This window comes from Peromyscus leucopus, chromosome 11, assembly GCF_004664715.2.
Source record: "Peromyscus leucopus breed LL Stock chromosome 11, UCI_PerLeu_2.1, whole genome shotgun sequence".
NCBI classification, from domain to species: Eukaryota; Metazoa; Chordata; class Mammalia; order Rodentia; family Cricetidae; genus Peromyscus; species Peromyscus leucopus.
The window spans coordinates 49,430,835-49,502,923 of record NC_051072.1 but is presented as its reverse complement, the minus strand read 5'-3'; the positions used below and the strand labels follow the sequence as shown (position 1 = coordinate 49,502,923).

Genomic DNA, 72,089 nt, shown 5'->3' with positions numbered 1-72,089 from the left:
GACACCAAAGTGGAGGGACTCTTTCGGTGGTGGCTTTTCTTCACCTGGTTGTTTCTGAAATTTGGCCAGGTTGATTGCAAAAGATACCATTAACACACACACACACACACACACACACACACACACAAACAAGTCAAAAACCAAAAAAACAAAACATTTTAGAGCTGGGGGGAAGCCTCAGTCAGTAAAGTGCTTGTCACACCAACATAGAAATCTAAGTTGAATCCCCAGAACCCGTGAGAAAAAGGTGGGTGTGGTGCCGCATAATTGTAATCCAAGCTCTGGGGAGATGGAGAGCTGAAGATCCTCAGGATTTTCTGGCCAGCCTAGACTACGCAGGAATCTCTAGCGATTAGAGACCCTGTCTCAAAAGACAATGTGGATGACTCCTTAGGGGTGACACACATTGGTTGACCTCTGGCCTTCAAAAGTGTATGTACCCCTCTACACACATGCACCCACATAAACATGCATCGCCTATGTGTACAAAGCATTGTTTTCCTATAAATGCATTTTCTGTGTCCTTGAATTGACCTTTGGTCTGTTATTAGATCCGAAGATGCACTTTAAGACATGCCTTCTGTCTTTTAAAGCTCCTCCTTTATTTCTTCTTGTTGATCAACACATAACATTGCCGTACTACACATAGGAAACAGGAGAAGGCAGATTTATTGTCTTTGGTACTTCTCAGTTTCAGATCTCACATTATGGAAAGGAGAATTGAGTGTGAAAAAAAATCCATGGTCTATCATCAGAAGCTGCCCCCAGGTGGTTCTCTGTTTTCATAGTGTGTGTGTGTGTGTGTGTGTGTGTGTGTGTGTGTGTGTGTTGCATGGATGTTGGAAATCCCTGAATATAGTTACATCAAAGCCTGGCCACAAGATACAGAGTATGCACCTGCCAGTCTCAAACTGAAAATAGCCTGGGCCACCAGCTGTAAGTGCTTTCCATGACGACACCCAGCCTCATCTTAAGGATGGCATTAGGTACCAGAGATCAGGGCCGAAGGCCCGCGGTAATCCAGCAGAGCCCCAGGCAAATGCAGGCCTTCCAGATAAACCAAAGGCCATGCCCCGAAGGTGCTAGTGACTGTCACTAAGGATCACTGCAACACTTGACAATTTTATGGTATTTTTAGCCATTTCCTCAAGGTTCTCCAGAATAGCTATTTCCAAGTGCCTTCGGATTGCTATTGTTGTAATAGGAAAAGGACAGCAGAGGCATCTGAAATCAATGAGCCCCTCAAATTTTTCTCCCCATCCGGCCTTCCTCCCCGATTGATTCTGATTGGTATTTAAGTATCACCTGGGGCTAGGTGCTAAATGGGAACAGACTTCAGGAAAGAACTACTGAGCATTTAAGTCGGTTCGTTGGATTTTTGTCTTTCAGTGTTTTGTTTGTTATTATTATATTTGAGACAGGGTCTTGCTATATAGCCCAGCTTGGCCTTCAATTCTCAATCCCCATGTCTTTCCTTCCCATATGCCCGGGATTACAGGCATGCACCACGGTGCCCAGAAGGTTGCTTGATAATTTGAGCAGAGCTAAATTTGGGGTGAAAGTGAAATGCAGCACATCCGGCATCTGCTTCTCCCCTGTCATTCAGGACCAGGCCATATTGCAGTCTGCAATCCCTGGATTTGTGCGCTGGTCTAAAGGCCGCCCCAGGAACCACAGAGCGCAGCCTCGTGAATGTCTGCTCTCCTGGCTTCCAGGCTTGGCCTCTCTGCACGGCTCTGTCCTGTGTTGCTTGCATCCTGTGGTCTTTTCTCCCTATACTGGGAGGAAGGTTGCCTCAGCCAGGGCAGAGCCTGAACCAGGCCAGCATCCATGGTTGCGATGCACAGAGACTCAGATAGGGAGGGCAGAGCGTACCATTACTGCATCTGACTGAGGGCATGAGTGCGCCCCCCATTCCATCCCCCACCCCCCATCCCACCCCCGCCCACCCGCCCCGAGGTGGCCTTCTGCTTTGCGGGCTGAGTTTTGGCAGACCCGTTTCTGGAATCTGGAAACGAAGGATGTCTTTGCTAGCTGACTTGAGTTCACGGAGCTCCGCCCCACAAGGACGTGGTTGAATCGTTCCTCGTCTGTGGGCGGTGTGCCAGTCTGGGAAGCTAACGCCAGCTTCGTCTGTGCTCCACCCGGGGTCATCCTTGCATCTTGGAGATGCGCTTGGAGATGGCTTTTCTCATACTATACTCCTTCCCTTCAGGTGTCTCCACGGAGAGACCTCTGCTTACTCTGTCCTTCCCTGACATCGCTTCTCAGAGGATCCAGAGGGATGCAAGCTACTCATGTGCACCTGACAGCACTCTTAGGACAAGATGGGGGAGCTGGGACTTGGATGTCGGATGCGTGCTGGCTTACTGACTGTAAGTCCTTTTCCAACCCTGGCATCTGTAGTCCACTTTTCTAAGTTCTGGAGAGGTCCTCTCTCTCTCTCTCTCTCTCTCTCTCTCTCTCTCTCTCTCTCTCTCTCTCTCTCTCTCTCTCCAGGGCAGTCCTGGCTTCACCCCAGGACTGAGTGAGCTGTAGGAGAGTGACCCCTTGCATTGTGTGGTCTGTCCTCCCTACCTGGAGTGTGTTCTGGTCTCTTCCGTGTCCACCCCACTTTTCCTGTGCATAGGACACCTCTCTGCATTCGCGGGAACGCTGGGCTTCCAAGCAACAATGGCGGTGGGAATGGAAGCGTTTGTACCAGTATTCTTAGTCACTCAGTTATCCGGAGTCAGGCAAAAGACAAAGAGAGGCTGTATCTTCCAAATGCACGTCAGTGGGGGCCGTGAGAGGACCCAGCTGGGCCAAACTTCCACAGTGCTGGAAGAGCCAAAGAAAGAAGGGATGATCATCTCAGCGTTCCAGCTCCTTCATTCCACCTGTGATTGACAAGCTCACCATGCCCTGAAGCAAAGATCCTTGAGCCCGCCTCCTCGCTCCGCCCTCTGAGGACACTGACTCCTGCAGCCCTAAGAATGCGGCCAGCGTCAACGTGGGGAATGTGACAATGGTGTCTGTCTGTCCAGCCCTACCAGAGCTGACCAGCATGAATCCCAAGGTTCCCCAGGAGCTGGTTTATTACAGTCTGGTGGAGAATTCTAGTCTTCTAAGGAAGACCCACCCAGAGCTCAATTCCATCTACCGCCTTGCGGGAGAGGTGCAGAAGAGAACCACGCCCACCCTTCCAGACTGTCCTCTGGGACTGGGCTGACTTGTACTCATGTCTGGGAACTGGAGCAGGATTCAGGACTAAGGAAGGGATGATATTTTCCGGAGTTTGTCGCTGGAACTCGACACAATTAGGCTTGCTGGGCCGCTTGTCTCTTTCATTCTTGAAGGACAAAGAAGGAACTTTCGTGTCTTGGACTGTGGCCTTCTCCTGTGGCTAAGATTTCATCGAGGCTCGATCTGTCCAGGCGCCAACTGTGCCAACGGCTGCAGGAACACTCAGCAAAAGGCTTGGTTTTATGGGGTTTTATAGAACACAGCCATCCTTTCATTGAAAGGACAAGGTGGAAAGAAGAAATGGAGAAGTCGCCAAGGCTGGGTTCTAGGCAAGTCACAGCAGCCGTTCAGCCATCAGGCTTTGAGAGCAAAATTAAACTGTTCTTGGTCCCAGTGCACAAGGTCTCCTTGAGCGCTCAGGGACACATGACTAACAGAAACCGGGCACACCAAATTAGCTCCCAAATGCACAGCCTGAAACGCAGGCATACAATTTGTTACCAATGGTTTCTTTGCCTAGCCTAGCGAATAGCAAGCTTTTTACTGGGGAGATGGTCTCTTCAATTCAGCCTGCTCCTGCAGTCTCCCCAGCCAGCAGAGGCTTAACTCATCTATCTCTTTCCTCCTCTCTGAGGAAAAGAGTCATTCCCAAAGCTTGGCAGGGCCCTGAGAGGTCACTACCATTGTAGGCTGTGGAACACAAATGAACTCCCTTATTTCTATTCCAGGCACAGTTACATGTGTGTGAGTACCACAGGTGCATATTTTTTTTATTTAAAAAAAAAAAAAGCTAGCAAGGGAAGTGGAGTTAGAGGTTGGAACAATGTGTTCCCTAGAACTGAGTGAATCATCTTCCATAATGAGCAGAGCGAGCGAGCGAGGGCAGCAAACACTGAACAGTTCTGTTGATCAATTATTCAGAGGCCGCCGAGGATCTTCATTAGCCTGATTGGCTCTTTCTGGTTCTTCAGTGTCCATAGGGGGGATGTGGATTTGCTCTCTGTCCGCACAGTGGGGTACATTTCCATGCAAAACCAGCAGTTTTAGAGAAGGGGATTTTTTTTTTCACCAAAGCTTTCTTCTTGCCTGGGAACCCGGAGGGCCACAGGATGTGGAGTCCCTTTGTAAATTCCAGGAAGCGGAAGTGGGATGTGCACTGGGAGCCTCCGCGCTCCAGGAGCAGCGCTTGTCCAGGCAACAAGAGTCCTTTGTGTGGTACGCCTGGGAGCTGGATAGAAGCAGCACGCTGCTGTGGCGAGGATGCAGCCGAGCGGCAGTGTTCGCCTAGTGCGCACAGTGTCCTGGGTTCTAGCCACGGCCCCCAAAGAAAGAAGCTCCGACCCTCCCTCTGCTCCACCCAGACCCGCGGAACAAAGCCTGCATCTTCTCAGCGTTTGAGGGGCGCAGTCCGAATGCTGAGGACGGATGATCAGTAGTTCCACAGAGGGCAGGCAAAAGACACACGAGTTACCAGAGCGCTCATTACACACAGCAGTGCACAAGTCCATCGTGGGTGCGAGAGAAGAGAAGGGCCATGCCAGTCCCCGCCCCCACATCCCCACGCTGGGAGCTTTGCCACGAGAGAAAAACAAGTGGGTCCCCCCCCCACTCCATGCCTTCGGGCAGCCGCTCTTCATCCGGTTCTGAGGTGAGAGGCTCCTTGCGGCCGCCCACCTCACCCCTGACTCGCACACACAGGCCTTCTGTGTATGATGGCTCTAACTTGCCTGGTTCTCACTCTGTAGACCAGGCTGGCCTCGAACTCACAGAGATCCGCCTGGCTCTGCCTCCCGAGTGCTGGGATTAAAGGCGTGCGCCACCACCGCTGGGCTGCTGCCACTCTTTTGGGGACCCTCAAAAATCCACTTCCAATTCATTGCCTCCTGTTTCAAACACTTGATAGTCCTTCCTTGGCTGACAACTCCCTGTTGCTTAGAGGGTAAAGTCAGAGTCAGTGATTGGCCCGTCCAGGTATTCCCACACATGCCTTTGGTTTTTGCCACCTGCATCTCTCTCTCCGCCCACCCTCCTCCCGGTTCTTCAAGACAAGGTTTCTCTGTGTAATAGCCCTGGCTGTCCTGGAACTTGCTTTGCAGACCAGGCTGGCCTCGAACTCTCAGAGATCCACCTGCCTCTGCCTCCCGAGTGCTGGGATTAAGGCCTGCGTCACCACGCCCGGCTTCAGAAAGCTGTCTCCTCTGCTCTGTCAGCTTTTCCATTGTGTTCACTTGGTGAACTCCTCTTCATCTGCTAAAGCCCCACTCTGGGAGCCCATCCTGTGTGAAGCCTTTGACTCACCATTCCTAGAGAAAATCATGTTTTTCTCTGCTCTCCTTCCGCGCTTCTAAATGTATCAAATTCAGTCAGATCCCACTTTAAATGCTAGATTCCATTGCTGTAAATCACTTAATGAAGCTATCACTGAACTTGGTAATTGTGACTTTCTGATTTGCAAGGAGGAAATGTTTTCATTCGAATCCCCAGCCTGCACCCAGGAGGCTTTCGGGACTGTATTCTAATCTGTTAAAATCTTGAAAGCGTGGCCGGGACAGGCATGCTCACAGACTTGTGGTCCTTTGGGCCTGGCTGAAAGTGAGTGAGGTCGGTAGAGCTCAAATCAGGGAGGCCCCTGAGTGTTCCGCGAAGGAGCTGAACTGTGAGAAACCACCAGTGTTGTTCACACCAGGGGAGTGGTGTGAGAAGGTCCTGTGCGGAGAGTTGAGTGGAGACAGGGGGTTCCAGGAGAAGCAATGGGAAGCCGGAAGCAGTCAGACCGCGAGACGCTGCTCGCAGAGAAAGGTTGGGAATTGTAGTAGGTGAAGCAGAGCAGGGGGAGGAAGGAGCTGGGGTCGGGGTGGGGTGGGGTGGGGTGGGGTGGAGGTAGGTTTTGACTGCTTGAATTTGATGATTAATTCAGAGTTTCTGAAGACTCATCTTTTTACCAATATTGAACTTTTTTTTTTTTTAATGACTACTTGTGGTGATATATTGTATATCCCAATAAAGCTTACCTGGGGATCAGAAGACAGAGCCAGCTACTAAATTAGACATAGAGGCCAGACAGTGGTGGCACATACCTTTAATCCTATCACTCTCAAGGCAGAGATCTGTCTGGATCTCTGTGAGTCCAAGGCCACATTGGGCTACATGAGAGAAACAGAACCAGACAGTGGTGACACAGGTCTTTAACCCCAGGAAGTAATATGGCAGGACACAGAAAGGTATATAAGGCTTGAGGAAACAGGAACTCACTCTCTTGAGGCTAAGAATTTCCTAGAGGTAAGAACTAGTGGCTGGCTGTTCTGCTTCTCTGATCTTTCAGCTTTTACCCCAATATCTGGCTCTGGATTTTTATTATAAGACATTTTAAGATTTGTGTTACACTACTTTCCTATTGGATGACAGAAAAAGTACTTTAGCCTGTGGGTGGATCTATGGAACGATGTAGTTGGAGAAGGTGAGTTTTCTAACCTGTTCTACCATGACTTCTTGGGGTTCACTTAGCTGTCTTGAACCCTAGACTCCAGCCTGAAAGGGAAACATCTTCCCAATGAACACACAGTGAGCCAGCCACCACAGAAACTGGCTAGTCATTTACAGATCACCCAGAAATTCCATACCCAACAGAACCAAAACCATGTGCGGACAGAAACTTACATAGGATTGAAACATATTCATGCTAGTGAACGGTGGGCCCAGCCCAATGCTGTGTGCCGACTGAATAAAGAATGTGTTATAGTCACCCAATGGCATATTCTTCAACAGTAGAAGAGGAATAACGTAGTATGCTCTGGCTTGGTGAAACTCGAAAACCTCAAGAAAAAAAGCAGAAGAAATCAGACATAAGTAGCCATACGTGATGGGACACTGTTGCTCTGAGAGGATGACAGATCAACCCATAAAGACAGCGGATAAACCCGACAGTTGGGGTTGTAAGAAGAGACAATGAGTGACCGCTCATGGCCCAGGGTCTCTTGGGGAAACTAGGCAGTAATAATAGCTATACAATTCCACGAGAATACTAAAACCCACAGAATCATATCCCTTTGAAATGGTTAAGATGGTGAACTTTATATTAATTTAGTCTGAATTCAATATAAATGAGGTTAAATATTAAGGCTGCAAACAGTTCTTGGCATTTTAAGACTGTGATGCAATGAATGCTTCTCCATACACAGTAAATGTTCCATGTGGTGAAACAAACTAAAAGAAACATTAATCGTGATCCTTTCAATAGACGATATTTTCCCACACGTGGAGATACTTGGAGCAGATGACATCCGCAGGGTCCTAAAGCAGGGTAACCATAGAACGGAGTCACCATTGAACAAATGTGTCTAACCCTCCCTATGCTGGGCCGGGCTTAGCAATCAGCTCTCCAGGGAAACAAATGCAGTGTACATGCTTATGTGTTTATTCTCCATTTACTGATCTAAACAATGTATTCCACGGTCCCCAAGTAGGAATAAATATTTAATACTTTTTACTGTAAATTCCATATAGCCCATTGATTCTTACGTAACGCTGTCATTGACTTTCATGGGTCTCTCGTCTCTGCTGCCAAGCCAGGGCCGTCATCGGTCTGCGGCTTTAGCAAATCGAGCGATGCGTCCATCTTTAACTCTTCCCCAATAAACTTATTATCATTGCTGTGCTATGTAATCTATTATGTTATTCTAGTAAATAATTCCTTACCCGTGTGAAATAATGAAAACTGAAACCACTTTCAGCTTGGGCAGCCTGCACGTCCCCACCTCAGGTATTTGTTAACACTGTGAGCAATTTCTCAGAGAAATTAATTATGGCTCTGAATTATGAAGAATACTGTCTCAGTGTGTGTGTGTGTGTGTGTGTGTGCGCGCGCACACGCATGCACGCACATGTGCGTGCATGGGTGCACATGTGTGTATGCTATCCACAGTGAAATGGCTATAGAATGGCGGGTTCTAAGTTGAATATTTATTGTGGCCATCTTGTCTATCATATCCATAAGTCTAGACAGCCAACAAAATGATCAGTCAAGGCCCGAGTTTCAGTGTTTGCTGGGTTCGTGGCTACCCAGCACGGTGTGGCTGAATGGAGAGTGGCAAGTGAGGCCCCACGGCTCAGCATCTGGTGGCATCTGTACAGGACAAGGGTGACAGACACTAGTGAACCCACAGACACAGACAATGGTAAAAATAAGGACCCATCGATGAATGCCAGACAGTTATTATCCTTGTCCTTAGCAAATGCATTTAATCATAACTTCATATGATCTGATTTTTAATAATGATGATGTTGGTTTTGGTCTTTGTTTGTTTGTGGTGGTATTGTGTTCCCCAAAATATTGTGTACCCTAATAAACTTATCTTGGGTCAGAGAACAGAACAGTCACTAGATATAGAGTCCAGAAAATGGTGGTACACACACCTTTAATCCTAGCATTTCAGAGGCAGAGATCTACCTGGATTTCTATGTGTTCAAGGATACAGTCAAGCATGCTGACTCATGCCTTTAATCCCAGAAAGTGAGCCTTTAATCCCAGGGAGTGATGGCAGAAAGCAGAAAGGTATATAAGGCATGAAGACCAGAAACTAGAAGCATTTGGCTGGTTAAGCTTTCAGGCTTTGATCAGCAGTTCAGCTGAGATCCATTTGGATGAGGACTCAAAGGCTTCCAGTCTGAGGAAACAGGATCAGTTGAATTGGAAAGGTGAGGTGGCTGTGGCTTGTTCTGCTTCTCTGATCTTCCAGCATTCACCCTAATATCTGGCCTTGGGTTTGATCTTATTAATAAGACCATTAGAGATTTGTGCTACATTTGTTTTTGGTTTTTCAAGATAGGGTTTCACTGTGTACCCCTGGCTGTCCTAGAACTCATTCTGTAGACCAGACTGGCCTCCAACTCAGAGATCTGCCTTTCTCTGCCTCCTGAGTGCTGGGATTAAAGGCATGCGCCACCACTGCCTGGCTAATGATGATGTTTTTAATAACCTGCTGGTAATATTTCTGTACGTTTAACAAGGATTCTTATAAGCCAGTGTGAGCTGGCTCTAACACACCAGTAGATCTAACTGCAATTAGTGGCTTATCATACTTTTATTAGTTCAACATCCCACTAGAAAGTCTTAAATATGCCCACCTGGAGACTCCAATGCTCCTAATTGCAAATTCTTTAGTTGAGTGTTTCTTAACCACCGTGCTTACACTTTTTCTTTGAAGTAGCAACTCTTTGTAATGGTGAAAAGTGGAGCTGTAGGCTGGAAAGAGAAGTTTTTAGAAATATTGTTAGGCTTTTCAGAGTTCCTGCTATGTTTATGTACTTGGAATCTTCCAGAAGAATATAATATTCAGTTATATTCAAGAGGGCATTAGTTAAAAAAAATGCTATCTGCCTATTCGTGGACTTTGAATAACAGTTCACCGGGGCAGTCTTGGAACCTCCCCCTACTGCCTTGGAGGTCCCCACAGTAGATCAAAGACCCCTGCTGTGGGGTGGTCCTTCTGTATGCTGTGAATTTGCATTGATGTCATTGGTTGATAATAAAGCTGTTTTGGCCTATGGCAAGGCAGGATAAGGTTAGGCGGAAGAATCAAACAGGACTCAGAGGAAGAGGGGCGTGGTCAGGAGATACAAGCTAGCCACCCAAGAAGCAAGATGCTAAAGGAGCAGTAAGCCAAGAGCCATGTGGTGATGTATAGAAAAGATGGGTTAATTTAAATATATGAGCTACTTAGTAATAAGCCTGGGTCATTGGCCAAATATTTATAATTACTATAAGCCTCTGTGTGGTAATTTGGGAAGTGGCTGATGGGTATTCAAGAACAGGAGGGTGGGAGAAAAGCCTCCGTTTACAACCCCATTCCAACAAACCTGTTCCCCACTGTGGTCCTGTGCCCACCTTCGGGTAATCTGGTGTCAATGCACATGGATCATGTGGTCCATGACACTTGGTCACTGGCTTTGTCAGCCTTGGAGGCCAGGACACAGCTCACACAGGACGTAGGGGGCACTGCACCTCCTTAGGACAGACATGCCTCACCTCGAATGCCTCTCCACCCCATTTCTGCAGGCACAGCATGCACGGGGTGCAGGGGTGGGGTGCAGGGGTGGAGTGGGGAGCTGGTGCTAGTCTTCCAGCATCTTCCTGCACCAGGTCACTTCCAGATCACTGCCTGCCCTTCCCCAGCTCTGCTTGTATCATGGGTGACGGGGATGAAGGGACACCGCAGTGAACCGTCAGCTTGCCCCACAGCTTCCATGGCCAGCTGGTCGGATACGCGGCTCCCAGCCCTGCTACATTTGTGCGTTGGTGAGGGATTGAAGGGATGAAGGACGGAGGAAGACAGAAGCCAAGCACGTGTCCCTCCTTCCTCTTTTTGCAGTGAGTGAGTCTGGAAGATATGTCTTCTTCATTGTTGTGTTCCCCTAGCCATCCCCTTCCCCATAGTCCGAGCTCCTGCCCCAGGGTTCTGAACGCTGGATTGCAGGAACATGGCTTCTCACTTCTGTCCGTCCTGCTTCCCTCTGTGGCTGATCTCAGGACAGTCTGCTGTTTTGTTTGCTTCCTTCTGTCGCCAATGCTATGCCCTTCCCATGTCCTCCAGGCCTTCACTGGTACCCTCTACCTGAGGACGTTGGTTCTGGTCACTGGCGCATGAAGAGCCTGTGGTCAGAGCCAGCTGGAGAGCTAACATGTCTCGGAAGGCCCAGCTCTCTCCCGCCTAGGGTTGGGTTGGCCTGGAGCCTTGTTCTTCCACGGCTCTTGGGCGCCCACGGGACTTCAGCTCTGCCGTGGACGGGAGCGGGGCAGGGCACCCTCACGTGGGCTCCCTGCCTCTGCCTGTCTCACTGTTCCTGGTTTCATTTCTCTCAGAGCTCTGGGTCCTCCCATCCTTGTCTCTGGATCTCCCGGAAACCCCAGATCAAGACACCTGTGTAACCAACTCCCGGCATTAAATGTTCTCTAGAACTCCACCCCCAATCTGCCTAGTTCCACCTGTCTGCCTTCTCAGAAAGACAAGGCCTGCCGGGTCACTGCTCCTCAAAGCACCCGCGAAGGGTGGAGCTGGGGCAAACAGTGTAAATCTGGAACCTCTGAGAGGCGGAGAGTCCAAAATCGCTATGTATCGTCCTCTGACAGCATCTCTAGTTGGTCTCATCAACTGGAGTTTAGATCCTCTCTCCGTGGTTCCTTCTTGAGAAGGCAGGCCTTACTGTTCTTCTTTTCAGGATTCAGTATGTCTGATCATCTTGGCACATGGTGGGGTAGTGCAAGGAGACGTCTGTGGGTTTGCTGAACACTAGATTGCACACACAGGCAGGCTACACGTGCATTTCTGGCACCAAACAAAAGCATTAGGAAGAACTGTGTTTGATATTTTAAGACAGGAGCTAAAGTCATCGTGCAAAGCAGAAGGTGAGGTGGCTTTTGTCGCACTTTCCTGCGTTTGCTTTGTGTTGCAGCCTTGTATCTGTTTCTCACAACATCTGTGCATGTGTTGCGCCATTATCTGATAGACCTGTAATTGCTTGTGGATGATCCCGGGGACTGAGAGACACAGTGGCCCTTGGAGAAAGGGACTTGGGGATAATGTTGATGCCAGTGTTCTCCAAAGATACCAAGCCGGGTGGCGGTGGCGCACGCCTTTAATCCCAGCACTTGGGAGGCAGAGCCAGACGGATCTCTGTGAGTTCAAGGCCAGCCTGGTCTACAGAGTGAGATTCAGGACAGGCACCAAAACTACACAGAGAAACCCTGTCTCGAAGAAAACAAAAAAAGATCCCAACCTGCTTCTGAGGCTTTCAATATCCGGGGGAAGCGGAAGGGAAGAAAATGGCTACCTCGTGGCTACCTGGCTCCTAGGAAAGCAAACATCTAATTAGTCAAGCCAACAGAAACCTCAGTGTCTTTTTCTGAAAGGAACCCTCCAAGAGGGGTGGAGAGATGGCTCGGTGGTTAGGAAGGTTTGCTGCTCTTCCAGAGGACCAGAGTTCAATTCCTACCACCCAGATCAGGTGGGTTCACAATGACCTCTATCAGCTCCAGGGAATCTGATACCCTCTTCTGAACTCACCAGCTCATACCCACACAGACACAGACACACAGACACACACACACACAGACACACACACACACACACACACACACACACACACACACACACACACACAGACACACACGTAATTAGAAACAAAAAATACATCTTAAAAGGAACTATCCAGATGAAGGGGTACAGGCTTGGTGCAAAGGACCTGGTCCCTGGCTGGAGAGTTCAGCACCACACAGAGTCAGGCAGAAGGAGGAGAGCCCTGGAGTAATGAAGGCAATTGTAAGCAGAAGGAAGAGAAAAACAACACGATTAGCACGTTCCCCTCCTTCCACTATGAGGAGGACAGAAGCAGGCAATCTGCTGTTTGCCCAGGGGGGTGGCAGGGAAGGAGGCCAAGCGCGTGTGTTCTGAGACACGCAGGGAGTCCACAAACCAGGACAGAAGCCCCAAAACCTCCCTGAGCAGGCCTCCGACTCTGAAGACCCGGTTGCCAGAGAGACACCTCCAAGAATGCCTCAAGTTTTTCCAGATCCCAATCTGAGGAATGGGCTGCGGAGGCAGGCTCCTCTTTCTTCAGAGCTGACTTCTGCTGGTGGTCCCTGCTGAGAAACCTTCTGTTAGTGCAGATACGACACCGACCTCTGTACCCTCACTGATAGGAAGGTCATTGCCTTCATACCTCATTCTCCTTTGTTCTCTGCCCAATGGGAAATAGTAACCTGAGTTGAAGATCCCAGAAAACACACACACACACACACACACACACACACACACCTAAGTTAAAGAGTCTACAAGGTTGATTTACTTTGAACTTTGTGATTGTGGAAGAGTTGGAATGTTACAGATCCAGAGCCAAATTATCCCCCCTGATAACCATTCACTGCTTCTGCGTCTGACCTAACCTTCCTGTGACTGGGACATGAAATATTTTGGGATGTATTAATAGCTCACGGTATTCCGTGAACCTGAGGGCTGAAGATGTCACACAGAGAGAGCATTTGGAACCTAGGGCAGAGGTTCCCCACTCTGTTGTAAGCACCAACCTGACGGTTTTACCAATGCGCGTGGAACACGACTTCATTCATGACTCTTTTATTCTCTATAAAAACTTCACGAAACTATTTCCTCACTGGAGCACAGAATTTAGGGTGCTCTGAATCTGTGTCCTTGGGCCAAGCTCACTCATATTTGGCTCCAGAATAAATTCTTATTCCCTTTGAGGTGAGAGCTGGGGTTTTGGACCAGCAGTAACAACAGAGGGAGGACCTCCTTGGTCTGTAGGGATATGCTGTGGGTTCCTAAAATTGTACACAGTACCTGACTTTAGGAATATATGTTTTCCTGTGCATACATATATGTGATAAAGTTTCATTCATAAAGTAGGCAGAGTAAAATATTAACAATAATTAATAATGAAATAGAATAAATAATTAGAGCAATCTACGGCTTGCTATAAAGTTATCAGCACCATCAGCCTTGTGCTTTGGGACCATTGTTAGGTAAAATGGGGGTTATAAGCACTACACTTTATAGGCTAGCCACTTTTGGAAGCCGTTACCCAGGTTCTTACTCAAACCTTTTTTGCCCTTTAAAAAAATGAGATTCTCTTGCTCATGTTATTTTTCCTAGGCCCTGGTCATCAAGGCTCCCAAGTGACCAGTGGGTGGGCAGAGTATGGAGCAGTCACAGACTGGAGAAAGGACAGGTCACCCCCTGGGCAGGACAGAGTGGAGCAGTGTGAGATCTCATTATGCTACCCAGACTCTGCCTGGTGCTTATTTCTGGAATTTCCATGTGATGCTTTCAGACTGTGGGTGACCTCAACCAGCTGTAACTTAGCCGTGGACAGGGCAAAGCACCGTGCTTTGCGTGGGAGGTACAAACACTGATGTCTCCCACTGATAAGACTGCTGTGGACCTGAAGTTTGAAGGTTCTCCACACATTGAGAATCAGGAAGCCCCCCCACCCCCCACCCCGCGGACAGAGCCCACAAAACTGTTTAGGCTAGGGAGGGATTGAGGGGACTTGAAAAGAAGGCAACTTCTCCAAGAGGCAGCTGGGAACTCCCAAATGCTAACCTTTCAGCGAACAAGCCTCCAACTGCTCATCGCTGCCTAGTTAAAAGTGAATCAGAAGGGCAGCCTGTGGCCGTGAGGTTAGCATTGACCGGCTGCAGGGGCTTCGGCTGCAGGGTCACCTGATTCCAGTAACTAGAGCTAGCCACGCCTACCTGGCCCTGGTGAGACTATCCCCTATCCCAAGCACCCATCCCGATTTTCAGTCAGCACAAGACAGACTTTAACTGACCGCAGAGTTAAAGCCGACTGTAATAGAATGTAGTCCGTAATTTCTTCCTTTGCTGGCCTGGGGGCAGAGGACAGTTTTCACACCCAAGACTCATGTCAGCCTGGCAGAGTATACTTTTCGTGTCTCCCTCAGTAAGAGCCCCAGAGGACAGACCCCCGACCCAGGGTCTTCATTCTTCTGATTTTCTCACCTAGCTCTTTCTGGCAGGTCACACAGTGGGCACTTCCCAGTTGTTCATGGTTGTGAGTAAGTGGCCCGCGGCTCATTGGTTCTCCCCAGCGGAAGCAAACCAGCCCGACAAAAACCGATAGAAAGTTGAATAACCTTCTTTCCTGAAAAAGTCCCAGGGCTCTTTTGTTCCTTTACTTACCTGGCAAAAAGTATCATTTCCAAATATCTTCTTAGAGTCAGATGAGTAGCAGAGTGTCTCACAGCGGGTTAATGAGGGCCAGGCACAGGAAACGGACCGCACCCAGTCCCAGCCGCCGTTTCTATCATCGTTACACTGGTTATTTTTCCCGTGAAGCATATTTGACCCAGGCATTCTGTGGGAGCCTGGGTGGTGGGAGCAGCCCTGTCTTTCTCTATTAAAGGGAGGAAGGCACCACGTGAGTGTGGCAGATGCAAAAATAACGGGTGGTAGATTGTCACACATATCGGGCGTGGACTCGTTGGTAGTTGTTTTTTGTATGTTTGATAGTTTTATTCATAAAGAGACGCATTTCCTAAATTAAGGCAGTTGCGTGCCGTATCCCGTCTACGAATCTAGTGGCATCCGCAGCCACGCATCTTTCCTTCTCCTGGCACTCTGGCACATGCCGCGCAGCAGCCCTGCTGTGTGTTTGAGCGATCACCCCATTGGCTTTAGGCTGACTTTTAGGTCATGATGGGGCACTCTCAGACTGGGGGGTAGGGGGCGGTATTTGGAATAATCAAAACCAGACCTGTTTGTTTAGCTGTGCTTTGAAAACACAGCACCCACAGCAGGGCCTGAGCTTTGTCTCATCTGTGATGCCCAAGGGGCCAGGCAGGATGACTTGACCTTATGACCTGCCTTGTCAGAAGGGCCTTCACTAAGTGGTGTGAAATGTGTTCTCTTCGTCCAACGATCAAGGGCCGTTAGTGTTAATGCTGTACAAGTCATATGAAGAATGCTCATGTGCCTACAAACCCACAGTGCAACCCACCAGACGTGACCATCCTCTGCTGCTGCCCACACTGGAGACAGTGCCTTCGGTTATCACGCATTCATTACAAGTCACGTCACAGATGAGGCAGAAAGATCAAGTGGTCACGAACAAGGCTTAGGCCCAGGGTTTCAGCCGTTTGAGTTTGTATCCTTCTAGCCCTTCCAACACACTGGCTGGCCTATTCCAGGTGAGAACCTCATGATAAAGTCCTCTGGGAACGCGCTCTAGACATCCAGCTCTCGAGGCCACTTTCCTGTGTCGGATCCGGGTTCTTCGGCTTCAGGCCGCCAAGATGTGCAGCTCCCCTCCCTTTCCCATTGCATCTGATTTTCTCTTCCCTCTTTAGTGGTCTCCTGTATGTGTGCCTTTTGTTTTACATGACGTCACTCATTTGGGAGATAAGAGAGACACATCAATCCACCAGCCACTTCCTTTGTACTTGGTAGAAAGAAAAAAAACGACCTCCAAACTTTTCTTTTGTTCTAGCTATTTTTCTGCTTTGCTCTCCAGGGGAAAGCCTATTCATTTGATGGTTTGCAGATGAAATATAAATTTGAATTTAGGTAAATAACAGATACTTTAGACTACCTCCCAATTATTATATGCTAGTGTTGTAGTCAAAATTATTCATTGTTAATCTGAAACCCAAATTGTTATATATCAGCTGTCTTCTGTTATGAAAATCATGTGTGCCTTCATAGTTTTCCCAATTGACTTTTCCCTAAGAAGGGCTAACAGTGTGGACTGATCACTCTCTGGACATACACTTTCCAGGTATTTGGAGAACAGCCTCAGGAAAGGCTTTCTCTGGAATCAGATTATCTCCCTTAGCCACTTTCAAGGACTAGCAGTAATAACAATCCACATGCTAGTCTCCTGATTTAAGGTAAATTCCACAAGGAGACACCGCCTAGGTCAGATGGACCTTAAGTAATAGCTTTACACAATTTAGCTCCAACCCTCCTTTCTTACAGCCTTACCAACTTTATAGACCGCTAACTCCTTACCTAACCACTTCTAGGAATATTTAGATAACTTTCTGTGCTAACAGCTATGCTCAGCCAGAACTCCCAGTTCAAGCCTCCCTGTAATTATCATCATTGGCAGCATCCGGCCAGGTCCATCCCCAGATGGAGGAAAGTACTTTATCAGAGATACCTCTGTACTCTCTAAGAACAGACTTAAGCATCCAGACTACCTGTTTGAGAAGGCCTGGCGGATGTGCCAATTAAGCCTTACTTCCTCCTTTCCCAAACCTTACCTCCAGTTCCAGATCTCCCTTTAACTGTCACCAGAGGCATCTAGCTGTACACAGGTTGCCTAGTGACTGAGCACTTTCCCCCACCCCGCAGAAAAACAGCAGATAGCTTGGACAGATAGGAGCCACAGGAAAAAAGACGACAGTTTTATTTTCTCCCATTGACCTACCAACTTATAGATTCTTAACATTTTCTACTAATCACGTTTAAGGTTATAGTGGAGCAAAGAAGATCCCTCTTCTTAGATATTACCTGAATTTAGCCTTTAGTTAATTCATTTCCCTATTGGTCACTTCCCTTTGGGGTTGCAAATGATAATTAACGGTTATTGCCTCTCAGTGTGATTCTTATCACCCCTCCGTTTGACCCTGGAAGCCTGGCTTTATATACCAGGACTTCCAGGGCACAGAGAGTCAGAGAAGAGAAAAGAGTATGGAAGAACTAGACGGGTAAAAACTTGTGAGGAACAAACTGAGATGAGGAAGAACTAGATTGAAGGGCTAGAAGAGAGAACTAGAGGAACGAGATGGAAGATGAGGAAGAGCCAGATGGGGAAGTACTAGCTGGGTAAGAACAAGCTGAAAAGGACCTAGATGAGGCAGAATTAAGACGAGAGAATTAAGATAGAACTTAGAGGGAGCAATAGATAAGAATAGAGAGAAATCAGGCAAGAAAGGAGCTAGACATGAGAACAGAACTGAAGCTGTGTATAAAGGATGTTATGCCAGAGGAATTAAAGCAAGTGGACTACAGAGCTCGGTGTGCTGAGATTCTATTTCCAGAAAATAGTTCTCACTGTTAGTAGTTCTCTCTCCTGAACCCCTGGGATGTTTAATATTAAGTCTGGTCCTTCTAATATTATACAAGAAGGTTGGCCTGTGGGTATGTCATTGAGGGATTGTTTTGTTAAATTTATTGTTGTGGGGAGATCCAGCCCTGTGTTGGCGGTACCATTCCCTAGTCAGGAGTCTCTAAATCGTATAACTGGAGAAACTGAGCTAAAACAAGCATGCAAACAGGTGAGCGAGCAGACATTGGTTTACCTGTGCTCTATGAATGTGATGTGACTCGCTGTTTGCCCCCACCCCATGACGAGGGACTGTCACCTAGAAATGAGGTGTGAAAGGAACTACTTTCTCTCTTGAGTTGCTACTTGACAAGCTGTTATATCACAGCAACAGAAATAAAACTATAACCTAGAGCATTGGGCCAGCAGTTGTTTATAAATTATCTCAAGAAGCAATGAGGGAGCAGGGAAGCAAGATGGGCAAAGGAGAGGTGGTGGTGGTGGTGTGTGTGTGTGTGTGTGTGTGTGTGTGTGTGTGTGTATGTGTCTGTGTGTGTGTCTGTGTGTGTGTGTCTGTGTGTGTGTGTGTGTGTCTGTCTGTCTGTCTGTGTGTGTGTCTGTGTGTGTGTGTGTCTGTGTGTGTGTGTCTGTCTGTCTGTCTGTCTGTGTGTGTGTCAGTGTGTGTGTGTCTGTGTGTGTGTGTGTCTGTGTGTGTGTGTGTGTGTGTGTGTGTGTAATCCCTGACGTCTCTCTGTGAGTTCTAACGGAGGCTCAGTTGTGCTAGACCCTCACATTTCTGCAAAGAGCCTTCCTCACATTGTGCCCTGGAAGGAAAGGACACTGGAACATTTATCTTCTCGTTCCATCCTCCTTTGGGCTGAAAGAAGCTCAGAGCATGACATGTTAGTGTTGCATCTCTGTGACAGAAGTCTCTTGTATGAGCTCATGGAGATAAACGGTTCATCCTGGCTCCGAGGTTTGGAGGTCCCAGTCTGTTATCAGCTGATTGCTTGTGGGCCACGTTGCGGTCCTACGTCATGGCGAGAGTGTGTGGCAGAGCATGATGCCTCACATCCTAGAGAGGATATGAGCCGACAACAAAATAAAGCAAAAGCAAGGGAGGGACTTCAGAGAACCCGAGTTCAATTCCCACCACCCACATGGTGGCTCACTGCTGTCCGTAGCTCCAGTTCCAGGCATCTGTTGCCCTCTGCTGACCTCTACAAGCATTGGGCGTGCATATGGTACACAAACATACACACAGATAAAACACTCATACACATAAAAATAAAATAAGTTTAAAAATTCAAAAAGATTTATTCTTTAAAAATGAAGGAAGGATTGAGGGTCCCACAACCTGTGGTGATATTTTATCTGTGTCCCCCAAAAAAGTTTATCTGAGGATCAGAGGAAAAACCAGCCACTATATTAAACATAGAAGTCAGGCAATGGTAGCACACACCTTTAGTCCTATCACTCGGGAGGCAGAGATCTGTCTGGATCTCTGTGAGTTCAAGGCCACATTGGGGACAGAGCCAGGCATGGTGGCACACACCTTGAATTCTAACACTAGTGAACCATAAAGATCTGGAGGTCTGTACAGACAGACAGGAAGTGATGTAGCTGGGCAGAAAGAGAAAGTGATGTAGTTAGGCAAAGAGAGGAAGTGAAATGCAGAACAGAAAAGCATATAGGAGTGGGTATACAGGAAGTAGGTCTCTTTGGTGGAGGATCCCCAAGTGGTAAGAACATGGATGGCTTCATTCTGCTTTTCTGATTTCTCAGCTTTTCACCCCAATATCTGGCTCTGGGTTTTTTATTAATAAGACACTTTAGCACTTTGTCTTACATTTGGCACCCAACGTTTCTGGCAAGAATTCACTAAAAAGCCACTTGTGGCTATACAGATCCCCAGCCCAGGCCTGAGCTGCACAGGGCCAGATCTCCACCCAACATAGGCTGGAGTCTCTTTGGCTTTTTCTCTCCTGGTGGGTGGTGGACTCTCTCTGGATTCCCATCTCTGATTGCTATCACACTATGTAAGCTGCTTTGAAATTCATTCGGACGTCTACTGTTCTATGCAGCTGACAGATTTGGTAAGCCAATTAAGATATCCTAAAGGGAGAAATGTGGTGGTATTGTGTTCCCCAAAATATTGTATACCATAATAAACTTATCTGGGGTCAGAGAACAGAACAGCCACTAGATACAGAGGCTAGAAAATGGTGGCACTCATGCCTTTAATCCTAGCATTTCAGAGACAGAGATCTACCTGGATCTCTGTGTGTTCAAGGATACAGGCAAGCATGGTGACTCACGTCTTTAATCCCAGAAAGTAAGCCTTTAATCCCAGGGAGTGATGGCAGAAAGCAGAAAGGTATATAAGGTGTGAAGACCAGGAAATAGAAGCTTTTAGCTGGTTAAGCATTCAGGCTTTTGAGAAGCAGTTCGGCTGAGATTCATTTGCATAAGGACTCAGAGGCTTCTAGTCTGAGGAAACAGGATCAGCTGAGGAACTGGCGAGGTGAGGTAGCTAAGGCTTGTTCTGCTTCTCTGCTCTTTCAGCATTCACCCCAATACCTGGCTCCAGGTTTGTTTTTACTAATAAAACCATTTAAAATTCCTGCTACAGAGAAATTAGTTAAAAGAGAATTTTTTTCCACATTAAAAAAATGGGGGGCTGGAGAGATGGCTCAGTGGTTAAGAGCACTGGCTGCTCTTCTAAACATTCTGAGTTCAATTCCCAGCAACCACATGGTAGCTCACAACCATTTGTAATGAGATCTGATGCCCTCTTCTGGTCTGCAGGCATACATGCAGACAGAACACTGTATACATAATAAATAAATAAATAAATAAATAAATAAATCTTTTAAAAAAATGGGAAACATTTTTACAATGGAATGATTTTTGTCTCTGATAACACATTAAACAGTCTGAAAATGGAACAATTAGAAAGGATAATTAATGTTGATGGGATGTATATACCATCAATTATGAATATTATTTGCTTGATCATTTTTATTTTAGCATTAAAAAGGTTGGTTGACTTGACTGCCAAGATAAAAGCTTTAGAAAAAACTGTTAAAATGATCTATAGAGAAATTTAGACCCAGACTAAAGAATTTAAAGGTGAACCTATCTCAGGATTTAATTATACAGTTACAGAGCAACAGCCTCAGGTTACCAGACAGCAAACATTAATCTACCCAGTAACCTTACAGGAACTGCCAAATACTCAAGGATGTCTATGAGCTAACTGGACTCCAGTGGAAATGATAGATTTGAGGAGATTTAAAGAAGCTATAGTATCATATGGCATGCATTCTCCATTTGTAAAGCAGATGTTAAGCTCATGATCAACTTGTAATAGAACTATCCCTCAGGACTGGAAAAAAATAGTTACACCAGTGCTAGAGGCTGGTTCACAGTGACAGTGAAGAATGTGGTGGAAAGAGGAGGCAAAAACGATAGAACAATGATGTAGGAATGGAGGTGTGGAAATTCCCCAGGATCAGCTTCTCCGAGAAGGCAATTATGCTGATATACAAAGACAATGTTTATATGATAACCAAACCCTAATTCTATGCTACATGGCAGCCATGCATTTATGGGACAGAATTGAGGAAGCAGGGCAGAAAATTGAATCATTTACAAAAGTTAAACAGGCCCCAAAGAAACCTTCATGGGGGGCTGGAGAGATGGCTCAGAGGTTAAAGAGCCCTGGCTGCTCTTCCAGAGGTCCTGAGTTCAATTCCCAGCAACCACATGGTAGCTCACAACCATCCATAATGAGATCTGGTGCCCTCTTCTGACCTGCAAGTGTATATGCAGACAGAACACTGTATACATAATAAATAAATCTTAAAAAAAAAAAAAAAGAAACCTTCATGGATTTCTTACAAAGGCTGTCTTCAGCAATAAATAGAATGATACCAAATTTAGAAGCTAGACAGATAATAATTGAATCTTTGGCTATTTAGAACGTGAATGCAGCATGCAAAAGGGTAATCAGACCACTAAAGGTAAGATAATCACCCATGGAGGATTGGATCAGGGACACAATTAATATTGAATCTTATGACCATGATGATATGTGGATGGGAGAGATGATTCTAAGAAATTTGAAAAAAATAATGTCAGATGCTTTAATTGCAGTAAAAAAGGTCACCTAAAAAGGGACTATAAACAGGGAATTCCTAGAAACAATGTTTCTTCAAGGAACTATGGTAACAGAACGCCCCTCCCTTCTGGATTATGCAGAAGCTATGGTAAAGGTAAACATTGGACTAACAAATGTAGATCAACAAGGGACAGACAAGGTAATCCTTTGCCTTGCTATTGGAAAACTCCCTGAGGAGTCTCTCACAGGTCCCCATGGCAAATTCAGTTCAGTCCTGTCCTGCCATCATAGAAGAAATCCCTTTACAGAGAATTAAATAACCAAATGCATATTGTAAAAAACCATACTGCTTGGGGTGATAGAACAGCCATAGCAGAGAGAACAGGAAATTCAGGAGAAACCATAAAGTGAATTTGTGGGCAAATTTCTATAAATGAACAAAGACCAAATTTAAAAATACGAATAAATAACATTCTCTTGGAGGGTCTTGTAGACACATGTGTGGACGTCACTATAATTGCACCAGAATCTTGGCATCCAAATTGGCCTCTTCAGGAGGTAAATGTTCAGCTGTTAGGGATTGGAACATTATCTCAAGTGAAACAGAGTGCAGGATGGATTGAACGTATAGGGACAGAAGGACAGAGAGGAAAATTAAAACCATATGTGGCTAATATAGCTATGAATTTATGGAGCTGTGCTCTATTACAACAATGGAATACCCAGATTAACATTCCTTCAACCTCAGAAATAAATCATAAACTAACATGTTTCTGAGAGAAATATTAGGAGGTATTATAAAGAACAGTCACCAGCCATCCAGATTGTACAAGAACAGGGCACAACAGCTGCTGATCTTTCAAAGACACCAACAGCTCTACCTTTAAAATGGTTAACAGACAAGACTGTATGGGTTTAGCAATGGCCTTTAACAACAGAGAAACTACAGGCTTTAGAAGAGCTGGTAGAAGAACAGTTAAATGCTCAGCATATTGAAGAATCAACCAGCCCTTGGAATTCTCCTGTATTTGTTATTAAAAAGAAATATGGTAAATGGAGAATGGTAACAGACCCAAGAGCAATTAACAAGGTAATTCAGCCAATGGGCTCTTTACAATGTGGAATTTCTTTGCCTACTCTGTTACCTAAAGAATGACCTCTTATAGTTATTGATTTAAAAGACTGTTTCTTTTCAATACCCTTACAAGAAAAAGACAGAGAAAGATTTGTCATTATGGTGCCTACTTATAATAATTCTCAGCTGGTAAAGAGAAATCAGTGGAGGGATCTCCCACAGGGAATGTTAAATAGTCCAACCCTGTGCCAATGTTTTGTATGACAGCCATTGGAAGTAATACATAAACAATTTCCTAAATCTATAATTTATCATTACATGGATGATATTTTACTAGCTGATTCAAATGCAGATACTTTAAAAAGAATGTTTGAAGAAGTAAAGAAAATTTTGCCTTGTTGGGGATTACAAATTGCTCCTGAAAAGATACAAAGAGGAGATTCTATTAATTATTTAGGGTATAAAATAGGTCTTCGAAAAATTAGACCCCAAAAGGTGCAAATTAGAAGAGATAGATTATGGACTCTTAATGACTTTCAAAGATTATTCAGAGACATTTCCCATCTATGGACTGTTGTTGGGGTAAAAAATGATGAACTGAGTAATTTGTTCAAAACCTTAGAAGGTGACAAGGACTTAAATAGTCCAAGAGAATTATCACCCAAAGCTGAGAGAAAATTGGCCTTGGTGGAAAAGAAAGTACAGGATGCACATGTGGATCATGTGGATCCAGAGCTTGATTGCATTCTGGTTACTTTACTCTCTAAGCACTCTCCTACAGGAATTTTAATGCAGAGAGAGGATATCATATTGGAATGGATATTTCTACTAAGTAAACAGTGTAAAAGATAAAAAACTTACGGGGAAAAGATCTGTGAGTTGACTTTAAAAGGAAAATTGATACTCCGTCAATTAGCAGGAATAGACCCAGAAGAAATTGTAGTATCCTTAACTAAGGATGGCATTGACAAATTATGGGCAGAAAGTGAACCTTGGCAAAGAGCCTGCAGTAATTTTTTGGGGGGAGAGATTAACAGCAAATATCCCAAAAGTGATAGAATTCAACTTATAAAGAAAGCTGATTAGATTCTGCCTCACATTGTATGGGAAACACCCATATCTGGAGCCCTTACATATTTTTTTATTTATGTTTTGTTTTTGTTTTTCGAGACAGGGTTTCTCTGTGTAGTTTTGATGCCTGTCCTGGATCTCACTCTGTAGACCAGGCTGGCCTAGAACTCACAGAGATCCACCTGGCTCTGCTTCTCAAGTGCTGGGATTAAAGGTATGTGCCATCACTGCTGGCGAGCCCTTACACTTTATACAGATGCAAACAAACAAGGAAAAGCAGGTTATAAATCAGAATATTTAAGTAAAGTGGTTCTAAGTCCTTATAATTCATTCAAAAATTGGAATTATATACTATTCTGATGGTATTAATGGATTTTTTTAGGACCTCTCAACATAGTTACTGACTCTCAGTATACTGAAAGGGTGATCTTACATATTGAGACTGCAGAATTTATCCCTGATGAGTCAGAATTAACTTTGTTATTCCTTCAGTTACAAGTTATAATCAGGAATGGGAAGCATCCCTTATATATAACTCACATCCAATCCCATTCGGGTCTTCCAGGACTTCTAGCACAAGGTAATGATGAAATTGACAAATTATTGATAGGAAATGTGCTGGAGGCCTCAGAATTTCATAAAAACATCATGTCAATAGTAAGGGTTTAAAAAATGATTTTTTTCATAACCTGGCAACAAGCCAAGGAAATTATAAGGAAATGTCCTACTTGTTCTTTTTACAATCAGACTCCACTACCAGCAGGATGTAACTCAAAGGGTACTCAGAGGAATGAAATCTGGCAGATGAATGGATATGTTTCACTTTGCAGAATTTAGAAAATTGAAATATGTACACCATAACATTGATACCTATTCAGGATTTCAGTGAGCAACTGCTTTGAGTTCTGAAAAGGCTGATTCTGTAATCACACATTTGCTAGAAGTTATGACCATCATGGGTATACCTGTACAAATTAAAACTGACAATGCTCCAGCATATGCCTCTGGTAAAATGAAACAGTTTTTTTTTTCTTACTACAATATAAAGCATGTTACAGGTATATCACATAATCCTAGAGGCCAAGCAGTCATAGAAAGATCAAATTGAACTCTAAAGGATATACTAAATAAACAGAAAGGGTTAACAAAAAATCCCCAGAAATAGACTGCATAATGCTCTATTAACTTTGAATTTTCTCAATGCCAATGAGAAAGGAACAACAACTGCAGAGAGACATTGGATAATAGAAAAAACTACAGAATTAAATCTGCCTATATACTTTAAGGATGTGCTGACCTCAGAATGGAAACCAGGATATGTGTTACGTTGGGGACGAGGTTTTGCTTTTGTTTCTATAGGAGAAGATAAGCTGTGGGAAACATCAAAATTGATAAAGGCTCATTTGAATAAGAGAGACCTCTTTAAAAGAGCTGATAGTTCATGGACCAGCATGACCAGTTTAAACTAACTTACACCACTAACAAATGCTTTTCATTTAATCAGTTATAACTTGACAAAAGGGAACCTCCCCAAAGTTAGGATTGGGGAAGGATTTTTGTTTTTGTCTTTCAGGAGAATGAAGGCTAAGGAATCTGAAGAACACTGGGCAAATGAGACATCTGAAGAAAAAGGACAAATCATTCAGAAAAAAATGTCCCAAGAAAGAGTAAATTGGCCTAATGGTATATCACATATAAAATTTTACGTCTTCCTAAATGTTTGTTTTTGCTCTTCTCTATAGATACTTAACACAAATGTCTCTATGTAGTCCCAGTTCAATTAAAAATTAAAGCTGGCTTTGGAGTTGGGAAATGGCTCTCCTCCAAACCCAAGCATGCTTGTTAAAAGAAAATGCAAAAATCTCTGTATCATGTCAGAAGAGCCATCTGATATGGGGCTCTTCTGACATGAAGAAGAAGAAAACCAAAATTAAGGGACTATTCTATTGCCACTAATCTCAATTCTTTGGTTCTATTTAGATTCTTTAAAACTTTTCTTAAGGTATAAATTTTATATCAAAATTTATAAGATTAATATAAATATTTTAACTTTTATTATGATATTAATGGTCATATAGAGTACTAACTAATTCTAGAAAAAAGGCTTCATCTAGCTGCCTGTACATATTTTTGTGTTTGAGTCTCTATCAGTTTTCTGCAGGGAATCGTGACTATACCTAACAGTGAATTTGAAGTCTCCAGAAAGATGATGGGGCCCCACAACAATGATTCCACAAGTACAATAATAATACCACTAAGCTGACAAATATCACCCAAAGATCATTTTTGGACTACAAACTGCTCAGAACAATTACAAGATGGGTAGCTGAGATGATCCAGCCTCACAGACTACTCGAGCAAGTACTTGAGATAAGCCCCGCACTTTCCCATTACGCAGAGTCTGGACAACAAACAATACAGCTACCTCTCCCAGGACTTGACAATTAATCCAAAATTTTTCTTTTCTGGATCCCCTAAAGATGCCTTCAGTCCCAGAGAGCAGGAAGCAATTTTAAGACCACAACACCCACATTCCCAAGAGGTGGGGTGGGTGGTTTTTGGTCTTTCTATGGGTTTTGGATAATTGTCATTGTTTAGGATGGTTGGTTACAAATTGTTATTGTTAATGGTCAAGGAGAAAGGCTAAACAAAGCAGATTAGATTTTAGGTTTTTGTTTGAAAAAAGAAACAAAAAGAAGAAAAAGGAGGATATAGATAAGAGGTAAATTATCAAATCTACTCTGAAAAGAAAAAAGGGAGGATATAGACATGATACGGATAAAAAGATATGTTATTGAACCTACTTTTAGAAGGCAACTACTAGTTTTAAATATTTTACATTTGGTTGGATTTTTGTATATCGTATACAAATTTTGTATATTGCTATCAACTTGAGATTGATTTTTGTTAGAATATATTGTACATATCTTTCTAATCTTGTTCAAGATATTGTACCTGTACAGTTAATTTAACAATGTAATGAAATTTGCTAATCCTTGAAAGTTATTATTACCAACTATTAGGATATAAAGAAATGAAAGTTAGTAGTTAGTCATTACAATCGAACTTGTAGCCGTATTAGGTATGTTTTCAAGGTCAAGCAGAGATATATATTTTAGATAGACAGGTGACCTTCAAACCCTTCAGAGATCTGCAGAATAATGTATCTCAGATGTTTTAATAACAATAGATTTTCTTCTTTTTTTATGACTATGAGACATGTCTGCTCCTGGCAGCACCAATCTACTTCAGAGAAGATGGGCATTGAGGAATCTCCATATGGAGCTTACTTTTATTGTGGCAAAAGTTAGCCTCACATCGACTGCTGACAGTATGCTGTCCAAATGGACAAGCAGGACACAAAAGAAAGGACTGCCGATCCTTGCCAAGACAAGGTAGGAAGGCTCTTTAGAAAATCCTGCTTCACAAATGAGTCTGTCAGATATGCTAGGCCTGTAGGCTGAAGATGATGCCCCAAAGTTGAAGAGAAACCTCAGGTGCGTGACTGTCCAGGCAGCTGGCTGTTTCTGTCATTTCTCACACTTTTTGGAAGTCACTTGTTTGCACTTTCTGTTTTACTAGGTAATATATTTCCTCCTTGGGTCTCTGAGGGAGTTGAAGATTATATAGTTATAGTTTTCCTCATTAACAACTTCAGAAAAGAAACTCACTAAGAGGTGTAAAGTGTATAAAAGTTTGAAAGACATAAAAGATAGTTTTCTGTTGGTAATACAAGTTAGGATAGAAAGTGAGTTAGGTACATTTTGGACTTACTAAAATAGGACAGATAATGTAATATTTTCTCTGAATTTGTCAAATGCAAATGTACTAGACATCATTGATGTATTTATTGCTTGTATATATTGTATATAGTTATTGTACTTATTGTATATAGTTTTTCTTATATTATTACTTTTTATTTTTTATTAGACAAAAAAGGGGGAATGTGGTGATATTTTATCTGTATCCCCCAATAAAGTTTATCTGAGGATCAGAGGAAAAACCAGCCACTATATTAAACACAGAAGTCAGGCAATGGTAGCACACACCTTTAGTCCTATCACTTGGGAGGCAGGAGGCAGGGATCTGTCTGGATCTCTGTGAGTTCAAGGCCACACTGGGGACAGAGCCAGGTGTGGTGGCACATGCCTTGATTTCCATCACTAGTTAACCATAAAGATCTGGAGGTCTGTACAGACAGACAGGAAGTGACAGAGCTGGGCAGAGGGAGGAAGTGACGTAGCTGGGTGGAGAGAGGAAGTGAAATGCAAAACAGAAAAGCATATAGGAGTGGGTATACAGGAAGTAAGTCTCTTTGGTAGAGGATCTCCAAGTGGTAAGAATGTGGCTGACTTCTTTCTGCTTTTCTGATCTCTCAGCTCTTCACCCCAATAACTGGCTCTGGGTTTTTTTTTTTTTTTTTAATTAATAAGACCATTTAGCACTTTGTCTTCCACACAACCCTCATCAAAGGCATGCCCTTGTCTTTGTTACTGTTCTATTGCTATGAAGAGATATTATGACTGAGGCAACTCTTATAAAAGAGCATTTATTGGGGGCTTGCTTACAGTTTCAGAGGGTTAGTTCATGATCATCATGGCTAGAAGCAGTTAAACATGGTTTTGGAGCAGTAGCTGAGGGCTTTACATCCTAATCCGAAGGCTACAGACAGAGAGAGACTGGACCTAGTGTAGGGTTTTGAAATCTCAAAGCCCATCATCCCCAGTGACATGTCTCCTCCAACAAGGCCACACTTCCTCCAATAAGACCATTATCGCCTATGGTTAATTTTGGCTCCGAGGTTTGAACTGCTCCTTCCTAAACAGTTCACCAAATGCCGACTGGGGACCAAGCATTCATACATATGAACCCATGGTGACCATTCTCATTCAGACCACCACAACCCCCAATGACAAAGACCTATCACCAGGCTCCACCTCGTAAAGGTCCTACTGCTTCTCAGGAGGCCCCCAGGTGGGGTGGGGGACCAAACCTATGCACATAAACTGCTGAGATCATTCAAAATCCAAACTATAGCAAAAGACATTTCCCCACCTGGACCTTCCAAAAACAAACAAACAAACAAACAAACAACAAACAACAACCTTCCTGTAGCGCTCTCTCTTCATCCCTTTCCCCTCTCACCTCATTGTGCATTCTACCATCAGTCTTTTCCTGCAGTAGCAGGTGGCTTCACCTTCTCCGACATTGCATTAAAAGCTCTTCATCAACCCAGCCTTCCTCGCTGCTCCAGCTATCATTAATACCTGCGGCTTAATACTTCACCTGTTGAAATCAGCCAGTGAAAATCCCTTTCTGAAGTTGGAAGGGAAATATGTGTATGGGGGGGTATTCCAGGAGTGGAGGGAGAGTGAATATGATCAAAATACATTGTATAACTGTGTGCAATAATTAGAGAATCAATAAAATACTATATTTAATAAAAACAGAAAATATAGGAGCAAAAGTATTCATAAGAGCTGCATGTAAACACTTGTATATTTTTGTCAAGCTGCATTAAAGTACTAGCATTTTTAAATCACTTTTAGTCATCACTTTCAATTAAAAAATAATTTTTTGAATATCTACGATGCTGAAGACTGTGCTAGGTCTTGTGGAGAGCATAAAAGAAGTTTTGTGTTTGACCTTTTCCTTCTAAGGACTTTCAAAGCTGGTATATGGAAAGAATTATTGCCTAATTAAAGGCCTAATTGTGTGGTATGGACTATAAAAGCAATATGAAGTCTAGTTCCAGGTTGTTGTTTTTTTAAGGCTCATAAAAGTCTGCAGATAGGTACACACTCATACATTATGCATGTGTAAGTCCCTGATACAAAGTTTACAGTACAAATTTGCCCTGGTAACAGTTACTAACATTGTGAAGGGAGAAGGAGGTCACCTATCAGACAACACGTCTTCATCAGTTTATTTCATCACATATTCATCCCATTCTCTCCTCTGTCAGAAGGAAAACTATTTTCTGTAATTGAAACAAACAAACAAAAAAAAGGCCATTGCTCACACCCTACAGAGGGCTATAAATCAGGGAGCGTCAATGTCGGGCCAAATAGACAAAGCCAGGGGGGGAAAAAAAACTACCCAGAACTCTTCAGCATCACCTCCTAAATCAATGCATTTCTCAGCTTCCAGATAAAGAACTGTATCTACCTCACTGTAGCTAACCTGGGAAGCAGAGGGGCCCCCTGCAGGTGGTACCAGTCCAGCTCTTTCTCCATGAAGTGAGTGCAGGCTGGCTCATGGGGAGGCTTTCCACGTGTCACTATTGCCAGGTAGCACTCCACAGGGAGGTCACAGATGCTCCTATTTCTCCCCCACAGAGCAGGTGGGCGTGGCTTGCACTTGACTGGAGTGCAGAGCTCTGCAGACTCTGCAAACACCTCTCAGGTGAGGTTGTGATGGGATCCAGTTCCCACCCTCCAACTTGCATGGACCCGAAACAAAACCCTAGTGGGTTTAATTCATGCTGGAGGGCTCCCTGGAATCACTGGCGCTTTGGACTAGACACCACAGGGCTGGGGTTTCTGTCCTGACTCTGCAGCTAACTAACTGGGTGTGCCTGATAAGCCTTGTGTGGTGGTTTGAATAGGAATGGCCCCCACAGGCTCATAGATTTGAATGCTTGGTCATTGGGGAGTGGCACTACTTAACATGGATTGAGATGTGTGGCCTTGTTGGAGTAGGTGTGGCCTTGTTGGAGTAGGTGTGGCCTTGTTGGAGTAGGTGTGGCCTTGTTGGAGTAGGTGTGGCCTTGTTGGAGGAAGTGTGTCACTGGGGGTGGGTGTTGAGGTTTCAGAAGCTCAAGCCAGGCCCAGAGTTTTCTCTCCCTCTTCCTGCTGGATGTAGAACCCTCCGCTCCCTCTCAGCATCATGTCTGCCTGCACAATGTCTTGCTTCCTGCCACGGCCATAGTAAACCAAACCTTGAACTGTAAGCCAGCCCCAATTAAATGTTTTCTTTTATAAGAGTTGCTGTGGTCTATTGCTCTTCAGAGCAATAAAACAGTGTCTAAGCCACCTTGTAACTTCAGGGGTCCCAAGCTCCTCAATTCCCCATGAAATCTTGCTGTTAAGAAACATTCTAGGGACAGGAGAGATGGCGAGGTGGCTGGAAACACCTGCTGCTTTTGCAGCGAGAACTTGGGTTTTATTCCCGGTACCTACATCTACAACCGTCTGCAGCTCCACGTGTGAGGTTCTCTTCTGTTCTCCTCAGGTACTGCATGTACACGGTACACACACATACACACACAGGCAAAACATACATACACATAAAAATAATTTTGAAAGTTAAAAAAAAGGACTATATTAGACATTTAGGGCTGGTGAGATGGTTCAGTGTGTAAAGGTGTTTGCTGCTATGTCTGATAAACTGAGTTCCAGCCCTAACCCCCACATGATGGAAACAGAGAACCAACTCTTATAAGTTTTCTCCGACCTCCACACAAGTGTCTCACCCTACCCACACACACACTTATACACACACACTCACATACATACACCCATCCACACTCACATGTACACACACATTCACATACACCCAGACTCACACATGCTCACACACATACACACGCTCACACACACATATTCACATAGACTTACATACACACAGTTGCCCACACACACACACACACACACACCAAATAAAAATTAAAAATAGACATCATGTTTTTAAGAGCGCATTCTCTGTGGTAACATTTTAGAAAATGTGGACCCTTGTAACACATAGGGAACCTGAGACTCTCAGCACGGATCTTTAAAGTAGCCTGGCTATTTATAATCGTCTGGGGACGTACCTTCTGTGCCCTATTCATGATCATGCTGAATAGAGCCGCATGCTCACTTATTCCACTAGGACCCACTGTACGAACATAATGCCTTGAAGGGTTGGAAGACTTTCCGACACACCATTTAAGATGTCCACAAGCTCTTCCAAACGGGTGGAGCAAGCATGGCCTTGTTCTTACTTCGGGGATGAGGGCGGAGCTCCTGAATCCGGGCACCTCTTGCCTCTGTGATTCTGCCCAGCTGCCCCGCTTCTCCCATTTCTCCTCTGGGCCCAGTGCCAGCCTTCTGGAGTCTCTGCACCGTTCAGACTAGAGCCTGCAAGCACGGCTTGGTGTCCTTCCCCTCACCCCAGGAGACAGATTTTTTTTTTTACTGTTCTTTTTAAGCCTTCATTTTCATAATTCTTTCTCTACCCGGGAGAAACAGAAGACCCCAACCTTTCCTAGGCAGATGCTGGCTGCTCTTAGAGTTTGGGTCTGAGGTCGCCCACAGTTCATGTTCTCAATAGGGGTTTCCAGCTTGTGGTACTATTTGAAAGTCAACAGGCCTGTAGGGTGTGGGGCCTGGATGCTGGCAGTGGGTCACTAAGGATGGGCCTTTAAAGGTTATCCCCACCCCCGCCCCCGCCCCCGGTCCCAGCCTGTGCCTTCTGTCTTCTTTCTGTACCATATAAATAGCAAGTGACAAAGATGGAGCCTCTCCCCACCCCAGGCTTACCCTGAAACCACGGACCGAGAGGTCTCTGAAGCCACGAGACAAATAAGCCTTTTCCCTTTAAGCTGCTTCTGTCAAGGATTTCATCACAGGAAGGAGAAGAGTGATTGATGCGACCGACCGACTGATCTGTTCTCTTCTGCCTAGGCCCATCCTCCACCCCGTCGTTGACATCATTTATTCATTTGACAAACGTTCCCTGGCCTCCTTTTTGGAAGGGCACTTTTTAGATACCGAGAAATGCGCATAGACGGCAAGTACATATGTAGTGGTAACAGATGGGGATGGATATTTGCATTTGAAGTATTTTTCATCTCTAATTGGTGGATGTAAAGAGATAGCCCCCCAAAGCACACTATTGCCAACTTCATTTTTTTCCACCGAATGGTATATGTTCTTTGCTCATTATTTATAGGATGATAGGGCTCCCCCACCCATGGCTGCTGGGCTAATGGGAAATTTCCAGTAAAACCCAGCAACGCCAATGGTATGCATCTGCTCTGTGAAGCATAAGTTCGAGCCTTCTTAATTCATTAGTCAGTAACCTATTGATTCTGAAAGCTACCGACTCTGTGCTTTGTCATCGTTTTCATAAAGCGTTCCTCAGGGTAGCGCTATGTAAAATATTGCGCTTATTAAGAGTTTTTGGACCTCTGATTAACGTTTGCAGCAAAAGCTATGTTAAGTAAATTAGTCACTAAATAAATCTAAAGTGATTGTGGGGAGTCATCAGCTAAATGAGGATGCTGACGGCTCACATAACAAGATGCAGAGCAATAGTAATTAAGGAAAATAATCACCTTTGCTGCCGAGGGCTCAGGTTTGGCCCCAAGTGAAGTAAGCCCCCAGATGTCTGTCTTCTGAAATGCAAATCTGACTGTTTTGTTCTTCTGTGAAGGGCTGGGGTGCTTTAGATCCCAACTCCACACAGTCTAGTGAAGTCATGTGTGAAGAGAAATCTTGTTTGAGGGAGAACACCACTGTCTTCCTTACTGTTCTGCTGCTGTGAAGAGACACCATGACCAAGACAGTTTATAAACAAGAAATTATTTCATTGGGGGCTTGCTTATAGTTTCAGACCCATGGTCGTCATGGCGGGGGGCATGGCAGCAGGCAAGCATGGAGCAGTAGCTGAGAGCTCACATCTTATCAGCAAGTGGGAGGCAGAAGGGGTCTGGGTCTAGGGGTGGGCTTTTGAAACCTCAAAATCCACCCCTAGTGCCACACCTGCCCCAACCAGGCCACACCTCCTAATCCTTCTCAAAACAGTTCCACCAACTAGGGACCAAGCATTCGCTATATGAACCTACTGAGACTGTTCTTAACCAAACCACCATAGCCAGTTACACAGGGCCTCTTGTGGCTGTAGGTGCAGATTAGGCAGGCGGTGGCCACCCCAGCGATTCACGCCTCTCTCCTCATCTTGCTCTTCAGATGCCTTTATAGGCAGGAAGTCGTGATGGGACCAGTTCTGGCCAACGGGATATGAGTGAGAGCTGTTGGGGAGAGCTTTCACGCGCACATCCACCTCTGCTCTCTCCCCCATCTTCTTTCTTCTTGCTTTGACCGTGAGCAAGACACCCTTATGGACACATGGTAGCCATGCTCGAAGGCTGGTAGCACAGGAAGGCAGGCAGGCCTGGCTCCACCTCCTGCTGCCCTGACACCCGAGAGAAGAAGCCCTGTCTTTGGAAAGCATTTTCAGTGGTGTTTGTAGCTTGCACTCAAATACAGTCCTAACTTCAGGGCTTTTCAGCCCAGAGGGGAGTTCCTGAGTAAGGCTGTTGAGTTTAGTAGGAAAATCATGCTCTTGTATCTTTGTGGGGACCAATTTTCATTCACAACTTCTACACATAGGCTTCTCTGGAGAAGCATAGGGCAGGGCGTGTGAATGCAGTCTGAGGTAAGCACAGGTCTCATTGGCTGTCTACTCCATCAATCAGACAGTTTCCTTCATTGTGGACGGCTTTCTGCTCTCCCACTGGACTATCTGATAAACAGGATTTGTTTGTCTTGCTGTGGCTCCAAAGAACACATGCAAAGGATTGAAAACAAGATGGGCTTCGCCAGCCACAGCATTTACACTGCTGTCTTGCAAAGAGCAGGAAGTTGGGAGGAAGTGAGTGAGTGATGTCTTAACTCTCACAGGATCCGTCTCCTGGATTACACTACCCTTGTCCCCATGGCCGCTTGCTGTGGGACGTTCTGTATGGCAAATGTGTTGCTCTGATTGGTCAATAAATAAAATACTGATTGGCCAGTGGCTAGGCAGGAAGTATAGGCAGGATTAACAGAGAGGAGAAAAGAAAGAACAGGAAGGCAGAAGGAGTCACTGCCAGCCGCCGCCAGGACAAGCAGCATGTGAAGATGCCAGTAAGCCACGAGCCAAGTGGCAAGGTATAGATTTGTGGAAATGGATTAATTTAAGCTATAAGAACAGTTAGCAAGAGGCCTGCCACAGCCATACAGTTTGTAAGCAATATAAGTCTCTGTGTTTACTTGGTTGGGTCTGAGCGGCTGTGGGACTGGCGGGTGAGAGACATTTGTCCTGACTGTGGGCAAGGCAGGAAAACTCTAGGTATTTATGTCCACACTGGTCAGCAGTGTGGTGAATCCCAACAGCTCAGCTTGCCTTCTCCTTATACAGCACATCCATGACGAGGAAATATGGTTACCTTAAGGGTCAAGGGCCTAGGAGCATATACTTGAAGGGGCTTCAGGGGTTTTAATTATTGAGCACATTGAGAACTTGGTTCCTTTGTGAGATATTATTTTTTTACTTCATTAGCAAATATTTATTGAGCACTGTATTAGTTATTTACTATCGGATTAAAAGATAGACCCCAAACTTCATGGATTAAAATAAACATCTATTGTCTCACATGACATGAGGGTCAGGAATTATAAGGACTTCTACTGAAATTCAACTGGAGTCAGTACATCAATGGGGGTGGGTAAAGGTGCTTGCCACCAAGCTGGACAGCCTGAGTTTGATCCTCGGAGTCTGCGCAGAGGAAGGGGAGAACCTATTCCCACAGGTTGTCCTCTGACCTTCGCATGTGTCAGGCAGATGAGCAAGTTCACTACTCTATTTTCTACTTTGCAGAACTTGCTGCCGCTTCCTGGGAAGGATTCATGCTCCCTGAGTTTTCAACCATTTCTCTTTAACTCTTGCCTGCTGCCCCCTGAAGACCACCAACCTTCTCCTGTTGGACCTTCAAGACTCTCGGGCTTGTCTGACAGTTTTCTTCTAATACTTCTGTCCACTTCCCAGTTCCAAAGCCATCCATAGGATTTTGTTAGGGCAACACTGTTACACTCTAGTTACCAAGATCTGTATTGGTGACCTACTGCTAGATGATAAAGTACTAAAAACAATATTTGAAGACAAGAAGCTGATATTGCATGCATTTCTGTGGGTTAAGAATTTGAGAAGCTGGGGACTGGAGAGATGGCTCAGAGGTTAAGAGCACTGGCTGCTCTTCCAGAGGTCCTGAGTTCAATTCCCAGCAACCACATGGTAGCTCACAACCACCTGTAATGAGATCTTGTGCCCTCTTCTGGTCTGCAGTCATACATGCTGTATACATAATAAATAAATAAATAAATAAATAAATAAATAAATAAATAAATAAACAAATAAAAAGAATTTGAGAAGTTGGAGGCTTCTCACTCAGGCTCTTTTACTGCAGTCAAGATGTCAACTAAGGTGGCAGTCATCAGAAGGTTTGGACAGGATGGAGGACCCAGTGCCAAGATGGTTCCCTTGGATATTTCCAGGAAGCTTGTGTTATAGGGCTGTCCTTAAAGTCAGCTTCCCCTAGAGGGATCCAAGAGGTCGCAAGACCAAATTGTAATGTCTTTTGTAACCTAGCCTCAAAAGTCACAACCATCATTTTCTTAATGTCCTACCAGTTGCGTAGGCCAGCCCTACTCAGTATGGGAAGGGTAACACAGGGGTCGTGACCACTAGGTGGTGAGCCATGGGGCCATCTCAGAGGCTGGCTACCACAGAAGTTTACGGGAGCCCTTGGGCACAACTGGGAACAGAAGCCGAGCTTGCTACCCTAAAGGATAACATTTCACAGCCCTCCTCTCCTTCCTCCAATTCTTACAACCTTTCCACCTCCTCTTCCACGGCGTTCCCCGAGCCTGGGAGGGTCAGGGGTAGGGCTGGTAATGATGTCCCATTTAGGGCTCAGCCCTCGGTCTTTTTCTCATCACATTGACCAGTCACGCCTCTCTGTACTGGTTGCCACCACTGCAAGAGGAAGCCCCTATGACCCTGGGGTGGGAGGTGGGGGTGGGGGTCATATTTTGACTATTCGAATTTTCTATAAATGTGATATCAGGAGACCACTGGAACTGGAGGAGAACGTTGGTGGCTGATGGAGGAGTGTCTCAGAGACCGTGGAAAGAAAGGCACGGTCTGCCTTTGGAAAGAGACCTAAGATGGATAGGTAAAGAAACATCGTTGAGTCATGTTGAATGACCTTGCTCTTTCTTTTTATTGAACTCCCAGGGGAGATCATTTTATGGACGGGGGACTGAGAAGTGGACAAGAGCTAGAGGATGAGGGAATGGGGAAGGGCTTTTGGCAGGACTCTGGCAGGGAGTGATCCAAATACCTCTCTGGATGTTAAGAGCTAGCTGAGTTAGATCGTCTGGGTGTGTAGGAGAGTCAGCGTGCCTGGGGACACGATGTCCTTTGGCATTGCTCAGCAGGCTGGGGGCAGGACAGGAAATGGATGGAATGTAACAGCTGCGGACACAAATGTCTGGAGCTGGAGATCTCAGGAGACTCCTTCCATCTGATTTCCATTCTGACTGAATGTCCCAGTTTTAGGATACCATTTCTTTCCTTTGAAGATCATTAAGAACCTTGGGCCAAGAAGAAATGGCATAATTTGTCATTGAAATGTGTGGTGTGTAATGGAGAAAATATGCAAAGGGTTTAAATCTTTAACGGTTCCTAACACAGAGCTGGGAGATAGTCAGTCCAGGGCTTGCCTGGCAAGCTCAAGGACTTGAATGCAAAACCCTCAGAACTCACATAAAAAAGCCAGGTGCTGTTGCTGTTGGGATCTCCGATCCAGGTGCCCACTCCTCCCATTCCAGACCCCGCCCCTCAGAAAGCCCGCCAAGGGTCGGTTCCTCCCCCAGAGATGCTCAAGACCACGCCTACAGGGTATTTAAGACACGGCCCTGTTATTTCTCTACTGTTCTCTTCCCCTGAGAATCACCTGGGGGTGCTTTGCTCACTAAACCTGGGCTTTTAATTCAGTCTGATCTGATTTATTGCACCGACAGAGAAACCCAATATCGGGGTACAGAAAACCCTTTCAGTTGCAAGTATTTGTAATCCCAGCATTGGGGAGGTGGAGACAGGGGCATACCTGGAACTTGCTGGCCATCCACCCTACCCTACTCCATGAGCTCCAGGGCAGGGAGAGACTGTCTCAAAAAGCTAAGGAGGGGTGAAGGCTTCAGAGGTAGGTTTATGGTTAAGAGGACCAGGTTCAGTTCCCAGCACCCACATGGTGGCTCACACCCATTGGTAACTCCGGTTCCAAGGGATCTGGTGCTGTTTTTTTTTTAACCTCTCTGGGCACCAAACACACGTGGTACACAAATATACCCGAATACACAAAACAAACACGCTGAATAAAAAACCAAACTGTAAAGACATTTAAAAAAAAATAAAGCGGACAACACCTGAGGAACGACACCTGAGGTTGGCTCCTGCACACACTGCAACCACGTGACCACGGTCCTCCCCGCCTCCCCAAGGTAAGAAATAAGCCCTAAGATGAGAGCTTTAAAATTTAGTTACTGACCAGCATGGCTTCAGATCCCAGTGTGTGTAGATGATGTCAATGCCCACTTTATGCTCCAGCCCATGCAATGAGAAACACTAATTCTCACGTTCTTCTGAAGGCGGGTCTTATCACAAACTGCTCAATGCCAACAGCGCCCCATGACAAACATTCTCAAGAAGATGAACTAGTCTGGGCCTTAAAAGACTCGGGCTCCAGTCCAGCTTTGTCACAGTCTGTGTGTCCCTTGGCAAGTCCTCACTCCCTGGCCTATAGTTTGTTTGTAAAATAGGAAACTAGATCGAAACCCTCCTGGACATTATTACGAGGTTTCTGTTTCCAGCCCTCCGTTCACAGAGATTTTCCCCTGTGGGTGCCATGCAAGTTGGACACTAGGGGTCATGTTCACATAACCACTCACGAGCACATCTGCCTGATAAACATACCCATTTCCTCAAGAGAAGGCCCTCAGCAGCTGGAAGAGGAGTGACCTGCTTTCTCATCTGAAGATCTCTGAATGAGCTCTCTGCAATTTCCCTGTTGGCTCACTGAGGATGGGGGTGGGGCAGGAAGCCAGGTTTCTCGGGCTCTCGGCTTTTCTTTGGGGTTATTGCTATTTTCTTCCTTTCACACATGACTGTGGGAGACCAGCTCCCACAATTATTTACCCCGGGGACTCTTGAGGAGTGAAGGATAAGGGATTTAGATAGAAATATAGAAGAGAGAGACAAACATAGGCTAACCTCGGGAGGGCCTGGGTTAAAACCCACCGGCCCCTCCTGTCTCTTCTAAAGGCTTTTAAAGGAATGCCAAGGGGCGGAGCAAAAGACCTCCCTGCAGCACAGCCAAGTGCAGACCCTTCCAAACACCTGGTGACCATGCATGTGGTCAATCCTTCCCCTTATGCAGCCCTGCTGGGTAAAGCAAGCTCCCATCTCACTAGGAAACCTCTGTGGACCCCCACCACATGACCCCACCCCCACCCCCAATTAGTCCTTCAATTGTGAGGCAAATTATTCATCTCAATGATTCCTGGTTTTTCTCTAACTGTACTTCTTTGCTAGGTGGGCTGGTCCCAAATCAGACCACTCCCCAAAACAGCAACCGAAGCAAACAGAGCTGCCCCTGCGGACACTGGCTTCTCATCGACTGGTCAGCATTACTTTTGGAGTGCTTCTGAGAGCGGTGTGTTCTGATTTCTTGGCAATCTTGGTTTACCATGCTCCGGTCTGAGCATTCCCCTCCCTAACCTAAGCCCCCATGTGTCCTCTCTCAATTGTTTGTCTTGGGGAAGATAGAAGATTAAAATGATTCACCATTGTAGGGGAAGGATAATTCAATAAACCATTTCCACATTTAACGGCAACATTTGAAAGCATCTGCATGACTCTACAGTTTTCAAAGTGTTATATATATATATATATATATATATATATATATATATATATATATATATATATAATTTCCATTCATCATCACTGTGTGTTCCTTCTCCACCCTCCCCCCATGTCTCCTTTGAAATAAAGGCTAAGAGGGACACAGAGGGGGCAGAGGACAAGGTAACCACCCTTGGAAGAGGGCGAATCTCATGTTGATGACCTGGGTTAGAGTCCTGGCTGTGTCTCTCAGCAGCTAGATATCGGCAAGTCACACCCCTGAGTGTGGATGTCCTCCCTTGAAAAGCTGGCGCTGAATGCACATCGGGTTAGTGGGAAGATGGTCATTTCTCACATTCCTGTGTCCAGTTTGCCACAGTTATTATCTGTGTTTTTGTCCAGTTTACTCCCTAGCCCCCAGTCCTGATACTGTTAGCCTGGAGGCTCCATGGTTCAATCCTTTCTGTGGGCAGACCCACACCCAGTCAGTTCCCTTCTGGGTTTTAGATGGAATGGATAGCTAGGCAGAAGAATCACGTCGTGCATGCCTTCCATGAGCCTGAAGAGATGCTCTTGGAGAAGGGCGTTCAGCAATGAAGGGGCCGATCACCGCCCAGGAAACTTCTGGTAAGTTCTGTAGAAGAACAGCTGCATCTGAAGGCCACCGGGCTGGGACAAAGTCTGAGGGACAGAGAAGGAAAAAGTAGTCAGAAGAAAGACCAAACAGTGCGAAGAGCAGACGTTGTTTACCCAGAGAGCCAGGGGGACAGGGGGAGATGAGACTGGAGTGAGGCCTTAAAATAAATACAACTGAGTCTAAATATAAAAGGAGACAATCCCGATACCTGGAAGCCGTGAGCGTTCTGAAGCTGCCAATGTCAAGTGTGGCCAGTTGCTCCATGGGAAGGAAAGCTGTCAAGACAGCCTATTTGGGACCCAGGGATTAGGAAAAACCAAGCATTGAAAACATTCACAACCCACTGAGCCTATCCATGCCATCAGGAATCCACAGTTTGTTGTCTTGATGGCTCTTTAGACCTTTCTAGCCATTATCATAGGGTTCTCTTTCCATAAAACAACCAAGTTCTCTTCAGATCGGCTGCTCTTCTCTTTAGAACACTCCACTTCCTCTAATAGGGTCTAGTTCTTTGCTCATGTTGATGAACATTTAAAAGTATTTATTGTGGCATACTGTGAGATGGACAGTCTCAATACCATGCCTCCCTTCTCATCTCTGAGTCTCCCCAGACAAGCTCTTGTGCCCACCTCTGTCCCCAAACAGCCGCTGTGAAAGCCACAGTTCTCTTGACTCAATACTGCAGCCATGTCCTGTACTCCCGGTCTTCTCTAGCCGATTCAAACCTCTCTCTAAACTTTGGACCACACATCTAACTGTCCAGCCCGTCACCTGAATGTCTGTGGGACATGCACAACACATCTAACTGTCCAGCCCGTCACCTGAATGTCTGTGGGACATGCACTACACATCTAACTGTCCAGCCTATCACCTGAATGTTTGTGGGGGCATCTCAACACATCACATTTAGAGTCCTGTATTTTCCTCCTCCCCACAAATTACTCTCCTAATGTCTTCCTCATGGTTGATAAAAATTGTCTTCCTGTTGCTCAGGGAACACACACACACACACACACACACACCCCTACACATACACACACCTTACTCATACAACTACCACACACATACACACCTACACACACCACATATTACACACACACATCACACCACACACACACACACACACACACACACACACACACACTCCATACACATCACACCACACAAACATGTGGTGATATTTTGTTTGTGACCTAACAAATAAAGCTTGCCTGAAGATCAGAGTGTGGAGGTAAGCCACTAGTTAGCCATAGAGGCCAGGCAGTGGTGGCACACACACACCTTTAATCCCAGTACTTGGGAGGAGGAAGTAGGTCGATTAGGAATTCAAGGCCACCCTGGGCTATAGGAGATTGACTCTGTTTAGAACAGAACCAGAGCCAGGTGGTGGTGGCTCACACCTTTAATCCCAGCACTAGGGAGGTGGAAACAAGGAATATAAGGCGGGTGGAGACAGGATCTGACTTAGGATTTATAGACAGGATCTTGCCCCACTTCAGGCTGAGGAGTTGGTGAGGTAAGATGTGGCTGTGGCTTGTTCTTTTGTCTCTCTGACCTTTCAGCATTTACCCCTATATCTGACTCTGGGTTTTTATTATTAAGACCAATTAGAATTAATGCTACACAAACACACACATCACATCACACCATACACACATATACACACACCACACACACAAACCACATCACACCATACACACATATACACACATCACATCACACCATACACACATATACACACCACACACACACACCACACCACACATACACACACCACACCATACACACATACCACATAAACACATTACACACACAAATATATACCTGCCACACACATACCACACCACACACACACACACACACACACACACACACTCACACTCTGTACTAGCTGATTCTGTTGGCTTGGCCAGCAAAACAGTCCAACTCTGTCTCCTCTGCTGCTTACCCTTGTGGTCTAAGCAGCAGTTCTTGCACATCTGGATTATCCTAATTGCCTTCTCTCTGCCTTCTTGAGTTCACCCTCCCCGGGTGACTGCCGAAGAGCATGTGTTTGGCAAGGCTCTTGAACCTAATTGTTGTGGTTAAATGTCAGTACAGAAGTTACTGTTCAGGCATTTAAAGAGGATATAATTGACATTTAAGTTAGCAGAGTAAAACAGATTACCCCGCAAAATGTGGGTGACAGCGAACCACACTAAGGCCCAAAACTAGAACTTCCTGAAGAAGAAGGGATTGGACCTCTAGCCTGAAATTCTAGCCCTGGAACTCACGACTGATCATCAACTCTTAGGTGAATGAATCTCACTTTATGTATTTTACACCATCAGCTTCCACAACTGAGTGAGATAATTCTTTAATCTCTGTCTCTGTCTCTGTCTCTGTCTCTGTCTCTGTCTCTCTCTCTCTCTCTCTCTCTCTCTCTCTCTCTCTCTCTCTCTCTCCCTCTCCCTCTCCCTCTCCCTCTCCCTCTGTAGTAAGTTTTATCCTCTATATCCTTGACAAGCGTCTTTTTCTCCATAGAGCAGTCAGAGAGAGCTTCTGAAAAAGAAAAATCAGCATGTCGCTTCTCTGTTGGAAACCTGCTTAGATGGCCTTGAATTTCAAACAGACCAGAAGCCACAGGGTTCCCAGTGGCTGCCTGGCTGTCTATGATCTGCCTGCCTGTTCCTTTTCTAGAGTCTCTTTCTGTTCTCCTGTTCAAGCTAGTTCAAGTTAAGGAGTGTCGAAGGATCAAGTGGATAATATTATGGGCAGATGCGGCCAATTCAAAGACAGGAAAGGAGTTCCATGCCAGGACCTTAATGGGAATCAGAATAAGAACTAGAAAGTTGTGAATCTAGTCTTCCAGAGCTTCGTAGTTTCTCTCTGATTGGCTACTGGGTTAGTTACTTTTGTCCTTGCTGTTGTTTTAAAAATGTTAAGCCTCGCTGGTTACCTTGCGGAAGGGGTCATGAGGCACGAGCCACAACAAAACCCAGTATCAGAACTTTATTGTGGGTGGAGAGGACAAAAGAACCAGGCCTTGGGAAGAAGCATGTGCAGAGGGGAGAGAGAGAGGGGGAGAGAGAGAGAGAGAGAGAGACAGAGACACAGAGAGACAGAGTGCAGGAAAGAAAAGATAAGAAGAAGGAGGAGTCTGCATGCGTCCAACCTTTTAAGGACTTCCGTGAACATGCGCAGGTCCTCACGCACGTTATCACCAGACCCCTTACTTAGCTGTTGAACTGCGCATGTGTGGCCATGCATCGGGAGTGGCGGCAGAATCCTAACCCTTGCTGTCGCCAGATTCCCGACAAGAAACAGTTCTAGAGAGGAAGAGGCTATCTAGGCTTACAGTTGGAGTGATGCAGTCCTTCATGGTGCATAGGCATGGCTACAGGAGCCTGAGGCGGCTGGTCACCTAGCAACTGCATCCCGGAAGCAGGGAGCAATGAATGCTACTTGCCTCACGGTTCCATTTTTGATGGATGCCATCAACATTAACCATCACCGCCACCCTCTGCTTACTCTTCTTGCAAAACCTCCAAGTAACTGGGTCACGCTCCAAGAGATTGAGTCACTCAAAAGACGTTTAATGAATGACCACTATATGTCAAATAGTGTGGATAAAGCCTCGTGGATAAAGTGCTGAGGAAATCCAGCAGAAGGCTGGGGAGATGGCTCCGTAGTGCAGTTCTCATGTGCAAGCATGAACGATCCCCAGCACCAAGGGCCATGTGTGTCAGCAGGCGCCTGTAATTCCAGTCCGGGGAGGCGGGGACAGACACTCCCTGGGGCTTCATGGCCAGGCAGTTTAGCTGAATCAATGAGCCCAAGGTCAGTGAGAGACTCTGTCTCTCAAAAAAATTAAATGGAGGGTGATGGAAGATGCTGAACATTGACTTTTGGCCGCTGCATGAATACAGGCACCTCCCCGCTCCACACACCATGTGTCCACGACAGAACTATTGTCTCTATAGACCTTATGTCCTTGTAGAAGATGCAGGGGGTGGGGCATGCAGGAGGTGGGAGAAGTGTGCAAAAGGAGTCAAATATGTCAACTGTTGGTTGTGTTAGAGGGCTTGGGAGAAAATAAAGCAAGGGAGAGAGTTAGAAGCCACCAGAAGGTCAACCAAGTTTATATGTGTGGCAGGGAGCGGGAGGGAGTGTCTTGAGGGTGAAATGACCTCTAAAAAGAAAACTCGTGAAAACTTATCTGCATCACTTTTTAAACATTGGATTTAGTTTTTAATTTGAATCGTAGATACATACAAGTCGTGTGTGTTTATGGGCCTGACACGTTTTATAGCAAGCTCACTCTGACTACTGTGTGGCAGGCACCCTGTAGGGAGACAAGAAGAAGACAGGGGTCTATTTAAATGCTGTTCCAGGCCTTCCGAAGGATGGGGGTGGAGCTAACGGGGGGGGGTGTCTCAGAGTTCCCCACTCTAGAGGCACAGGCCAGCATCCATTCTTTGTAAAGGGTTTTGGGGATGGAAAGGATAGAGATCAAAACATGGCCAAAACATAATTAAAGTCCTATTTTAATAACTCTCCAGGTGGCTGACATACCATCTGTGAGCAGAACATCATCGAATAGGATCACCTAAACTCATTTATCACCCACCGTCCCACTTCCTTGAGGGACTTAGCTAGCTCTTGTTCTAAAAAGGGAAACTCAATTTTAACAAATTTGTTCAGTGAATTATTTAATTAGTAAGGAGCCTTTGCATATATTTCGTAGAATTTTTTTTTTTTTAATCTCTGTTCTGAAATTAGTTGATAATTCCTTGCAAAGCACTGTGGTCATCCCATTGATATGAGACGGTTCACAATTGCCCGAGAGAGATAGCACTCTATGGCATTAACCTCTCACAGACCTGACCATTTATCTACTTGGTGCAAAAGGCCCTGAGGTCATTTTCAAAACTTTCCCCATCTCATCTGAAGGAGATAAATGAAATGAATTGAAATGTTGGAAAACTTATTAAGATGATCGGAGGATTACGGTTAAGTAGAAAGTGAGATAACCTCCAGGCATCTCAATTCCGAATGCTCTCTGTCTCTTCCCTCCTTGAGTATACCGTAGGGCCCTGAGGACAGGATAGAAGGAAGAAGTTGCTTTCCCTGTACAGTGAGGTCTTGGCCTCTTCCTGGGGCTGGGGAAGCCACTCGGAGAACAGACAGAACTAACACCACCAGGCTGGGGCTCGAATCCAGACGGCCCAGAAACTTGAGTCCCAAGGTGACTTGAAAAATGCCTCAGAGTTTGGAGTTTTGAGGAAGGGATGACAGCCTGAGTGAGGGTTTGGGAGAATGTTCTCTCTGGCTTCCCTGGAAACATGCCAACAATGGTGGAAGGTGCCTGCTGGTCTGTTCCATTGTGCCCATAGTTCCATTTAAGAGAAAGATCAGAGTTTTACACATTGCCCTTCTCACACATGTATCTATTGACATTTAGCACCTAAGAGGCCATGCCAAATTTTCATTGGCTTTTATTTTCCTCATTATACTAAGCTAAGACAAAAGAATATGTATTCTTATATAGTCATAGGAATCAATAATGCTCATTGTGGATAAAATAGAGTATAGGTCATAAAAATACTTAACTTGCTGACTTGAACCCTGAGCATAACAAAAACAAACAAATAATCAAACAAACATTGCTCAGCTTGGTACTGAATAAAGGCTAGGAAGCCGAAAAACAGACTGTGGCACTCAAGGCCTGGCTCTGGCGTCAGTTTGTGGGAGAAAGGCTGCCTAGTCCTGTCTCTAGTCTCCACAGAGGCTTGGCTGAGAAACCAGTGCTTTTCTCAGCTAGTTGAGCTGAAGGGACCCCTCATGGTGACATGTCCATGGGCATCTCAAATGTAAAGGTCTAAGATGATCTGAAAGGAGCTTTGGAGACCGTGGGATGATCTGACCACAAGTGACTTGGATGAGAAAGTGGAAGGAGAATTGTAGGCTAAATTCGAATGCCGGACACTTCAATCCTCACTTCCTCTTTTATGTTGAATAACTACTAGGCTGAACATAAGGGAAGAGGGAAGCTTGACTCTCCCCAAAGGGTCTGCAGAGGGTTAGGAGGCAGAGGTTTCCATAGAAAACACCCAGGATGCTTCAGGCACAGCCACAAGACTTGATATCAAATTATTGACGGTGAGGAGATCGGTGAATGAAGGGGGTGGGGGAGGGGGCAGACCCTTCTCCTGAAGACATGACCTAGACACCTCTTATTCTTGAGGCCTTGTTCTGAAAGGGATTTGGACTGCTTCTGTTGGAAGGGACTAGAGTGTCTCACCACAGCTATGGCTCTTTGGATGACCCTTCCAGCACTGTGTCTATAGGAAGGCTGTGTCTACAGCCAGAGCTGTGTTTGGAGAGCTTGGGAGCAAGCAGGTCCGAGGAACACGTAGAGAAAACTGGAAATGTCCAAAAGATGGAGGTGCCAGGCGGGAGGCTGAGGCTGAGTTTTGTTTGTTCCTGGAGCCCAGCTACGTGGATGGTGAAGTCTATTTAGGGACCAGGGAACAAACACACAGTGAGCTCCTATTCTTCTTCTAACATGACGCGAGGTGGTGACAAGGCCTTACCAGACCCAATCTCTATTTCCAGTGCCATGGTTCTCTTTGTAAAGGTGTGCCCCAAAGAACCAAGGGCACACCGTCAGTGCACATGCATGCACACACACATGTTCATGCACATATATGCTCAAGTGCACATACACTGCGTACATACATACACACAGATGCACACATATGATTGCGTGTACATGCGCTGCACACATGTACACTATATTTGCTTAGCTGCATATATACTCTTGGGGCGGGAGGAAGTATCTGTGCTTCCAAACTCTCGAGGAAGTTCGGACTGGGTAGTACCTGTGGAGGTCAAGAGTGGAGAAAAGGTGGGGGTCTTCCATCACCGTGGCAAGAGCGGTGACCCAGAAGGTAGGGCTGAGGGAATTCCCTGAGCCTGGGAGGATGGGAGAGAGGCCAATGGACACATGAGGAAGCAGACTGGATTTCTGCTCAGTCATCAGACCAAGTCACCCCTCCTGCCTTCGAGACACTTCCTGTCAGGTTCCAGATGCACGTGCTCCAACTTTTAACTTAGAACGTGGGCTCTTCAGTTCGGACCTCAAAGAAACAGCCTCAAGTCATGAACACGGAGGCTTAAAGCAAATCTTTTCTCAACACCCTTTGCATCCAGGTGTCAAGAATCACTTTAAAGGGTTGCCTTCATTTGCGGCTCAACCTGCTTTAAGAAGGATTGAAGACAGAGTGCAAGGTGGACTGCAGAGATGGCCACGGTTAAACCCAATCCACACGGCCTAACATTCTCCAGAACTCCTTCCTTTTCCTACTGTTGTACCCGTACCTACCTGTGTTCACATTGTCCCACATTAAGTACCATGTGCCTGTGTTCACATTGTCCCACATTAAGTACCATGTGCCTGTGTTCACATTGTCCCACATTAAGTATCTTCAGCAGCAGGTGCAAAGTGTCCCAAAGTCTTCAGATTCTCACAAATGACTTCTACATTCTCTTTTTACCGGAAAAAAAAAAAAAAAAGGAAAGTTTACCCTTTTGCTGTTTTGAGTTCTGACAATAGAATCAACTATCTGAGTTGAGCGGCTAACATGCAAAACCAAATGTGTGTTAATTTCCAAACAAGCTGTCTGCTCTTTGCTCCCTGATTCCCATGTGATCACGTGGTTCTCAGCCTGTGGGTCACGACCCCTCTGGGGATGAATGACTGTCGTGGAATGTTCTGTATGTTAAATGTGTTGCTCTGATTGGTTAATAAACAAAACACTGATTGGCCAGTATCCAGGCAGGAAGTATAGGTGGGACAAGGAGAAAGGAGAATTCTGGGAAGTGGAAGGCTGAGGCAGAGAGACTTCTGCCAGCCGCCACCATGAGTACCAACATGTAAGATACTGGTAAGCCACGAGCCATGTGGCAAGGTATAGATTTATAGAAATGGGTTAATTTAAGATGTAAGAACTAGATAGCTAGAAGCCTGAACCATTAGGTCAAACAGTTTAAATAATATAAGCATCTGTGTGTTTATTTTATAAGTGGGCTGTTGGACTGTTGGGGCTTGGCAGGACCTGGAGAAAAAACTCCAGCTACAAATGACCTTTTTATGGGGGTTGCATATCAAATATCCTACACAACAGATATTTACATTATGATTCATAACAGTAGCAATATCACAGTTACAAAGTAGCAGTGGAAATAATTTTATGGTTGGGGTCACCACAACATGAGGAACTGTACTAAAGGGTCACAGCATTAGGAAGGTTGAGAACCACTGTGCTAAATTCTCTCTAGGAGATAATTTTTTCACTAGTAAACTCATGAATGTCACAACATTATTACCCATTCAACCTAAAATAATTATTTCTCTATATATTCACTGTCTTCTCCTCCCTTTCCATAATAGTTTAGAGGCAGTCACTTGAAATAATGTCCTTTTACACTTCTCAATTAAAACTAAAGCTAGAATTATATATTTATAATATTTTTGTTATTCAATATAAGTGATAATACTTTGAGTATTGCAAGTTTCCTGAATAGTATAATATTACAGCATTTGAAATTTGTGGAGTCCACCAGTAATGAAATTTGCTTAGCCTGGTTTAATACAACATTTACCAAAAATTCTGCACCTCCCCACAGTACCTCCCCACCCCCGCCATCCCACTATCATGAAATGTAGTTAGGGATAGACATGCTGTGGAGCTAGTGGACTCCTGGTGTGGGCACAGATGTGGGTGCATTTATAATCTGTGATAACTGGTATTAAGGGGAGACAGTGGCTCTCAGTGAACATATAATCAAAGACTCCAACTTAGGCAGGAGGCTGAAGAGAATCTCCCCAAGACTGAGAGCTGAAGCGGAGAGGGAGCTAGCTCCTGTGGGGGTGGGGCTGGGCTGGGGTGAGGGGCCTTCCTTCCTCATGCAAGTCTATCCTATCTGAGTAGAAGGCTGCCTTCTCATTGAGCTCAGGAGACAGGCAGTGACTTCTTTCTCTGTGACATATGGCCATCCATTTTAGTCTTTATTAACACTGAAATTTCCTTGGAGAGAGAAAAGGAAAGAAAGGAGAAACCACTCAAGCTTTGGGAGGAGAGTAAACCCCACAAGATGAGAAGGCAGATGGGATGTAGGAGGTGGTTGCGGGAGGGGTTGGGAGGGAGATGCCAAAGATAACACCCAGTTTTTGCAACAAGACTGGGCTATTTTTACATGTATCATACAGATAGTTCAACTGTGGTCTGGGATGTAGACTGTCATTCTCCAGTACCATGAAGCAATGCATGCTGGGAACTTGAAGGATCAAACATATTTCTAATCACATGCTCGCTAACTGAATATTGACACTATCAACCTTTACCCACAAATGGACTATATGTAGTGCTTACAAGGCCCAGAGCAAGAATAGGGGTGTTTGTAATGAGGGAAACAGTGATGGGTTGATTTGAAGACTATAAAGTCAATACCACTTTCTTTGATACATTTTTTTTTTCCTTTTCTGATTTTCAGAGAAGATGATATGAACCTCCTGCTCTTTTTGGCAGAACTTCTTCTTTTAAGAATATGATATTCCCCCTCTTCTAGAATCCTGAGTTCAGTATGGTGTAGTGAACTAGACCTTAGTGAAGCATTGAACAGATTATGGCTTTCAGGGTTGACACAGATTGATTACATGACCAGCACTGGCAGAGGAGTGTGTGTGTGTGTGTGTGTGTGTGTGTGTGTGTGTGTGTGTGTGTGTGTGACTAATTGTATATATTTATTTATTTTGGAGTTTTGAGACAGGGTCTTACTCTGTAGCCAAGCCCTGCCTTGAACTCAAATTAGTCCTCCTTCCTCAGCCTCCAGAGCACTAGGATTACAGATGTGAGCCACCATATCCAGCTCAACACAATAATATTAATATATGCCATAGAAGGCACCTTCTGGCTTTGGAGGTTAGGTAGGAACCTAGGAGTGTTGTACCGAGGGAAGAGAGGAAGCAAGGAGGGAGGGAAGGAGAGAGGGAGAGGGAGAGAACACACAAAGTACATCCCAAAGTACAGCCAGGCTAGATTATCTCAAAAGAACAGGTCTCCAAGGGCTGAAACTGGGGGCCAGGGGAAGCTAGGAAAACAAGGACTAGGAGAAGATCATGTATGCTTTCATGCCTATTGAGCACCTTGAGATTCGAACCTGTCCCAACAGTGCCCGTTCCCACCATGGGAATTCCTCTTTAGTACTAAGTCCAGGACTGGACAGATAGGAGCAGGGTTGGAAGAGGTGTAAGGGATGTGCTGCCAGGAACAGCCCTTAGGAACACATTCCCCTGGCCTCATTTTGGTCTTTGGCACAGTGGCACAGTGAGTGACTGTGAGTGGTCCAAACACATTGAGGGAGGCCCTCTTTTGGGCTTGCCCTTGGAGAAACACTACCAGTCTGTAGAAGTCTGGAGAATTCTTTATGATCCAACTATCCATTTAACTCTATCTTCAGAACGTAGGTACCAGAACTATAGTTATGGGAGTGACTCTTTTTGGTAGATGGGAGCTGGTTTCACAAGTTCCTGAGGAATGCTGGCTTTTATCTAGCCACCAGAAATCCTGTAGTCCAGCCTCAGCCTATTTCTCGATATACAGACTGCCTTTTGGAGTTGGGGGAATTGGAGCTTCCTGTGGACCTGATGGGGAAAGAACCCATTGTTGGTTCACTTGGTAGTTTTGGGATGAGTGGGTAAGGTGATGTGGGCCAAAATGTGGCTTCCCAGAATTGTCACTACAGAAGAAGGACCCAAGATTCTTTGCTTCTGTCCCACTTCTGCACCCACCCACACCGCACCCCCAGGAACTAGAACACAGCCACTTTTGGCTTTTCTTTTGGTTATAGTATACTGGGGTATGCTTCTTGTTTAAATATGGTAGTGAATTTCGAGTTTTCTTTCTTCTTTTTCTTTTTTTTTTATGTTACAGCAATACTTTTGGAGCAAAACAAAACTCCTCAGCTTTGGAGTTCACAACACCATCTTGACTGGAATTCATGCCGACATGCCTAAAATCTATGAGTCATACAGAGCTGCTGGAAGTTTCTAAAAGAAGTTCTTATGAGAGCCTTATAAGAAGAAAGACTGAGCAAGGAGAGGAAAATTGGGAAGGTGGATGATGATCCAGCTTGCAGACCAAGAGAATATGAAGACACGGGACCCCAGAGGCTCCGAGCCTTGAGGGATGTGTAATTTAGAATGTGCCCCTCCAAAATTACATGCTAGAAACTTAATCCAAAATGTATCTGTTGACGGTGTTGTTTGGAGGGATGGTCTTGGGGGGATATTTGGGGCTGGATGGCATCATTAGGGTCGCATTAGTGGTTTGATAAAAAGATGAAGAGAGAGAGACTTGAACTAACACCCTTGTTGGGTCTCATCATGCTGTTGACTACCATGATGCTTCCATCCAAGAAGAAGGCTTAGACTTCCCAGTCTGCAGAGCTTTGAGCCAAGTCAACATTTATCCTGAGATGGACAGCTTTGCAGGGTGAGCTGAAAATCAATAACCGTGCAGCGAAAAGGCAGCAGAACAGGAGACCTATGAACAAGAAAAAATAAAAATAAAACAAGTGAAACTCTCCAAGTACTTCACAAGCCAGAGTAGCAAAAACAAAAGTGAGTTTAGACATTTCTAGATTGAGATGAGGGTGAGAAACTTTGTTTTAAAGGGATCGATTCCTACTTGCCCACCCCCTGTCAAAAAATGCCAAGCCAACTAACAAAACTTTAAGACAATAGCCGATCTGCTTCAGTTAAGTGCAACTCAAACTTTCCTGGTCCTGGGACCTCCTCTCTCCCCCTGGGGACCCCCCCCCCCGCCCCCCGGAAAAAATTTTAAAAAAATTCTTTTTTTAAGCTTTTCTCTGTCTCATCAGCATCCTGTCCGACACAAGCCACGAAAAGTGATGGATGCCTCCCAAGCAACAGATGGCCCCAGGATGCCTGTCTAACTCAGAAGCCCCCTTCCCTATGCCCCCAAGAGTCAACTGATGCCCACCAAGTCAGCTGGAAGCAGTTTTTCGGGAGAAACAATGCCCCTATATTCCTGTTCATCCTTTTTTTTTTTTTTTTTTTTTTTTTTTTTTTTTTTTTTTTTTGGTTTTTCGAGACAGGGTTTCTCTGTGTAGCTTTGCGCCTTTCCTGGGACTCACTTGGTAGCCCAGGCTGGCCTCGAACTCACAGAGATCCGCCTGGCTCTGCCTCCCGAGTGCTGGGATTAAAGGCGTGCGCCACCACCGCCCGGCCCCATCCTTTTTTTTATAATAAGCAAAAAGTCCAGAATGTTACAATTCTTGGCCACTCCCCCAGCTGCATGACCGCACACATGTGCAGTTCAGTAGCCAAGTAAGGGGTCTTATGTCATCTGTGGGCTGCGTGGTCACGCAATCTGCGCATGCGTGGCGTAGCATAAGCCCACATGCGCATGTGCAGGGGAATCCTTAAAAAGCGGGACACAGACTCCTCCCTCTCTTCTGCTCTGTCCTCCTCCCCTTTCTCTCTCCCTTCTCACGTGTCTCTTCCAACGGGCCTGACCACGCTCTCTTCTGTCCTCACCCCCCAATAAAGCTCTGATACTGAGTTTTGTTGTGCCTCATGACCTTTCCTCAGAGAGAAAACGTGCCAAATTCAAAGCCAACATTGGTGTTGTGACTTGTGACCTTCCTCGAATGGTAACAGCGCCTCTTATTATTTAAAACCAACACTCATCCCCTGTCCAAAAAAAAATGCCAAGCCAACTAACAAAACTTCAAGACAATAAGTGGGACTAGATGTTATAGGAAATCTTGTGAAACAAACAAAAATAATCTCTTAATTGCCCTTGAACATTATTGGAAGTAAGCGGAGTTCTAGAGGGGAAAAGATGTCTGTGTGGCTCAGTTCACGCAGAAATGAACAGGTAGGAGGATGAGGTAGCGCCTCAGTTCTGCCGGCCACACTTGAGGACCAGGGTGAGTCCACATCAGTGCTTTTGGGAACGCGGTCATTTCTCTTCATAACACACTCACTGCCAAAGCTTTTGGGGGGAGACTGTTTCTTCTGCCTGGGGAAATTAAAGCAAGGCTTTCTGGCTAGGATGTAAATCTTGGGCTTTTCCTGAGCCTACACATGTTCTGATGAAGGAGAAAGAGAACTGTGTTCAAGCATGGGCCGGTTTCCAGGATGGGGCTATGGTAATTGCTGACTGGAGAAAGGCAGGCTAGTGCTGCCAGGAAAAGGACACTCTTGGCTGACATCTGGGAGGCTGTCCTGGCTTTCAGAGCAGACAGGGCAGGGGCCGACTGCCTCCTGAACTATTGTGTTGGGGCTGGGATGTGGATGAGGCCCCGTTCAGGAGGGGCAGAGTCAATGTGAGTTGAATGGACCATGGAGGAGTAGCCGGGAGTCTAGAGACCTAGGAGTCCTCCTGAGTCCTAAGACCTTCTCTCAGCATAGCCCGGCCTTCTTTATCCTCTTCAACAAAAAGTCTGATTGACAAGATTCTTTTCAAAGTCCTAATTTAGCCCTAAGAGTTACTCCAAGAGGTAGAGGGGGAGGGGCGCACGGGGGCACAGACGGCGGTTTAATTGGAAGCCAAGGGAACAATTCAAGTTTGAAATCAAAAATGATAAAATCGCAGAGAAGAAAAGATCCAGCCTCTCTCCCCTCAAAGAGATCAAGAGGTTTTTAGATCTGTTCTCATCAAAGTTTTCTCCCCTTTCTCTAAGGACAGAAACATCATGCCGCGTTTAACCTGCAGCTCTTTGTGGTGACCTCTGCACTTCGGCGGCTTCTGTTCAGCTACTGGCCTTCACATTTAAGGTGGAAAGGTTTCATTCACCGATCTTAAAAAGCACCGTGGGGCCTTGCTAAGGGACGTACGGCAGGAGATCGCGGAAGCTGTGACAGATGTGTTTGTCTGTTTTCTGCTATTCGGCTCTACCCCTCCCCTTTTCTTGCAGATAGAAAACAAAACAAAACAAAACCCCCAAAGCAAAAGACTCATCATTTTGGAGCCAAGATGGTAAACTAATTCAGCATTTGCTCATACTTGTTGGGAAGCAGCGCTGAAACAGATGTGGAGGACCTAGGGGCCAGCACAATAGCTGGAACTCAAAGAGCATGCGCACAATTGTAGGTCGGGGGAGGACAAAGGACAAAGCAGAAATAAATGAAACATTTCCCCGGGCGGTGGTGGCCCACGCCTTCAATCCCAGCACTCGGGAGGCAGAGGCAGGCGGATCTCTGTGAGTTCGAGGCCAGCCTGGTCTACAGAGTGAGTTCCAGGAAAGGTGCAAAGCTACACAGAGAAACCCTGTCTCGAAGAAACCAATAAACAGATAGATAGATAAATAAAACAGTTCTCCATTGGGGTAAGGCCTACAGAAGAGACCGGGACAGAGGTAGTGGAACTGTGAGGTATCGCTGTCTGGGGACCCAGGAAGGGAGAGGGTGCTCTGTTAAAGGAGACTCAACTGCAGGGAGTCGGAAAGGCCTTAGGCGGAGCAGGGACGCCAACCTCTAGCCCCGAGAGTGGCTGTGGAGACAGACATTGGTTCTCTAGCCACCAGAATACAGGGACTTCACCTGTGAAACTCAGCTGAGCTCTCAACCACTCCCCAAGTTCACCTGACTAGGCCCCTACAGGTGAATCTTGTCAGGGCTCCGCAGACCTGGCCTTTTAGCACAGGCCCTGACAGGGGTAGACTTAGTGCGTAATCTCTTGGAGGGGTGAACAGTAGTCAAAACACTTAGTAGCAAAATATGGGACAACAAACCAAACAAACAAACAAAAGCCCTCCTCCTCTTATAAAAGATTATTTTGCTTCCATCAACAGAAGATAAAAGTGGGGTCCAATGATGATGCAATAATTCACCTCTTCACAGATGTTTATGGAAGGATAAACTGCTCCCTCAGTTTCCAATTCCTGCGCCCCTCTTTCCTCTTTCGATTTCCCTGAATTCCACCCCAAGAGATACAAAGCCAGGGTGGTTTCAAACCCCGCATTAATTGGATCAAAAAGTGTGGGAAGTGTCCACCTCTTGGGGGGACCTTTTGCTTCTTAGCGTCTCTATTCTTCCAGGTTATATTCCAAGGGGCAGTTTGAGGTGAAGAGCTCTCATGGTTTTCAAAAGCAGCAGCGGCGGCGGCAGCAGCGGCAGAGAAGGTCCACGGTTCCCATGGTTACCACCCTCCACCCTCTCAACTCGGGAGATCTGGTATTGTACATAAACAGAGCCGTGGCCAAATGTTTCCCCGGACTTTTCGATTTCTCTGTTGTATTTTATGGAACCCGTAGGTGAGGGCCTATTGATTCCTTCCTTCTGCTCTTTTTGTTCATAATAATTGATATTTCAGGAGGATAAATATATAAGTAAATTGACAAGAGATGAGTGGAGCTGGGAGAGGGAAATAAACAGCCAGGCTCTTCCCAGCTGTCAGTGTTTTTACAGAAATGTTTGCCGTCAGATAGTTCATGTCACCGAGTGAATCCAACCTTTGAAATGGGCAGAATTTAGAAATTGTGATTCCTCTCTTGTCTCAGAAAGACGGAATAACCAAACAAGATGTCACATGCTTTAAGGGCCCCTTCTCCCTTCATCTCCCCTTTGCTTTTTAATATTTATCTGTGGGGTGTGTGTGTGTGTGTGTGTGTGTGTGTGTGTGTGTATGTGTGTGTGTGTGTGTGTGTGTGTGTGTGTGTGTGTAGTGTGTGTGGTGTGTGTGGTGTGTGTGTGTGTGTGTGTGTGTGTAGTGTGTGTGGTGTGTGTGGTGTGTGTGTGTGTGTGTGTGGTGTGTGTGGTGTGTGTGGTGTGTGGTGTGTGTGTGTGTGTGTGTGTGTGGTGTGTGTGGTGTGTGTGTGTGTGTGTGTGTGGTGTGTGTGGTGTGTGTGGTGTGTGTGTGTGTGTGGTGTGTGTGTGTGGTGTGTGTGGTGTGTGTAGTGTGTGTGGTGTGTGGTGTGTGTGTGTGTGTGTGTGTGTGGTGTGTGTGTGGTGTGTGTGGTGTGTGTGGTGTGTGTGTGTGTGTGTGGTGTGTGTGTGTGTGTGTGTGGTGTGTGTGTGTGTGTGTGTGTGTGTGGTGTGTGTGTGTGTGTGTGTGTGTGTGTGTGTGTGTGGTGTGTGTGTGTGTGTGTGTGTGGTGTGTGTGTGTGGTGTGTGTGTGTGGTGTGTGTGTGTGTGTGTGTGTTTGTGTGTGGTGTGTGTATGGTGTGTGTATGTGTGGTGTGTGTGGTGTGTGTGTGTATGTGTGTGTGTGTGTATGTGTGTGTGTGTATGTGTGGTGTGTGTGGTGTGTGTGTGGTGTGGTATGTGTGTGGTGTGTGTGTGTGTGGTGTGTGTGTGTGTGTGGTGTGTGTAACACACCACACACAGAGAGAGAGAGAGAGAGAGAGAGAGAGAGAGAGAGAGAGAGAGAGAGGTGTGAGTATCTGAAAAAAGTCAGAAAAAGAGCAACTGGTCCCTGAAGCCAGAGTAACAGACAGAAGTTACCCAACATGGGAGCTGGAAACAGTACTTGGGTCCTCTGGAAGAGCAGCAGGTACCTGCCCCCATCCCCATTTCCATTTAAATTTAATCTTAATAGATAACAATGACCTTGTGGGAATTCAAATGACTTTCAAATCTAGAAGGTGAACCCTGAAAAAGCTTATTTGCAACCCCTATTTGCAAAATTGTCCATTCAGAAGTTAATATTTGCAGATAGTTATGAGAGGTTGGGAATACATTACCCTCTCCACTCTTGTTTGATATTACATTTCCAATTTTTACTCTTTGCTTAAAGCCTTTGGTGTTCGAGGCAAAACTTTGATGGGATTTTGGGAGACAGTTCCCATGCTAAAATAAATTGAGGAGCTGTTAAAAATGCTCACACCCGGACTCGCTCGAGACCAATTTGATCACATTCTCCCCTTTATTTAAATTTGCAGCCAAGGCTAAGACCCTGGCTCTGGGCTTTAGATACCTTTGGACATTGAGGAAAAAAAAAAAAAACACCAAAAACAAAAAACAAAAAAAACCACAGGCAGGTAGCGAGTAAGTTGGTAACAGGAACTTAACTCAAACAAGAAGTGAGAATTCAGCAGGTGGTTCAAAGATGTTTCTAAGGTTCAGAGCAGAGAGAGGCATGGCTGTGAGCTGGGGCTGGAAGGATGAAATATTGAGGTTATAAGGAAAGCATGTGCCTTCTGCCCAAGTCACACCATTCTGTTCTCAGAGAGGAGCTTAAACTCTGGGTTTCCCCCAGGGGTAGATGGAGCCTTCAGAACAGATGACTGTCTTGAGTGAGTCGAACAGCATGGAGAAAAGTAAGCTAGCGGAGGGGAGCTTTCCAGAGTCCGTGAGAATGTTGCAGGAAAGACAGAGGGTACCAATAGGCCTGCCCGGTTGGCCTGGGGCCCTAAGAAGGATCATCATCAGCAGGAGCTGGGGTGTTGCCCTGCAGGTCAGGGACAGGAGGCACAAACTGGCCTCTGCCAGTTTCAGGGACAGGTGTAACCTGGGAAGCCTCCAGGCTGGATTCCCTGGTCCTGCCAGGGTTTGTGTTCCCTCCACAGCCCTCAATGGACTCAACAGAAGTGAATGATTGGCCATTAACAACTCTGAAGGCCCTATGTTCTCTCCCATCATCCTTCCTTAACCTCCCCCACTCCCTTTATTTTCTTCCTGAGAAAGTTTCATGTAACTCAGGCTGGCTTCAAGTTCACAGTACAGCCGCAGATGACCTTGAACTTCTGATCCTCTAGCCTTCACCTCAGGAGTGCAGGAATTATAGACACTCACTGCTATCACCAGTTTTCAGCATCACTTACGGGCAGATTAGATTGAGCCCAGGGCTTCAAGCAAGCTAGGCGAGCACTGTCCCAACTGAGCCACGTAGGATAAGAGACACTGTTCTTATTTAATAGGAAACGTGGAGAATCAGAGATGTTAAGACACTCTTCAAAGGTCGGCCAGACACAAAAGGACGGAAGTGGAGTCGAGTTCACATATAAGTGATTCTGATGCTATGTGATTTCCTGGGTGGATCTTAACCACATCTGCTGTTATATCTTGTGCTTGGCCCTTCATAGGTCAGCTCAGGGAAATGACCTTGATTCAAGATTGCCTAAAATCTGCTGGCCAATGGCTGTGTTTTGTGAAAGTCATCTATAAAAAGGCATATTCTGAGGGGATACTTCAGCGTTTTTGCACTTCAGTATCGCATGCTATCCTAGAGAAAATTGAGCAACTTCTTTTCAAAGTTAAACCCATAGAGAAGACCATTTCCCTCCCCCACCTCAGTGAACATCCGGGTAACTGTGTGTGTGAAGAACTGGTACAGATACTGAGTGTCCCAGAAAGAGGGAACCAGAGATCAAGACTGGCCCTTTTCCTAGTGACTCTCCACAGGTTTCCCTCCAGGGACCCCTGAAACTGCACTTAGAACCCAATACGATGTCACCAGGGTGACTCTGTACAATAAACCAAAGCTAGTTCTCCTTGGAACATTCCCGGACGTCAAAGCCTTATAGAACCTTAGAAGTCTCATTTGCCCACAAGGAAACTATCTGGCCAGGATTTTCTTGAGGTCACACAGGGAGCGACGGAGCAGGGCCGATGCTCCAAGTTAAACAGGTTGGAAGCTGGAGGCACCCTTCACGATCAGAAAAAAAAAAGCAAGTTTCAGCTGAAATGAGCCCCTGGCAGCTCTTCCTGTGTCTTATGGTTTACCCAGGAGCCATGTCCTGAGAAGGGAGAGAAACTGGGTTCTCTGGAAGTCTTGGGGGACTCAGGCTGGCTGTGGGAGGAGAAAGGCTCCCAGGGAATGAAGGGTTGGGGTGGCCCTTGGGGCCACTAGACGACCACAGAGAGAGTAGCAGAGGGACCACTCGGTTCCAGGTTGACTGGCTGCTGGCCCTGCTCAAAAATCCCCATGTCCCTGCCTTACAAACAGGAAAAGGCACGAAGACAGCTTCAGCTTTGCGGGTGACATTCCTCCTCTCCTGGCAATGGTAAGTGTTCTTTTCTTCTTTCCTTCCTTCCTTCCATTCTTCCTTCCATTCTCATCCTTCCTTCCTTCCTCCCTCCCTCCCTCCCTCCCTCCCTTCCTCCCTCCCTTCCTTCCTTTCTTCCTTCCAATCTTTCTTCCTTCCTTCCTTCCTTCCTTCCTTCCTTCCTTCCTTCCTTCCTTCCCTCCTTCCTTCCCTCCTTCCTTCCTTCTTTCCTTCTTTTTAATTTTTGAGACAGGGTCTCACTCTGTCACTCTGGCTGTCCTGGAACTCACTCTGTAGACTAGGCGGGACTTGAACGCACACACAGAGATCTACCTGTCTTTGCCTCTCGAGTGCTGGGACTAAAGGTGGGTGCCATCACTACCTGGTTAGAGTAGGCATTTCTAAGAAGTAATCCAAAGCAAGAGGCCGCCATCCCCCCACCCACTACCCACAAGACAGAGTACAGTGTACCTGCGTGCCTGTATGTGTGCATAATACACTATATATATTCCCTTCAATATTTTAAGAGCTGTCTTTCTCACACCTAATTTATAGTGAAGCTTTTGTGTATGTGTTCAATTCAATTTAATGAGTCTTTTCAAAGCACTCAAATTGGTTTTCATGGAAACCATTATATTTTTTCCTATCAATGCTCTGAGTTAATCAGCCACACATTATCATAATAAAAACACTGCTGGTATAAACAGGCATGGGTAACAACCAGAGCTGATCCTTGGCAAGCTCACAACTCCAACTGGTAGTCGTGAGCGGGGATGGCCGGGAGCAGACTGGCTGAGGAATTTCTCTATTCTGTGGACATTGTGGGTGAGTAATTTTATAGACAGGAGACGTAAGCTTAGAGAGACAGCTAAGTGTTAGCCGATGAAGAAAGGTTCTCCTGTACACGTACGTACTCCAGACATATTGCCACCCCAGCCCTCCAGAATCCTACTGTTCAGGTGGAAGCTCCACCTCATATCTCTCTCTCTCTCTCTCTCTCTCTCTCTCTCTCTCTCTCTCTCTCTCTCTCTCTCCCCAAATCCTGCTCCATCAGGCCATCCCAAGGCCTGCTAAACATGGCTCCTCCCCCAGAGATGCTCAAGACCATTCCCACAGGGTATTTAAACTGTCCCCCAGAGAACAGACACATGTTTTTTTGGTCTCTTCTCCCTGACTCCTCTCTGGGGGCCAGAAAATTATCCAGGAGCATTTTACTCCTTAAACCCGGACTTTTTCTTAATTCAGTTTGAGTCCCTCTGATCTGAATAGTCAGTGGAGAGGCTTGATATTAGGGCATGGAAGCTTTTCACCTACAACCCTTTGAGAGTATGCCCTAGAAATATAACCTCCACAAGCCTTACCTACCACACACTGGTCTCTGCCCTAAATCATTGTTTAGAACTAAGGATTTTGTCACTCTCCCAGGTCACCTGAACTGAGGACCTAACCCACAATCAGTTGCCCACATCTTGGGAACATTCTGGAAAAGAAAAGTCAGGTCAGTTGGAATCCTCTAGCACAGAATTATCCCTGAGAAATAAAGACATTCAACAGGTTGGTGATGAGCTTTTTTTTTTTTTTTTTTTTTTTTTTTTTTGGCTTTTCGAGACAGGGTTTCTCTGTGTAGCTTTGTGCCTTTCCTGGAACTCACTCTGTAGCCCAGGCTAGCCTCGAACTCACAGAGATCTGCTTGCCTCTGCCTCCCGAGTACTGGGATTAAAGGCGTGCGCCACCGCCCAGCGGTGATGAGCTCTTAAATGGAGACTGTAATGTAAGATTTGGGCAGGTGATGGGGGCCAATCGGATTCAAAGAATGGAAGTAGGTAGTTGGAGTAGGTAGGCCAAGAACAACAGACATGTAGATGTGATGGTTATGTAAAGAAGCCTGGCAGCCTGGGTGACCATGTTTTGAATCATACGATTCTCCCAGCCTGGTTACAAGTGATTGGTTACAAATGGAAACCTCTTCCAACATTAGCCAATCTACAGGTAGGTCCATGATGAGTGGCCTACTGTTTGCCTTCAGTAGTTGGTCTGTACAAAGAAGGGGCTCAGTAGTCAAAGCAAATGTGGAAAGAGGTAGAACTATGTGATAGAAATCGAAGTAAAACCCCGGAGACACAAAAGTTGGGGCTGAAGAATCCATGATGGTCTGTCCGTGAGAAAAGCTGTGAGGGATGCAGCCACTGAGGGGAAGCAGGCACAGGGCTGGCTGGGCAGAGACTGAGGTACCGAGAGACAATTTGCACTGTGTGTGAGACCAAAATGAGCCATCTTAGAAATGAGACCAAAATGCTTTCACCCAAAAACTAAGGCCTAAGATTTCTCCTTCTAGGAATAGGCCAGTAGTTACTGAAACAAGTCAGTCCAGATTCCAGAAACCAGGAAGTGTAAAAGTCACAAGGTAGTCATGGGGGAATGACTGCCGGACTATAGAATGTTCCAACCCTGGTTCCAGGGTAACTGACCATAAAAGTGTCCCCACCTGAGGGCAGCCAATGAGAAATGGTGGCAGGTAACCACTCCCTTAGAAGTAAGATTAAGCCATGATTTCTAGAGAGGCCCTAGAAGCGAGCCAGTCAGAATTATACCCATATTAGCACCCCTAAATGATATAACCTTGTGATTTTTCCCTTTAAAAGCTGAGCTTGCAGATAGGCGGGCACTTCCTCCAGCCTCCACTGCGTTGGATGTATTGGACGAAGTCCCTGCCTAGGCTTGTATTGCTTTTGGATATCCAGAATTAAACCTTGCTTTTGCATTCCGGCATGCTGGTCTTTGGTGGTCTCTCTGGGGGTCACGATCTGGGCACAACACTGTGTACAGAAGCCTCTGGGAGTCAGGCAGCTGCTATCTCCTATCTGCTCTGGTCTTAGGTCAGTTGTGACTCTTCCATAGTCAAAATGGCCTCCCCTAAGTCCCTCCTTGTTCCTGGGGGACTTATATTTCTTTCCAAATCATTGGCATTTCTATGTCTTGCTCTGGTTTCTCTTTTATTTCTGTTCTCATCTCATTTCCTATCACTTTCCCCACTCCTTCTAGCCCCCACTGTTACTCAGGGTGTTCAACATGCTCGCTGACTGTCTTCTACAGCTTTCAGAGACCCTGCTCTGCCTGTGTGCTGCTGTCCCGGGGGGTGGGGGTGGGGGGGGTGGGGAGAGCTAGCCGCCATTTGTCGTCCGACTTCTGTAACCTTCAAGGTTTGCATCTTCCCAGAGTGAACCGCTGCTCACTCCCAAAGGCCTTTTGGGGGGTATTTTCGTTTGCAGTTTTTCTGAATAGAGAGCACCAGATGTCTGAAGAATACCAATAGGCTATTAGTGCTGTGTTCTTTCCTTTTTTTAAATTCTTTTTCCATGCGCCCCCGCCCTCACCTTCTTCCTTTGCCAGCAAAAGCGTGCCTTTCAAAGTCCCTTGCTTATTTTAAAATTAGTTTTCATTCCATAAGCTCAAACCAGTTGAGCTGCAGGGGGCAAATGAGTCAAGATGTTTATTGTGCTAAATTTCCAGAAAAGTCAACTCAATTTAAAAATTGACCTCAAGTAATGAACAAAATTAAAAATCGTTAGATAATTATAAAACAGTAACAGTACTGATTCTAACACTGTCCAGAAAACACCTGAACACAGTATAAACAAACAAAAATGGAAAAATAATCCAGAGGGAGCATTTTAAAGTTCCAAATGTGACACAGGTCGACAAGTGTGGTTAGGAAACGTCTTACTGTCTGTTTTCTTGAGGAACTGGGCGCTTGGTCCTTCTTCCTGCTTCTGTACTGCGATGGGTCATTTACAGTTGACTCGATGGAACTGAGGGTCTGGAATTGGGTGAGAAAATAAAGTGACCAGTATTCTCAAAATGCCAATCACTTTCCCTTTCCCATGATTTAAAAAGACTATGAAAGCATAGAGTGAGTCGTTTCAGAGCGCGGCTTCTCACCAACCTTTCTCTGTCCTGGCCATAGAGTAGAGGAAAACAGATTGCTCTCTCACTCTGGATTTTACTGTGGAGTTTTGTTGCCCTCAGGTTAGAGATTTCTGGACATCAACCCAAACAAGGCATTGGGGGAGACATCCCTCTAGAGGGTCACATGAAAGAAGGAAAGTTAGAGAGGCAATACTGAAGGCACAACATTTTGTTTCATTTGGTGAAAACGATCTGGTGAGTTTAATATGTCTCCATCCATCCACCCACCTTTCCTTCCATTCATCCACCTACCTATCCATTTACCTATCCACCCATCTACCCTTCCTCCCACCCACCCACACACCCTCTATCTACCCACCCAGATATCCACCAACTTCCATCCATCCATCCATCCATCCATCCATCCATCCATCCTTTAGTCCATCTATGAAGTTCATAATTTCTAAGTAATATTTGCCAAGGGATATATATATTAATATATTTGTTTAAGATGATTTTTAATGACAGAAAGGCATTTATGTTTTAAATAGGTTACTTATTTGTATTTTATGTTCATCAGTGTTTTGCCTACATGTATGTCTGTGTGAAGGTGTCAGATGCCCTGGAACAGGAGTTACAGACAGTTGTGAGCTGCCATGTGGGTGCTGGGAATTGAACTCAGGTCCTCTGGAAGAGCAGCCAGTGTTCTTAACTGCTCAGCCATCTCTTCAGCCCCCCAAAGACATTTATGAATGAAGGTGAGTCTGGTTTTGCTACTTGAGAATAGCTTTTTAAATGATAGAATATGGCAGATAGTTTCTATGAGCTGTATTGGCCAAATTCCTCACTGTTTCAAAGTTCAAAAATCTATCTGAAGAATTGACTTACAGTCACATAAGAATGCTCACTGTTGGTTTTAATAAGTGGTGCTCTTACCATGCAAGAAAGGTGACAAGGCGTGACAAAACCCAGTATCAGAGCTTTATTAGGAGGGGGGTGGTGGACAGAAGAGAGTGTGGCCAGGACTGTTGGAAGAGACACGTGAGGAGAAGGGAGAGATGGGGGAGGAGGAGAGAGCAGAAGAGAAGGGAGGAGTCTGTGACCAGCTTTTTAAGGATTCCCCTGCACATGCGCACGTGGGCTTATGGAGTTAAGCCACGCATGTGCAGATTGTGTGACCACACTGCGTGCATTGTGCAGTCATGCAGCACATGCATTACCCAGGACGTAAGACCCCTTTCTTGGCTACTGAACTGCCCATGTGTGATCATATAGCTGGAGGAGTGGCTGGAATCCTAACACTCACTAATTGTATTTATTTAAATTGAAGAAAAAGACACCAGCTTAAAATGTGTGTATATAGGCGTAGAGCTTCCTAAATGCATTCATTACACAAAGGATTCATTACCTACTGAAAATCAACAAGCTATAATAATGAACAGTGTGGATGAGCCTCACACACAATGTTTATTGACAGAAACCATAAATGTGCATAAACTGTGATTCCATTTTTAAAGGCCAGAAACAGACAAAACAGGTTGCCGCGCTCAGGAGTCAGGCAGGGTCCTTGTTCCTGAGGAGGCGGCAGTGGCTGAAAAAATGCGCAGGGGATTCCAAGTGCTGTGGTGCTCCGGCTCTGAACTTGGAGGTGATGATTTACAGATCTGTGCTCACTGAGTGAAAACTAGTACACAGTGTGACTATGGTTTGTGTGCATTTTGATAACAATTAAAAAGAAAACCCCAGAGGGGCTGAAGAGATGACTCAGCAGCTAAAAGCACTTGCTGCTCTTGCCGAGGACTGGAGTTGACTTCTCAGCAGCCGCTTGTGTGGTTCACAAGCATCCGTAACTGCAGGAGATGTAACACCCTCTTCTGGGTCTCTTCAGAGACTCACCAACACATAACATCACAACACACACACACACACACACACACACACACACACACACACACACACTTTAAAACAACAGCACCAACAACCCACAGTGGGCTGGTGTTAAAAAAGTTGAGAGAACCATCCAGCTGGTCTGGATACCTAAACAAGTAGAAACACACAGTCTCTCAAATGGGAAGCCATTTTGAATAGTGTTTAGGATTTTGTGTTGTCTGTTCAGAGCTCTGCTGTTACTGCTTCTTCATGACCTTTCACAACAAATGCATCCTTCTCCATCTCCTAGCTGCACCACAGGGTCCAGATCTCTGGCTGCTTTGTCAAGCTTTGAAATGGCATATAATTGAGAGTTCAGAGCCAGGAACACCCCCATGCCTGCACACATGTCCACATTGGCTCAGTAGGATCCAGAGCAACCTCCAGGAGCTCCCTAGAGCTTGGGGGCTGACTCAGATCTCTCTCAGGAGGCCTAGTGGGAGGGACTGAGGAAGTTGCAGTTTCTGGACCCCGGGGGTGATGGGATGAGGCTCCTAGGTGACTTTCCACATGACTGGCAGCGCAAGGAAAGAGGAAGAAGCCTCCCTGTGGCTCCAGCAGGCAGGTTACAGCCAGGTGTCTGCATGGAGCAACCTCGGGGAGGCCCATGGGCATCCCAAGAGCCTAGTAGAGGTCGACACCCGGAATCCAAGGCCAGCACACTGAACGGACATGTTCCTGTCCAGGCTCTCCTGGGTGGGTCAGCTAGCCATGAGAAAACAACAGGGTCCAACGAGACAGTCCCCACATTCTGAAGACTTGAAAGGGAAATCCTTTGGATTGGGTCTGGACTCCTGGGGCTCAGCCTGGCCTGGCCTGAGGCTGCCAGAGGAATAACAAAGAGGAAGGGTCATGGGGTGTGATTGGCTCCTGAGGTGGTGAAGGATTCTTGTCTGTTCCCACCCACCTCATTGCTGTGATGACTGATGCCCACCCTCTCCCTATGGCTCCCACTGGCCTCTGTCTCATGACCTGCTGTGCATGGTAAGGCGCTGTGCTCCACAGTCTCTGTGCTCACGTCTCAGTGCTCCTCAGCCTCAGGACTCCTCCCAGCTGTGCTCCACAGTCTCTGTGCTCCACGGTCTCTGTGCTCCACGGTCTCAGTGCTCCACAGTCTCCGTGCTCCACAGTCTCAGTGCTCCACAGTCTCCGTGCTCCACAGTCTCTGTGCTCCACAGTCTCTGTGCTCCTCAGTCTCTGTGCTCCACAGTCTCTGTGCTCCACAGTCTCTGTGCTCCACAGTCTCTGTGCTCCTCAGTCTCTGTGCTCCACAGTCTCAGTGCTCCACAGTCTCAGTGCTCCACGGTCTCTGTGCTCCACGGTCTCAGTGCTCCACGGTCTCTGTGCTCCACAGTCTCTGTGCTCCACAGTCTCCGTGCTCCACAGTCTCAGTGCTCCAGTCTCAGTGCTCCACAGTCTCTGTGCTCCACAGTCTCCATGCTCCACAGTCTCACTGCTCCAGTCTCAGTGCTCCACAGTCTCTGTGCTCCACAGTCTCCGTGCTCCACAGTCTCAGTGCTCCACAGTCTCTGTGCTCCACAGTCTCTGTGCTCCACAGCCTCAGGACTCCTCCCAGCTGTGCTCCACAGCCTCAGGACTCCTCCCAGCTGTGCTCACTGGTGCCTCCCCTCCGAAGCCTCTGCTTCTGTTCTTGCCACCTCCGCTCTCTGGTGTGTGTTTCTCTGACTTTCCATTTCCCTTTTCCTCCCCTCCCTGCAGATGCAGGATGCAGAGGAAGGCCAGCAGAGGGCAAGAGCCCTGGAGAGGACTCAGGAGGCTGATGAGTGCTTGCTCCCCACCGCTTCCTGTGCCTTGGGCTGAAGGGCAGAGGACTTTTGCTGGTTGTTCGGGCTCTCACCTATGGGAACAGGCTCACTCATAAGAAGCCCCGGATTGTGCCAAGGCTGTTGTGTATTAGTCAGCTTTCTGTCACCATGATGCAATGCCCAAAGCTTGGACAGGGGGAAATGTTTAGATGGCTCCTACTTTGGAAGATTCCTCTCCGTAATTAGCCTCTTGTTGCTTTGTGCCTATGATGAGGTAGCGAATTACAGTGCTATCAAGGAGAAGAGCAAAACTGCTTATTATCTCGTCAGCCAGAAAGCCAAAGGACCCCACCGTCCAACTCAGGCGCATGCGCAGTCATCTAAGGGCCCCCGCTCATTAAGCCTGACCTCCTAAGGTTCTACCTGCTTTCAAGCCTTTAACACAGGGGCCCTTGTTGGGGAGTTTTCCAAACCTCTGCCGGGTACAGTGCGGATTGCACAGAACAGAGCTCTGTCCTGCAAGGCAAACCCGGATGGTCTCTGCCGGTTTCTATGCCCCCAGTATCTGTCTGTGTGTTCTGCACCTTGCTAGGGGTGAGTCAGGATGCATCTTTGCTCTGCTTCCCTTCCGCAGCCCCTTGTCCGTATCACCCACAGCCCACTTGCGGTGCTGAAATTGCTGAAACAAAGAGCGACCCAAGGCTGATTTTCTCTTGCCGCGGTGGGAGGCCGGGAGTCATTCCTGGTCCTGGGCGGCGGTGAAGGCAGACCAAGCATGTGACAGCAACACCCAGGGAGAATACATCAAAGCAAATCAGAGATCTCTGGAGCCCAGTCTGGCAGGATTAGAAATAGAGGTTCAGGGCCAGGGCATCGTGGGGCCAGGCATCGTGGGGAACACCACGGTCCCAGTCCTCGGGGCTGAGGCAGGAGGAATGTGAGTCCAAGGTCAGCCTGGGCAGCGGAGACCTTGTATTAAATGAACCAGACAGGAGGAGAGCAGGGGAGGACTGGGGGGGGGGGGGGAGGAAAGAACAGAGGGAGGGAGGAAGAGAGGGAGGGAGGGAGAGACAGGAATGTTCTAGCAAAGAACATTGGGTGGAATTGCAAGTTTTCAGGATCGCCTGACCTCCTCCTTCCTACTTGTACCTTGTAAATCCCCCCAAATTCTACGCTCAAGTGGCCATTTTCCTTCTGCTTGACCAAACCTTGATTCTTCTTATGTTTTTAGAAACTGACATGTGAGCATGCTCTGATTACCCCCAAAACATCAAGGGTGAGTTAGAATAAATATTTCTCTTTCAGAACAATTTACATAGAGATGGGATTTTGTTTTGGAGAATGGAGTGAATGTAAATAGAGATGTCTGTGTGAATACTCAAAACTCAGGGCAAAGGGAATATCAGATTTATTCTGGACTTCAGACTGCACCGCAACCCAAGAGCTGACTTTCAACCTTAATTCCATACCTAGCAGGAAGGAGAAGAAAATATGTAAGACTTAATTCCTGCATGGGGTGCATGACGTATATTAATCTAGTTGATTCTGACTATAAATTCCTAAAGGGACATTTTTATTTCCTCTTTACAGATACGGAACCTTGAAGAGAATATACAGAAGCTATGGATCCCTGGTCAGGATTGTAACTCACACTGGAATGGAGCCGCCATTCCCTGTGGACTTATCAAGCCACACCCCTGCCTTTTTTTTTTTTTTTTTAAACCAACCACACTTAAGACAGCTTTTGGCTATTTTGTTCCCAATGCTGTGCCAGTGGCATGATTTTAGAGAAATTTGGAATGTGAAACTGTCAGAGAGTATTTTGTAGGGGATTAGAAGTGTTTGGGCTACTCAGGAAATAGGCTCCAACTGAGAACATGGAGATGTTAGGTGCTGTCCACTTAGGAATGCATCCTGGACCAGAGGGAAAGGATTCATGGGAAACTGGCAGGCGGTGCTGGAAGACACAGTTGGTAAGGTGAGGAGAGAGCCTGTGCCAGCTGGCCGGAAGTGAGAAATCCACCCATCTGCACTGGCTGGCTTTGCCACAGTCTTTTCCATTTTCATTGGCATCAAAGTGATTTTAACTCCTTTTCTGAATTTGCTAAGAAACTATTATTTTAAATGTCTCTGTCATTATCCTGATCTTTAGTTTCCTTTTCTAGGTCTTTAAAAATCCTGCCTTCCCTGTAGAGGATAGGGTGATTCTCCGGAAACAGCCTTCTCCTACACAGAGCTGCGCGTGTCATCCTTTGAAGCCTGAATTCCATTGTCTTTCTTCTGTGCTCATCTGGGATTGACAGGAGTAAAAGTGCCCCAGACAGTACCTTCTGGGAGATGACTGAATGGACCCCAGAGTGTCCCCAGCTTATTTCCTTCCAATCCTTGCCCTGATTTTATGTAAGACAATATGTAGATACACCTCTGTCCCAAAAGAAGGAAAACCACACACACTGACAAACACATTACATTTCCTCTATGTGGCATTTTCATTATGATCAAACTGAGTGTGGGATACATAAGTGTAATACATTAAAATTTTAAAGTAATTACAAATTTCCAACATAACTTTAAAAGATACTTTAGTATTTTCATTTGTTTATTCCAGGGTCAAATAAAACAGTAAAGCCATGAGTTAAAAGGCCCAGACCCGGGTGCCTAGCTCTTTGCTGCAGACCCTCCATGTTAGCCTCTACGTCAGAAGGGTTCCCTTTGCCCTGTGTTATTAAACCAGCCCGAAATGCCTGTCCACTGTGGCTCCTCACATCATTCCTGGATTTAGGAAGATTGTTAAGGATTTTCATTTAATTTCCTTCTGGATGCTTAGGAGAGAGAGAGAGAGAGAGAGAGAGAGAGAGAGAGAGAGAGAGAGAGAGAGAGAGAGAGAGAGAGAAGAGAAGCAAATACATATGCAAGAAAATAACTTTTAAATCGTCTTTGCTAAGGACATGGCCACACTTGTAGAAGCCTGCATGTTCATACTTTAAGAAGACTGAGCTTGAGAAGGAGAAACCAGGTAGATCATGGTCCCAGCTCAGATCTGTTCCCAGATATATGGAGGATTCTTTTCTACCATAAGGTTTCTCCATTGACGTACTTCTGCTTTAAGTATCATCAGCCTTCTAGGTCTGCAGGTTCCACAGCTAAGAGGTCAACCAATGATGGAGGAAAAGTATTAGAGAAGCACGCATATCTATATTGAACATATACAGATTGTTGATTTGGATATTATTTCCTGAATGATATGGTTTAACAACTAACTACTTAACATTTTATAAGGCAATATCAAGATGTTTGAAAGCACACAGAGGAATTGTGTAGCCTATAAGCAAATAACATGCCACTGTATTGTATTATTAGAAGTTCAGAGTCAGGTATCACAGGACATACTACAATCCCAGTGCTTGGGGGATGAGGCAGGAGGATTTTTTGTTCAAGGTCAGCCTGGGCTACAGAGTGAGACTTTGTATCTTACACCACTATAAGTTCTTTGTATTGCTTTTTAATAGTGGGAAAAATTTAAAATATGCAGAAGAGATGATACCCTAATGAATCATGTGTACCTATCATCAAATCTAAATAATTTCATGTAGAGGACTTGAGCAATGGTGAATCTTGGTATCCACAAGGGAGCATGTTGACGCCAATTCTACGTGGAGACTGGTGTAGCATGAAAGCATCGGATTTCTTCATGGACCATGATACAGGCGTATTGGCTTTACATTAGTTTTTCTGAGACTCGGTCTTTCAATTTTCCAGTACTTCATTGAGCTCTCTTTTCTTTGATATATCATTCAGACTTTCCTGAAAACAGCTCATCCATCTCATTACTACCCAGATACTCACTCACTAGATCTTCCGGGTTTCTGCACAGCGATAAGCCACTCGCTGCTGCTCCGGGTGATGATTAGCCCTGGCTGGACCGTAAGCTCTCCAAGGCAGGAACTGACTGACACATCTGCTGTGACGTCACAGAGCAGCACCGAACACATAGTAAGAACCAGCGGCAGGCTGGTGGCGTCTCTTGTCCATCTACCACAGCAGCCTCCCTCTGTACTTGCCAGTTCTTTGAAACTTAACCGAGACTCTAACCAAAGAAAGCACATGGAGAATGGCGCCTCCACCGAGGACTCTTGGCTACCTCAATCCAGTCTGCGCTGGTCCGGGTTCACAGTCCTTTAACAGAAGAACATTTCCGGATGTAACGTTTGGACATTGATTCTGGCAGCTGACACTTGAGGGAGAGAGTGGGAATCAGATCCCATCTTCACAGTCGAGGAAAGCAAGGGCAAGAAGCTTGAGGCTAATATGTGCTGGGGTCAGGTCACGAGTTCGAGCCTGTCCATAAACATCTCGATCTCTGCAGCGCGTGTATGTAAAGGGAGTCGGGATCTGAGCACGTTTAGTGTGCGTGTAGTATGCTGGCCATCTGACTCTGTGGCCAGATTGACAGAAGCCCTTTGAGGTGTCTGCGGAAGCACAGGGGGCAAACAGCACACACACCTCAGGCTCTGGAGAGCACTCACGGCAAATGCTGAATGACAGGAACACAAGGCATGTGAGAGGGGGAACGCTATCTTCAGACAGGAAATGAGAGAGAGAGAGAGAGAGAGAGAGAGAGAGAGAGAGAGAGAGAGAGAGAGAGAGAAAGATGGAGACCAGCCCCCACAATTTCTCCTACATGCACACCTCCGGTCTACCTCAGACCTCTCACCAGGTTTTACTTCTTGAAGGGTTTCAGGACACACACGGCTGTATTAAGGTTCGGATCATGAACACAGACACTTCGGGAACAAACCACTTCCAATCTTCACAGAGGTGCAGCTTCTTGAGGTAAGTGTTAGGATCTTGCCCTCACTGCTGCCCATGCCCAGCTCGGGGTCTTGTGTCTTACATCATCCGGGGCACTGGCGACTACATAAGCCCCGGCGTGGTCACGCAATCTGCACCTTAAAAGACAATGCAGATCCTACGCTCTCTCTGCCCTCTGCTCCCTGCTCTGCTCTGCTCCCCTCTCCCCCGACCCTACCATCTTCCTCTCTCACCAGGCCTGGTCTCCTTCCCCCTT

General features: G+C 45.9%; 2 long non-coding RNA genes across 3 annotated transcripts; both read right to left on the bottom strand.

Moving 5' to 3' along the window:
• Positions 1–4,807: 4,807 nt before the first annotated feature.
• LOC114694674 lies at positions 4,808–9,923 on the bottom strand. Its single transcript, XR_003734734.2, has 3 exons — positions 9,349–9,923; positions 6,883–7,038; positions 4,808–5,156 (listed from the first exon to the last, which is right to left on the bottom strand). It is a non-coding gene; the product is annotated as an uncharacterized LOC114694674 (long non-coding RNA).
• A 37,792-nt stretch (positions 9,924–47,715) lies between these two features.
• On the bottom strand, positions 47,716–71,570 carry LOC119088726. Of its 2 annotated transcripts, XR_005092427.1 has the most exons (5): positions 70,868–71,570; positions 63,364–63,498; positions 63,145–63,237; positions 51,864–52,009; positions 47,716–47,951 (listed from the first exon to the last, which is right to left on the bottom strand). It is a non-coding gene; the product is annotated as an uncharacterized LOC119088726 (long non-coding RNA). The 2 variants fall into 2 exon arrangements; XR_005092426.1 differs by lacking the exon at positions 47,716–47,951 and having other exon boundaries at positions 51,821–52,009.
• Between the last annotated feature and the right edge of the window lie 519 nt (positions 71,571–72,089).